The 72,089-nt window shown below is 42.2% G+C and overlaps 1 protein-coding gene across 2 annotated transcripts; it reads right to left on the minus strand.

Moving 5' to 3' along the window:
• Positions 1–12,470: 12,470 nt before the first annotated feature.
• On the minus strand, positions 12,471–25,794 carry LOC110298729 (cytochrome P450 2B19). 2 transcript variants are annotated; one of them, XM_021168140.2, is made up of 9 exons: positions 25,621–25,794; positions 23,823–23,985; positions 23,531–23,680; positions 20,696–20,856; positions 19,654–19,830; positions 18,773–18,914; positions 16,325–16,512; positions 16,008–16,149; positions 12,471–12,652 (listed from the first exon to the last, which is right to left on the minus strand). In XM_021168140.2, the coding sequence occupies exons 1-9, from the start codon at positions 25,792–25,794 to the stop codon at positions 12,471–12,473; spliced, it is 1,479 nt and encodes a 492-aa protein (XP_021023799.1). The 2 variants fall into 2 exon arrangements, with proteins under 2 accessions (XP_021023799.1, XP_085697085.1); XM_085840959.1 differs by having other exon boundaries at positions 18,773–18,911; positions 19,627–19,830.
• Positions 25,795–72,089: the final 46,295 nt, after the last annotated feature.

The raw sequence follows: 72,089 nt of genomic DNA on the forward strand, positions 1-72,089 counted from the left end.
TTCACTCCCCAGGTTCCTTCATCATCTATCTCCACCGCTCTCCAGGTTCATGTTCTCTATGTAACTTCTCTCCATAAGCAGTGAGTCAGAAGGGGATGAAGAACATCTATCAGTAAGTAAAAAGAGATCAGGAGAAAGGGCATCCAAGGACACAGGCAGCAAGAAGAAGTCTGAGAGAAAGAAAGGGGGTGTGAGCTCAAAAGCTCAAAGACATTAGGGGGTGGAGGTAGGGGATGAAGACATGAGAGAGGGAGGGAGAGAAATGAAGATATCACAAATAAGGGTTGGGGATATAGCTCAGTTGGTAGAGTGCTGGTCTAGCATGCACAAGCTGGATTTCATCCCCAGGACGAATACACAGGGCATAGTAGTGCACACCTCAGTGCACACTTCTAGGCAGCAGAGGCAAGAATATCAGAAATTCAAGAACATCCCCTGCTACATGGAGAGTTCAAGGCTAGCCTGAGGTACATGTCAAAGGAAGGAAGAAGGGAGGGAAGGAGGGAGACATGGAAGCACAGAGAACTAACAAAGATGGAACAAACGACAGAGACAGGGAGAGATACATAGCTAAAGACAGACTTGGAGCCATGGAAAGACCTTGCTGAAGAAGACACAGAGATTCAGTCATCCAAGGAGTAGAATGTAAGCCAAAGTCCTTGGGAAAAGATGCAGACTGGGGAAAACAGGATGCAATTGGGAAAAAGAAGGGTGGTGGCAGGGAAAGGGTATAGTCCAACCAGTGGGGTGAGTCCTGTGCCAACCAGAGCAGTGAGCTCCATGCCAGCTTGGCTTTAGAAGCCTTGGGAGCAGCCAGCACAGTCATTTCTCCGACTCTTATTTAGTGCCAGGCCATGCAAATCAAAGCTCATTTAACCTCAACAACAGGCTTCAACACTGATGAGTACAGCCAGTTCTTCAGCGTGCTGGCTGGATCCCAGACACGTGCGAGTATTTATTTGTACATCCTGCAGCCAATCCCACCAGCAGCTCTTCCATATAGTAAATCCTGTTATCTTCACGGCCTTACAAATGCACAGATAAGGCAGAGGCAGGGATAAGACACATCTCAAAGTCACCTAGTAGCTCAGATTCAACACTGAGATGTAAATAGAGCCTGCCATCTCGATCCCTGTGCTGAGGGAAAGCTGAGAAGGTTAGAGATGTGGTTCTGATTCTGTAGACATAGCCTGGGACCTAAAGATCTCCCAGGGAGATCTATGAGCGCTAGAGACCATTGTGTCCACCCAGAAACATGATGTCCAAGTATATTCACATCCCTTGAGCACCTGGCTATTATTTACTTCAAGAATATCTATTGTGAGCCCCACAACGTGCTGGCTATATACGAGGGGTCTATATAAGTAAAAGAGAAGACATGAGTAACAGAAAATCAGTGAGCTGAACCAGGCACACTCCTTAACACCAGCATTCAGGCCATAGTTTCAAAATCAACCTGGACTTCCCTATATATTATAGGGAACACACACATTCCTGTCTTGGGCTGAAGAGATAGTTCAGGCTGTAAAATATGTGGCAAAAATATAAGGATCTGAATTCAATCCCCAGGGCCCACATTAAAAAGGAGGAGGAAGAGGAAGAGGAGGAGGAGGAAGAGGAAGAAGGGGAAGGGGGAGGGGGAGGAGGAGGAGAAGGAGAAGGAGAAGGAGAAGGAGAAGGAGAAGGAGAAGGAGAAGGAGAAGGAGAAGAAGAAGAAGAAGAAGAAGAAGAAGAAGAAGAAGAAGAAGAAGAAGAAGAAGAAGAAGAAGAAGAAGAAATAATAATCAAGGAACATTGGCACATCCTTTAATCCCAGAGCTGGGGAAGCTGAGGCAGGTGGATTCCTGTGATTTGCTGGAGATTAGCCCAGCCTAGTCAGCAGCTCCCCCAGAGCCAAGTGAGCTATCCTATCTCAAAAGACAAAGTATGAAGCTTGGGATATGCTCTCTGGGCAAGAGTGTTTGCTGGATAAGTATAAGGACCTCGGTTCAAATCTCCAGAGCCCACATAAAAAAAGCTGAGCATGCCTCTGTGTTTCCTGCAATCTCTGCATTGGGTAATGAAAACAAAAGGACCGCAGGAGCAGCTCACAGGCCAGATGGCCTAGACAGAAAAAGTGAGAGACTGTCTCAAGGCAAAGAGCAGTAGAGAAAGACATTGTGTCCTGCACTGCCTCTGCGTGCTTACACAGAATATGTGCACTCATGCTTCACAGACATGCACTATGAACACACACACACACACACACAAACACACACACACACACACACACACACACACACAGAGGCAGGGAGAGGGAACTCTGACCTTGTGAAACCTTTTTTTTTTTTTTTTTTCTTCAGGAGACCCTGTCAGATACTATGTATGATTGATCCTGGAAGTTGCCAAACCTGATCTCACCTCAAGGCCTTTGCCCTTGTGGCTCCCTATACAAAAGGAAAGTCTCCTCCCCCCCTAGCACCCCCCCCACGTTCAGAAATCACATTTACTAAAGCCCTCCCACTATTCAGTCTAAAAAGACCATGACCTGACAATCCCCAATCCCCACTGCCCTTTCTCAGTTTCCTAACTAACTGAGCTCACCTTATCTCATCTACTGACCTGCTTGTGTTGGGTTTTATCTGCTGTTATTTACATACCGAATTGGCGGGGGGGGGGGGCATGATTTTCTTCGTACCTAGGATAGTATGTAGTAGGGGCTTACTCAACGTTGGCTGATAGTAGTTAACACCTTTAATATTCCTTACAAAGGATCAAGCATCCCACACTCCTTGCAGGACTCTAGCCAGCCTGAGCATGGTTACACATGGCTCTGGCAGGCTTTGCCTTTCTTCCCCTGTTCTCTCTGCCTTGCTAAAAAAACCATTCGATTATATTCCTGTAGCTAGCCTCCAAGTCTATTTCTTTATTTGGTCACTTCCTCCTCTTGAGACTGACTATAAAGGTCCAGCTATCAAACTATTGAAGTTCTCAGCAATCAAAAGGCCCCTTTGGCTGTTTTAATTTACATGCCTAATTAGAACTAAACACCTCATCCTTACAGGGGGTTCCCCTTCTACCCTTTCTAAAACACCATTTTCCTATAGGCCATGTCTGTCTCCTCTCTACCCACAGGCAGTCCTTTGTTCCTCTGGGATAAATACCCCTCTTCCTCATTCCCTTTCCCTTCTCTCTCATCCTCTATCTCCTGTCTTTGTCTCCTTATCCCACCTCTGCTCCCCCCACCCCACCAGGGGGCAAGGAAATCTCCTTTGTGCTGAGAACTTGGTCTTGCAGCTACCTACCTTCTCATACTTCCCACGTGTAACATCAAATAACCTCTTGTTAAAGAAAAATCTACAGTGAGTTAAGTTTAACAAAATGTTTTCATATGGAAGTTTAAGGTTTTTTTTTTTTTTTCAATTTCATGTGAATAATTTTATTGAAAATTTGACAGCAATTGTATTAAATCTGTAAATTGCTTTTGGTACGATGGCTATTTTCACACTATTAATCCAAAGACTGTGAGAACCAGAAGCGGTAGATGACGAAAAGGAGACAAAAATTTCCAGACAAAAAGCAGGTGTACATATGAACTCACAGAGACCGTGACGGCACACAGCGACCCTCATAGGATGCGCATGCCTACACAGGCTGCACATGCGCAGGACCCGCACAAGCCAAACACAACCCCAGCAGGTGGGGTGGGAGAGCACTCAAAGCCCCACCCAATCCAAGAAGCTCTTCACAAGTGACAGCTGATGGCAGAGGGTAAGAAAATAATTTTTTTTTTTTTTTAAAGGGAGTGACACTGGGTTTGTCAACCACACTCTAGGTCAGTTCCCAGGCTCAGGAGGAGTTAGCCAACTCAAATCGGACTCCATGGTGTTTTAGCAGCTTTTCTCTTTTTAAGGAGAGAGAGAGAGAGAGAGAGAGAGAGAGAGAGAGAGAGAGAGAGAGAGAGAGAGAGAGAGAGAGAGAGAGAGAGAGAGAGAGAGAGAGAGGAGGGGGAGGGGACGGGAGAGGAGAGGAGAGTTGGCCAGGTAAGGAAGGGAAAATTACTTTATGAAATTCTCAAATGATATCTATATCTAGATAGATAGATAGATTGGCTATAGTTTGCTTCCTGTGGAAATGGTCTAGTCAATTGGGAGCCTGTGATTGGCTGAAGCTCAAATGCTGTAATTGACTGAGATTCAGTTGCTTGGTTAGCACAGAGCATATTCTTAGTCTGGTGTTTACGCACAAAACAGGGTAAGGCTCACTGTACACAGAGACCATTTTCAATCAGTCTTTATCACCTTGGTAACATGGACATAGGCCAAATTTATCTATTTAGCCCTCTCACCAACTATTGGTGGTAGAGATAAATTATAGGTTTGGAAGGTAGAGGTACAGGTTTTAAACTTGCTTAAACTGAACACAATAGAAAATGCCAAGTTCGGATTCTTGGCTTCTAAGTCCCTGTTCTTTGCTACTCTGCTGGATATGCAAAACTATGTTTCTGTCCTAGCTCTAGCTTGGCATGATGGGGCCACACAGTGATGGATTTTGAACAATCTCTCCGGCTCTGTGTGTATGTGTGTCTGTCTGTGCCCCTGTGCAGGGGTTGTCACGCATTCTCCACCTTATTCACTTCAAACCTGTTCTCTCCTTGAGCCCGAAACTCATTACTTTGTTTGGCAGCCAAGAAGCCCAAGTAATGCCTCTGTTGTGGCTCCCCTTGCCAGTGTTATATGAATGCTCTACATGGCCATGCCCAGACTTTTACATGAATAATGGGGATTTGAACTTGGGTTCTCATGCTTGCACTCATAACCCAGAGAGATGCCTCTCCAGCCCAGTTTTGAGTTTTGTTAGTTTCCAATGCCTTCCCAAAGCTGACTGAGGGAAAGAGAAATAGAAACTTGGTGCATGAGAGGCAGGTTTTGAAAAAGTGTGGCGAACTTGGACATCCCCCATAGGTCTATATGGTAATGCAGTCCTCAGGATGGCCCTGTTTGGAAATGGTGGAACTTTTCGGAGGTGGGGACTTGTGAGATGTTCTTAGTCCTGGAGGTATGGCTGAAGAGGCTTTGGGGGACCCCCATCTCTTCCCCTCCCCTCCCCTCCCCTTTCTTTCTCTTTTTTGTTCACGAAGTAAAAATAACTTGTCGCACCAAACGTTCCCTGGCACTGCTATACAACATGCCCACCAGATGGCCCATAGCAACAGGCCCTCATGCTTACTGTGGAGCCTTCAAAACTTTGAGGCAAAACGAACCCGTTTCTCTGTAAGTTAGCTTGCCAAGAGTAATGAAATAGAGGTCTGATCTCCTGGGACTGGTGCTCCCCCTCTAGGGCAAATACTGGAACTGCAAGAGTGACATGGAGGGAAAGGATTTCATCTATTCTGTAAAGTCCAAGGTTACACCAAGTCCGACTGGGTATCTCAGGCCTATAATACTAGCACTCAGGAGGTTGACGCAGTAGTGTCTGAGGACAACAGCCTGGGTTACACAGCATGGCCCTATCTCTATATTTTCATACCAAAAATTTCAGGGATCCAGGGTCGTGGTAGGTTTGTTTGTTTGTTTGTTTTGAGACAGGGTCTTACCAGGTAGAATCACTTGGGAAGAAAGTCTCAGTGAGGCATAGTCTACATTGGGTTGCTCTGTGGGCATGTCTGTGGGGCTGTGTTTTGATTGTTAATTGATGTAGTAAGACCCAGCTCTCTGTGGGTGGTACCATTCCCTGGTTTGGGGATCTGGACTATAGAAGAGTATAGCAAGTTAGCTAAGCACAAGCAAGGGTGAGTTTGTTCTTTCTGCTAATGACTGCAGATGTGATGTGAACCTATTTGAAGTTCCTGCCTTGACTTCCCCTCCACTGATGGAATAGTATCTGGAATTATAAGCAGAATAAATCCTTCCTCCCCTGTGCTGCTGTTTGTCAGGGTATTTTATTGGGTCATCAGAAATGGTGTCTCCTTGGTTTAATTGCCAAATCCCACGTTTAGCATCTTGCCTGCCTCCTAGTGGACACCCAGGAAACACTTGTCATATCAATGTGGGAAGACTGAAAAAACAAAACCAACCTCCCTCCCTCCCTCCCTCCCTCCGTCCCTCCCTCCCTCCGTCCCTCCCTCCCTTCAAGGGCATTGAAAAAATTAAGCTATCATCAAGTGGTTTTCCACTTAATGAGCTTTGCAGGCAAAATAAAGACCTTTATTTGTGGAAGCCTCTTTGTGAACATTACACAGGAATTAACAAAATATTTATGTTGTGAAATGGAAAATCACTTTATAACAATGCATGCTGCCAAAGGAATTTTGCAAACAAAATATCTTTGTAGGTTGTAAGATACTTTATAAGCCACAAGGTATTTATAAGGGTTCAGTCCTGTGTACAGTCTACAATTGTACATTTTAAAGGGCTTTGTAAACTTCCAAGCTCTTTAAAAAAAAAAAACCCACAAAATATTCGACAAATACTAGTTTTTTTTTTTTTTATACTGTAGAGTGTTCTATAAACATCAAGGCAGGTGCAGAAAGACAACAGCTTTCTTTTCTTTTCTTTTTTTTTTCTTAGTTGTAATGAGATTCTCTACATTGAATTCCTTTTTAATTGTAAAGCACACTCTAAATTTTTTTAAAATTTGTGTTTGTGTGTATATGAGTGTGTGTGTATGTGTGTGCAATGCATATATGTGTGTATGGTGTGTACATAGGTGTATATAGTGATCCTGTTATGTGTGTCTATGTGTGTATATGTATGCATGTGTGTTGTGTGTGTGCATGTGTGTGATGTGTGCTGTGTGTTATGTGTGTATATGTGTGCAGTGTGTGTAATGTGTGTGTATAGTATGTGTATGTATGATGTGTGTGGTGTTTGTATGCATGTCATGTGTAGTATGTGTGTGGTGTATATGTATATGTGTTCATGTTGTGTGTGTGATGTGTGTTGGATCTGTGTGTATGGTGTGTGTATGTGTGTGATGTATGGTGTGTGTGTACAGGATGTGTGTGAGTGTGGTGTGTGTTGGGTCTGTGTGTATGGTGTGTGTGTACAGGATGTGTGTGTGTGTGTGTGTGTGTATGTGTGTGTGTGGTGTGTGCACAGGCACTGGTTGTTTTATGTGGGTACTGGAGGTCCAAAGTCAGGTCCTCGTGTGTGCCCTGCCCTAGCACCACCATCACTCCAGCCTCCCCAACTCTCTTCCTTCCTTTCCTCTTTTTTTTCCCCCTCTTTCTGTTTCACTTTGTTGAGGGCCCTGGATCCCCTTAGCTGTAGTTACTGGCAGTTGTGAGCCACCTTTCATGGGTACAGGGAACTAAGTTCTGGTCCCCCACATGAGTAGCTTGTGCACTTCTATGCTGAGCTGCCTATCTGGCCCCTGATTGCTAATGGTGGTGCTAACACTAAGTCCATTAAAGGATTTCTTGACTCTGGAATCCTAAAGATTCCTCCTAGGTCAGCCATAAAGTCTGCCCTGAGTATCTGGGGACTACTGTAGGTTGGATGGCAAGAGACTTTATGTAATCAAGTGTATGAGTCAAAGAGCTTAGGAGGCCTCACAGTTCCCTTCCCCCCCATTTCTTTAAAAATAAGTCTGTGGCTGAGCTCTAAACCCTCCCTTGTGTCTCTTCCCTGCTCATCTACAAACCCCATCACCTGTCTCCCGAGGGCCTCAAGAAGCAGTGCAACACACACACACACACACACACACACACACACACACACAAAGTCTCTGCCCACCTGCTGGCCTTACTTCCTGACCAGGTGCCAATCAGTGCATCTCATAATGTAGTACTGCCATCTACTGGTCAGAAATGACTACTTGAGGACTCCTGCAGGTAGCACAGCTTCTGGGCCTTGGGGGGGGGGGGATAGAATTCTGGCAGCAGAGGTGGGATGGGGAGTAATGGAACAAGACGGATTAAGTGGTGTGAGGAATGTGAGGGCAGGGTAAGGGAGGGAGTATGGAGAGGGATGGTTAATCCTAAAACCTCTGGGAAAGCCAAGCTTGAACCAACCACTGTAAAAGAAGCTTACCAAAGTATATACACATTTTTGAAGCACTTGTATGGAGGCAATGACCCTCCTAGACACCACAGGTCTTTTTGTCATATAAAAAGCCACATGCGGTGGCTAGAATAGGTATGGTCTCCATAGGCTCACATACTTGGATGATTAGGGACTCACACTATTTGAAAGGCTTAGGAGGGGTGGCCTTGTTGGAGCAATTGTAACCTTGTTGGAAGAAGTGTGTCACTGGGGGTGAATTTTGAGGTTTCAATTGCTCATGCCAGGCCTAGGGTCTGTCTCTTCCTGCTGCCTGCATAGCCATAGCTGGATGTAGGACTCTCTTCTACTATGTCTGCCTGTGTGCCACCATGCTCCCTGCCATGAGGATAATGGACTGAACTTCTGAAACTGTAAGCCAGCCCAATTAAACACTTTCATTTATGAGTTGCCTTGGTCATGGTGTCTCTTCAGAGCAATAGAACACTGACTACATCACTCAGTGATGGGATTAGGATTGAGTTGTTGGCTGGAAGGGTCTCATAGATGCCCCCAACAGTATAGGTTATTGCTATTGCTCTTGGTTACTGTGGTGGTTTAAGTAGGTTTGGCCCCAATAGATTCATGTGTTTGGATGCTTGGCCCATAGAGAATGGCACTATTAGAAGGTGTGGCCTTGTTGTTGTAGGTGTGGCCTTATTGGAGTGGGTGTGGCCTTGTTGGAGGAAGTGTGTCACTATGGAGGTGGGCTTTGAGATTTCATATATAGGCTCAAACTTCACCCAAAGCAGAAGATAGTTTCCTTCTGGCTACCTGCAGAACAGAGTCTTCTCCTGGCTGCCTTTATATTAAAATGTAGAACTCTTGCCTCTTTGTCTGCCTGCACACTGCCATGTTTCCCACCATGATGGTAATGGATTAAACCTCTGAAGCTGTAAGCCAGCCCCAAGTAAATGTTTGCTTTATAAGAGTTGCCTTGGTCATGGTGTCTTTTGAGAGCAATAAAACCCTAACTAAGACAACTATCCTCCAGAATTTGATGGGAAGTAAAACCCCATTGCTGAAGACACTGCATGCTTGAATCCTAGAACACAGGCAAATCAAGCAGGTGCTGACTGGCCAGGAAGCTTCACCCCTACTGGCTAGCGTCCATAGTGTCGGGAGGTGCTATGTTGATTCCTGGGGAAGGGATGCAGTCATCAGTCCTACCCAGCTCTGGGCCCTGTGAGCCACAGTGAGAACCAGCCTGCAAAGACATGCCCACTGCACAATAGAAAAACTAATATTACTGGACACTTAGTTTGGAACACTCTCTGATACAGCCCATGCCTAGTACCAGTAGGGAGGCCAAGAACACATGGTCAGGTAGATCATAGATCCCAGAGGAGAACCTACTATTGTTCTGCTAATTGAATCTCATACCAAATCTACTCCTAAAGATTTATTTGTATAGTCATAGATTAGTGCATCTCTCATCCACCATCAGAGAAGTTTCTCAGCTGGGCAGTGGTGGTGCACATCTTCAATCCCAGTGCTTGTAAGGAGGCAGAGGTAGGTGGATCTCTGTGAGTTGGAGGCCACTCTGGTCTGTATAGTGAGTTCCAGAGCAGTCAAGGCTATATAGAAAGACTCTGTCTCAACAAGACAACAACAGCAAAAATAAAAACAAATGAATGAATAAAACAGCCATGCTTAGTTTTTGCAGTAGATGGCGATTGATAGAGACCCACAGCTGGCCACGGTGCTGAGAATAAAAGACTGAGGAATGCACACACACATACACACACACACACACACACACACACACACATGTTACTTGCACACACATACACATATACACTTGCATATATATGTGAATATATATATATATATATGTATACTTGCACTTATATATACACTTGCATATGTATTCTTGCACATATATATACTTGCAGATATATATACTTGCATGTATATATACTTGCACATATATACATTATACTTGCACTTATATATATACTTGCATATATATTCTTGCACACACACACATATATATATATACTTGCACACACACATATATACACTTGCATGTATATATACTTGCACACACACATATATGTATATACTTGCACACACACACATATATATATATACTTGCACATATATATGCAAGTAACAACAATTAATGAAAAGTTGAATTAGGAGGAGTATATGCTAGCATTTGGATGGAGGACAGGGAAGAGGAAATGTTGTAAATATATTATAATCTCAAAAAGAGCAATTAAAAAAAAAGAGAAGCTGGAGCTTTATGGCCCTCTCTCTTACTTTCCCCTGTTTTTCTTGAAGGGCAGGTTTCTCTGTTGTTGTATCTTTGTGGTTGGAGGAGGAGGGTGTGTCAGGAATTTACCTTGGCAAAGCTCCTGGTAACTCTCCAAGGGCTACAGGGCATGCAGGCAGAAATTTAGTAGCTCAGATTTGAGGCTAAAAGCCTCAATGGCTGGTTGGAAACATTATCACATTTGTGGATGTTAAGCAAACAGCACTCCCCTTAAGGGAGCTTGCAGGTCCTAAGAGTGTGGTGTGTGGAGGCTGAATTTCAGGTATCTCCAATAAAAGTGTGGCTCCGGGCCACCTCTGTCAGAAAGTGTCAAGGCAGTAAGAGGGATCAAGAGCAGACAGACTGCAGAACTGGAGCAAAGGTAGACCCTTGGGGACAGGGGTAAATTCTGGGCATCATAAGCAAGTGAGATAGGTCTGGCCACACAGTGGGTAAGTTGAGTAAGTGGCTAGTTTCATCACTTTATTTATGTAGTAACTTATTTCTTCCTCGGCAGGTGTTTTGAACATGTGGCTATTGTTCCAGGTGCTCCCAATACAGCAGTGAACAAGACAGTAGGTTGGCCCTTCTCTCACTCAGTGTGGATGTGATGGAAAAGTTCTCACCAAAAGACCTTCTGGAGATTTCTCGGTGATTAAGAGTACAAGCTGCTCTTCCAGAAGACCTGGGTTCAATGCCCAGCACCCACACAGTAGTCCTGACCATTAGTAACTCCATCCCAAGGGATTAGATGCCATCTTCTGACCTCTAGGGGCACCAGACACTCATATGGTGCAGGGACATACATGCAGACCGAACCCCAACACACACACACACACACACACACACACACACACACACTACAACAAACACAGAAAAACAAAAACTCTCAGCAGTGTTTAAGCACGGTGTGGCAGCACAAACCTTTAATCCCAGAACTCAGGAGGTCGAGGCAGATGGGTGTTAGTGAGCTCAAGACCAACCAGGTCTACACAGTGAGATCTGTCTCAACAAACAAGGTCTACATAGTGAGATCTGTCTCAACAAACAAGGTCTACATAGTGAGATCTGTCTCAACAAACAAGCAAGCAACCCACACTCAAACAAAATCACAGCAGGGATTCTTTCTTGATTGGGGAGGAAGGCTTTGTGCATTTGTGAGATCCGTGGAGGACTTACAGGGGAATGTGGGAGAATCTAAGCAGAGTCATTCAGTTCAGGGCCTGAGGGCTGAGGAGATCCTTGTCTAAGAAAGAGAATGGGAAAAGTCTGTGAAGGTGTGTGACTGTGGCCCCCACAGTACAGGGACCTGAGAAGCAGGGACAGCTGACATAAAAGATCACATTGTTGCTTTTTCTACAAGACACATGGAGTCAGGTCAGTCCATTGACACAGAAGTCAGACTGTGTGTGGCAGGGTAGGTGGTAGATGTGGGGGAGGTTATGGAGAGAGGGATGAGGGACTGATCTTTTAATAGGTCAGGGCTTGGGGTGGTGTTGGTTAAATGTGACAAAATACCTGGAACTAGGTAGTGAAATCATACAGCATTCTGAATAAATTAAAAGACATTATAATCTAAACATTAAGATATAGTCAGCTTAAAATCTGGGTATAGGTCCATGTGCCTATGATGCCAGTAGTGGAAAACAGATCCAGAATTCAAGACATTTTTGGATGTATATAGGATTTTGAGGTTGGTCTGAGCTACATGAGACTCTGTCTCAGAATATGTAACTAAAAAATGTTGTCAGCTTCATTATATGAATTTCATCTCAATTTAAGCATAAGTAGGGAAGGGGAGGGGAGGTGATTTCTAGACTCAAAGTGTGATCTTGTTCCCCCCCCCTCACTAGCAGTGTAATGTCATCATGTGGCCTGTTACTCATCTATAAAGGGGATTCTCAAACATGACCCTCCAACACAACACGTGGGAGTATGATGGAGCCAACTCAAGAGAGAGCATCTCTAGTCCGCTAGCACTGATCATGGAGTCTACATTGCTCCGGCAAGTAGGGGCTATGACTGTTAACAAGCATGAGAGAGGTGACTCAGAACAAGCCATGGCCTCCAGAAGTCTCTCTGTCCAGACATCAAGAAAGGCGCTTCACTGGGTTTTCCCATTCCATTCACAGGGGACGGAAATGGGGACACATGAGGACCTGAAGTCCACTGACTCTCCTCTCTTGGCCCATTCAGCGGGACAGGAAGTGAATCTGGTACAGTGGGGGTGTTTTGGTTGCACCACCCTTATTGGGAATGAGGTCAATGTTCTCAGGAGCTACAGGGCTGGCCAAAGAGAAGTTCTGGAGGATGGTGGTGAAAAAAAGGAACAATTCATTGCGGGCAATGCCTTCTCCAAGACAAATGCGCTTTCCTGTGGGCACAAAGGACAAGTCATGTGAGCTTCACAGTATATAACCTTTGTACTGTCTCATCCCCAAACCCAGACAGCCGTGGCCATTGCAATGAAAAGTTTCAGTTTACCCTTTAACCCATAATGCTAAGAGACTATAAAGAAACCCTCCAAACCAAAAAAAAAAAAAAAAAAAAAAAAAAAAAGACATGTAAAATGTTTGGTGGATGGCTGGCATTCATTTGTAAGAGTTGGATTTTCAAAGCATCCATTGCCCCAGAGGAAGCTAGGACCAATTTAGAGTTGAGGGTGAATAGGTGGGTGGGTGGATGTGAACATTTATAACATGATATCTTTAGGATTTTTAATTTCTCTCATGAGGACAGTAGCAGCCAGCTCATGAAGCTATTGTTTGCAGTGGCTCTTAAACTGATACCTGGCTGGTAAACTCCATATGAACCAGATGTGGTGGTGGATGCCTGCCATTCTAGCACGTGGGAAAGTTGACAGAGATGGGTCATGACCTCAAAACTGCCTGGGCTGTAGAGCAAGATCAACACCAACAACCCCTGCCCCCGCCCCCAATCTTAAAAAGCTACAGGAAGAGAAGGAAGAGGGAGGGGGAAAGGGAAGAGGGGGATAGAAGAAGAGTGAGTGAGAAGGAGAGAAAGTGGGAGGAAGAGAAAAGGGAAAGAACACAGGAGAGCGAAGAGAAAGAAAGAAAAGAAGAAAGGAAGAAAGGCTCCTATTGGTGTAGTGTGTTTATGTGGAAGTGCAGAAGTTTCTGGATCTCCCTGCCCTGCCCGTTCCTGTTCTCAGCCCTAGATCGACTGAGCTTCAACAAGTTCCTATCTGAATAGTTCAGACGATTGAGAATGGGCGGTTACATGTAATAAGGGGTCTGTGGCACCCACCAGATTCTCAGAGGAATGAGGAGCCCTTGCTGGTTTGTAATCTCAGGCATGGAAACCACGGAGCAATGGGAGCCTAAAAGCCCCGTGCACAGGCACCACAGTCTGCCCATACCTCAGTGATTCTTAATCTGCAACTCTCCTCTGCTCCCCCACCCGCCAGGACCTCGAGGTGCAGGAGGCATTTCTCAACAACCCCTGTGCCTGTTGTTGTTGGGAAATTGTGCCTGTGTGGGAGTATTTAGGAAAAGCATCCCATAGCTTTGGGCATGCCCTTTCCATAATTTAGGTGACATGAGCATAGAAATTTATGGAGTAGCTCTCTGAGATGATTCTCCTAGAACCGGTTTTGTGACCCAGATTTTTCCAGAACAGCTTAATGATCTCTCTCTCCCTCCCCCTCCCCCTCCCCCTCCCCCTCCCCCTCCCCCCTCCCCCTCCCCCTCCCCCTCCCCCTCTCAATACGATGTCCCCAGGCCTGGAGCTGTCATTGGCTCTTTGGCTCGAACGCTTTTTGGCTTCATTTATTTTTCTTGTGGGCCAGGGCACTCAACATGTATCTTTTTACCCACCAGATATTATTTTTCTTTCACCTTTCCCCTTTTTGCTTATTTTTGTCTAAACTCACCATTATTTTTTCTCTCTCCCCTGCCTATCCTCTCTCTCTTCCCCTCTTTCTCCCTCTCCCCCTCCCTCTTCTCTCCCCTTTTACTCATTCTCTCCCTCTCTCCCCTCCCTCTTTCTCCATTTCTCCCCCTCTCCTCTCTCTCCCTTTCTCCCCCTCTCACCGCTCTCTCCACCCTCCCCTCCCTCTTTCCCTCTCCTTCCTTTTTTCTCCTATCTCCTCTTTCCCCTTTCCTCATCTATTCCCCTCTCTTTCTCTACCTCTTCACTTCTCTTTCCACCGCCTATCTTTTCTCTCTTTGACTTACAATTTCAGAAGACTGACTGTCATGCCAGAGATGTCAAAGAAACAAGAGCTGGGACAGCTGTCCACCCCCACATCCACAGTCCAGAGCATGCTGTCTACTTCCATGGAGCTCAGTTTCGATCTTGCCTCTTTTTCAGGGCCTCAAACAAGGACTAATGCCACTCACAATAAGCTAGGCCTTCCCATATCAGTTAACAGTCAAGGAGCAGAGCATGCTAATATAGGCAAGTCCTCAATTGAAGCTCTTTTCTTAGGTAATTCTGTGTTTGCACATTGACAGATAATGTTGACTAGTACAACTTGTTCTAGTCTCCCTGTGCCTCCTGTTTGAATTTTGTTATCTTTCTATCATCTACTCTCTGTCTCTAGCCTTCTTGTCTCCCTCTAAACTTACAACTATGGAATGGAGACATTCACTTTTATCCGATTTTTTGTCCCCACACTGAATAAAGATTAAATAGTGGAGAAATCCAATACATTGGCTATTTCAGGGTAGAGTTGAGCCCTGAGTCACTGAACTTACTAAGACACTCAACTCTAGACTGGGCCCGGAGGTGTGGCTCAGTGGTGAAGCCTCTCTCTGCCTAGAATCCCCTAGTGAGGGGCTGGGGGAGTGGCTGAGCCCCTACCTAACATTAGCAAACCCTAGGTTCAATCATCACCACAGAATGAAAAGGTCTAAGGAGTTCTTTCTTGGACTTTCCTTTATCTCCAAAGATAAGGAATCTGTCTAGATAGAGTTTTTCATGGCTAGACCCTGTTAAAATGAATTCAATTTGGCACAAGTCTGCCCATATACATAACCAAACATTAACCTAACTTCATTAGTGGTGAATTGCAAACTGTATTGAGGTTATAGTGCACCAGAAAGTAACTATTCTGCTAGCAAATAACTGAATCACAGCCAAACACAGCAGCAACCAATCCCAGGCTGCCAACTACTACAACATGGCCAACTAAGAGAAGAGTGTAGCTGGTATAAGTCAGGTTATATCCATATGCTCAGAACCAAATGGCTCACCTCTGATTAACACTACTGTCTGCTGTAACTCTGAACTTTTTTCTGGTTCAGGATATTAACCATTATGAATGGATTCTTTGCTCAAATAGATGGCCATGATTTTGATTTCTTTTGCAATTTAACAAGCTAAGGAGTATTTAATGCAATCAGGGGCAAGTGTGTCAAGACATGTGCCATCTTCCCATTGCTCACAGATAAAGTCAACGCCTCCTCAGCTGTCAAGACCCAACCAAGTTCATGGCAGCATGCATAGATGGTGTTGGTTGTTCTGCTGCTGCTTCTTAAGAAAATGAATTTTCTTGGGTTTAGAGGCTTTTAAATACTCCTCCAAAAAGTCCCCCTGACTAGGATTCTTTAGTTCAAGACTCCCCTCATGGGGCTGTAGCAAGGTGAATGGGGTGGTTCAGGCAAGGCAGCTGGGAGAAACTCATTAAACAGGACCCTATTGCTGTTTGTGTCTCAGGGTGGGCCTGCCCTCTAGTGTCTGGGAAAGGAAGCACAGGTCTGTCTCACCTGTGGAGAAGGGCATGAAAGCTTCATTTGTCTTCAGTGCCCCATTGGCATCCAGGAAGTGCTCAGGATTGAAGCTGTTTGGTTGTTCAAAGTACCGTGGGTCGTGGAGAGCTGAACTCAGGATGGGGTACACCTCAGTGTTCTAGGAGACATTACAAGATACATAGATGTTAACATGCTCTGACTCCATATGCAAAATAGCCAATTCCTAAGAAACACAGAATGTTGGGAAATCACAGACAGGATGAGTTTGGTGATTAGCAGAGTTGAGTATGTTTATGGATGGAATAGCAATGAGGAATGGCAGCTGATCTCACCTTGGGGATCAGGTATCCTCGGAACAGTGTGTCTTTGGTGACTCTGTGTGGTAGACCAATCGGGGCGAGATCTGTAAATCTCTGAATCTCGTGGATGACTGCATCAGTGTATGGCATTTTGGTTCGATCATCAAGAGTCGGTGGCCGGTGTGAGCCGATCACCTGATCAATCTCCTTTTGGACTTTCTCTGCACAGAAAGAAGAGATAATAGACAGTGTCCCTTTCTTGGAAGAGATGCACAGTGACCCTGTTTTCTGGGATCCAATAACCCAGGAACAGTTCAGAGCAAGGAAACTCTGCTGAGAAAGACACAGTGCCCTTTTGGGAGCACACACCTGTGCTTCTTTCAAGGATCTGTCTCTCCAAACAGAGTCTGTTACAGTCTCTTTTCAGCAAGCTCCAGCTTTGCTTGTGAAAGAGAGAAAAGGAAAACCCTCAATAAGGAGCCATTTCTACTGTTTGTTTGCAGTAAGGGCTGGAGGGGGAAATGGCAAGAATGTAATGAATGTTATCAATTGTATTCCTACATACAATTGGATGTATTCCTACATACAAATGGATGAATCCAAACCTTGGATTTCAAGTTGATAAAAGAGTTAAAGGTGGCTGTTGTGCAATATGGTCCTTCAGCCCCATTCACTCAAGCATTACTGGACACAATTGTGGAGTAAGTTTACACAGACACACACAGACACACACACACAGACACAGACACCCACAGACACAGATACACACACACAAACACACACCCATCTTTGCAGGGAATTCATAGTTAAAAATCCAGGGGCTGGAAGGATGACTCAATGTTTAAGAGCACTGGCTGCTTGCTGGGGGACCCAGCTTCAATTCCCAGCACCCAATTCAGCTCACTCTTTGTAATTCCAGGTCCATGTGATCTGATACCCTCACACAGACATATATGCAGCCAAAACACCAAATGCACATAAAATTAAAATAAATTTTAACATGTAGGCTAATAATTTGATGTTATGTCCTCAGAAATAAAAGGGAAGTTAATTACTGTATGTGTAACTACATATAAAATATGAATATGTTGGTTGAGGAAATGGTTCAGCTAATAAGTGCACTTGACTTGAAAGCTTGACAGCCTGACTTTGACACCCAGAGCCCATGTGTAGGTGGAAGGAGAGAACACAATACACAAAGTTCTCCTTTCATGTCTCCATAGAGCTGTGGGAGGCAGGCTCACAATAACTTCAAATCATTTTTAAAAGTTTAAAATGTGTGGATGTAGGCCAACCAAGAAATGGATGAGCCAGTTAATAAAAGGAAAGATTGATGAGTGATGGAAATAAGATGTGCATTTTCCACCTATTACTTGTGATATTAATCAATTAAAATTAATAATTGGTTCATAAATACAAAAATAGTGAACAGAACTCATCAATGATCAATCGAATGTTAAATTTAATGAAGATTAATATAGGAATTAAAGCTGTAGTGGATGATAAATAAACTCACAGAGAAATGAGTGAGTTATTAGATGTATTAAATGGATACATGTAGGAATGGTGGACACATGAAGGGTGAATTCAAAGGCCAGCTGGAAGGATTAAGGAATGAAAAGATTCATATTTCAATGGACCAATGAATCAGTAACAATAGGCCAGTCAAATACCTGATCAAAGAATAAAACTCATGAGTTGATTAATCCAACTGAATGAATGAAAGGCATATCCTTGTGTGAATCTGAGATGAACAAATCAAGGATTAATAATCTATGGATATGAAGAAGATGGGCAGGTGCTTCAAAGATTAATAATCTATGGATATAAATATAGGCAGGTGACGATATGAGTAGGTGAATAGACTTATAGATGGATGGGTGGAAAAATGGATGTATGTATGGACAATAGATGTCCAGGTAGTGAATAGAATGGGTGAATGGATGAAAAGTGGATGAATAGAAAGATGAGCGCATGGAGGGATGTAAGACAGAAGGAAAGGAGGCAGGACAGGATGGATGGGTGGATGGATGGATGGATAGATAGATGATGGATGGATGTAAAGACAGAAAGACAGAAGGAGGGAAGGAAGGTTGAATTGATGTATGTATGTAGAGACAGAAAGACAGAGGAGAGAAGGAAGGTTTAATTTATGGATGGATGCAAATACAAAAAGACAGAGGAGGGAAGGAGGGTTGGATTGATGGATGGCCAGATGGATGGATGTAAATACAGAAAGAGAGAAGGAGGGGAGGAAGGCTGAATTGATAGTCAGATCAATCTTTAAGTGATAGGAGGAAACAACAGAAAACAGGTCAGCTGATTGCTCATTCACATACCACCACAGCACTGCTTTAGTTTAGAGCAAACCAAACAAAGCCTTCAGAGCTCCAGATGTAAGAGGCCCATGTCTCTCACCCCCACAAACCCGTGCAGCCAAAAGAGAGTTGAAGATCCCCCAACTGTCCACTCATGGTGCACCTGCGACATGGGGGTACTTGAGCATGATCAGGAAGCTGTAACGGAGCGTGGTGCTGGTGGTCTCGGTGCCAGCAAAGAAGAGAGAGAGCACAGAGATCACGAGGTTCTGGTGATGGAACTCTGTATGGTGGTTGGACTTCTCCTGGTTCCAGATGGAAGAGAGAAGGGAGGATCAGGGGTGGCTGAGCCCTTGCAGTGAGAAGCATGTGCCTCTCTAGTTACTGTGCTTATGTCTCACACTATCTGGACCACTGGGCATGTGTCCCCTCAGCAGTTCACACCACTTGTCTCATTAGCTCTTAGCCTCTTTCATTCAGTCTTCACTCGACTCCTTTGCTCTTTAGAATTTCACTTCTCTGTCTCTTATTTTATGAATATTTATGTGTATGTGACTGTGGGTGTCTGCAGTGTGTGTGTATGTGTGTGTGTGTGTATGAGTGTGTATCTGTGTGTTTGTATTTGTGTGTGTTTATCTGTCTGTGGCTCTATGTGTCTATGTGTCTGTGTTTGTCAGAAAAGCTAGGAGACAGCATTGGAGTCCATAGAGGTGGAGTTACATATGATTATGAGCAGCCCAACATAGGTTTTGGGAAAGGAACTCGGGTCATCTGCCATAGCAGACAGGGTTTCTAACATGAGCCTTCTCTCCAGACTCTGTGGTCTTGTCTGCTTTTCATTCTTTGACCTGTGTTTCATCCCCAGCCACACCCCTTCTCTTTCTCTATGTCACTTTCTCCTCCCTTTCCTCCCAGATGTTCTGCATCTCCTCCACTCTGTTTCTTCCTCTCCTCACCATCCTCTGTCCCCTCCCACCTTTTTCTCTGACAACATCCCCATCCTTCACTCTCACTCACCCCCTCTCTCATCCATGCCGGACTAACCTTCTCCATGCGCAGGAGGTAGGTATCAATGAAGTCTCGTGGAGCACTGGGGTCCAAGGTGGCCCTGTGCTTCTCCACACTATGGCCAATGTAGTCAAGGATTTCCTGTAGGTTTTTGGAGATTTGTCTGTGGGCACCAGGAAAGTACTTCAGGATGGCAGAGAAGAGCTCAAACACCTGCAAGAAGGAGAGACTCAGTGGGTCACGTGGACCTTTCGGGTCACAGGAAGTGGGCAGTGATCTTAGGTACTCAGATTTCATGAAGTAACACACACACACACACACACACACACACTATATATATATATATATATATACACATATATATATGCATATATATATGTATATGTATATATACACACACACATACACTATATATATGAGTGTGTTATATATGTGCATATACTATATATGTATATATAAATATATATACACATATGTATATATATATATGTGTGTGTGTATGTGTATACCATACACATGCATGCTTTTGAACTGTAGCTCCAAATTGTCTCTAACCTTTGTCCTACATTCTCTGTATCTCTCTTTTCTTTTCCTCTGTGTTCCTTCCCAAGTCCCTTTGCCAAATTGTCTTTGTTTTAATTTGTGGGTCGGGGAAGGGGGTTACAGGGTCTCATTTTAGCAAGACTGACCTTAAACTCAATATGTAGCCAAGGATCACCCTGAATTTCTGATCCCACCAGCCAAATGCTGGAATTTCATGTTTGATATACCACCAAACCCAGGATATATAGTGCTGGGGATGAGCCCAGGGGATCATGCATAAAAACAGTATTCTGTCTTCTGAACTACATCTTCATAACACATCATTGTTTTCTTCATGTATGGATGGCTCTGTATTTCTACATTCAAGTCTCTCTAACCTGTTAAACATGCCCCCTCCCTGCCTCCAGGTCTCAACCCCTTTATTTCTCCATGCTGTCTCTGTCTTTCTTCCAGCCCTCAGACACTCCTTCCTTCACCTACAAAGCAATCTCTTGTTTCCTCTGCCTTGGATGCTCCTCTTTTCCCACCCACTGACCTGGCTGGACAATGAGTTCATGAGCCAAAATGTCTGGTAGATCAGATTCAGCAGATGCAGGAATTGGTGGTCTTTGTAGTCAAAGCGCTCTCCAAAGACAATGGAGCAGATGATATTTGCTACGATGCACTGGAAGTAGAAGGTGGGGTTCAGAGGGGCTCCTGGAGGATGAGGAGGCAAGACAGGAGACAAGAGATATAGGACCATGGGGATATTTGAATTTATTTCCATCTTGTGAGGCTGCTGACATCACTCACTACTCAAAGAACAGCAACAGCAGCTAACCTCACTAGCACATATGATGGACCAAGCCCTGTTCTAAGCACTGAATGCATCATTTTATTTAATTTCCTCAGGATATCGGACATAAGATGCAGTGTTGTTAGCATACAGAGTGGGAAGCTAAGTTCACTAAGAACACAGCTACTCACAACTGGGGTCAGCATTCAGACCCCCAGGAGCTGAGAGGGACTGTAGGACTGTGAAAGGCAGCCTGGTTCTTGGTTGAGCACAGGCTGGAAACCCCGGTGACCCTGCAGGGACGGTAGGTGGTTTGCCATGCTCCTAAATACTAGGCTCCCATAGATACTGCAGCCCTCCATAGATTTGTGGCCATCAGTTATGTAAGGGCAATGCCCTAAGCCCCTCCACAAGTAGAAAAAATGACCACAGGTGACATAGCCTCAAGACAGATCTCCATTTTAATGAGATACTTAAAGGCCTGGAGGCCTAGCCAATAAACTCCCCTTCCCAGACACTCCTTCCTGCAAAAGGTATTTAAAACCATGAACTGCCTCTTTTCATTGGGATCCACCATAGGGAGCAATGGACCAGGCCTTCGCCTAAAGAGCCAGCCATCTAATCTCCCACAGAAGGCCTCTCAGTGCTCCACCAAGACAAACCAGTTGTCCACTGGACAAACCAAGGACTCCTCCCCACAGGACCCAGATGGAGCTCTCCCCTATTTTCCCCTTTGGCCCTGGGTTAGATCCAGGCTGTGGGTCCTCACTCTGTTCTCAGCTCTTCCGAGGCTCCTGTCGGTGTTCAAGAGCCTGAGAACCAGATGACCCTTGCAGGGCCACGGATCCCCAAGCCAGCTCCAGCTGTCCTGCACCTCAGACTATGCTCCCCCATCCCCTGGAACAGTGTCTTGTGGCTTCCCCATAGCCCGACACCCACCTATGTGGGTTAAGTGCAGTCAAAACTCCCAGGTCCTGCCTCCACCAGTGGCCTGAGCCCTGTGGCAGAGTAGACGTGGGTCACTCCATAATTCTACAAGGGACAGCATGTATAGTTAGTCTCTACAATGTACCTCCTCCCTGGTCACCATTCTGACTCTGAGCTGATAGTTAATTCCCAGTGGCAGGAAAGGACAGAGAAAGGTTCGGGGATTGCCTGTATGGATTCACAAGCACAAGCCCTGCAGGTTCCACTCCCATCTACCAGTCATCATCCCTTCTCAGACTTCTGGCTCTGTGGTGTTTCAGAAGCCATCAGGACCTGCTGTCTTTTGCAGGCCAGGTTAAGTCATGGACCCTGGTGGTTGTTGTCTGTCCAACAATATTGGGCCCTTCTTGCTCTCTCCCTGGAGCTGGCTTGTCTGTAGTCTCTGATTCTCTGTAGAGCCTTCTCTGAGGCTAGTCAGTTTCACTCTCAGCCTTAAAACTTGTTTTCCTTTGGATCCTTGATCTCTATGACTTGTCTCTCCAGCCATTTTCCCCAGTCTCTGCATCTTTCTTCCTCTCCTGCTTCTGCATTGCCATCACCTCAGCTCTCCTGAGAAACATCAATAAGAGACTGCAAATGCCTGCTGTGAAAAAAAAGGGAGCTACAAATCAAGGTCTGTGTCTCCAAGTTGCCCCTGGAATCATGAAGGACCCAGAAGTGCCTGAGAATTCTACCAAACTACAACTCCCATGAGTCTCTGTGCTCACTGATTCCCATCAGCACAAGAACAAGGAGAAATCACAGTTTCTGCTTTGAACATGTCTGCAGTTCTTCCTGCTTTCTTCATTTTCATTTACCTAAGCTCTGTATTTGCCTTTGACTAAGACCAGTGGTTGTCAACCTGTGGGTCATGATCCCTTGGAGATCAAACAACACAGGGAATGCCTGAGTCAATCAGAAAACACAAATATTTACATTATGATTCCTAATAGTAGCAAAATTACAGTTATGAAGTAGCAAAAATTTTTTCTATGGTTGAGGAGTTAACACAACATGAGGAACTTTATTAAAGGGTCATAACATTAGGAAGGTTGAGAACAATGGGGCTAAGACCATTGTGGGGTAGGGAGGGCATGATGAAGATTAGGACAAGGTGGTCTTGAACTCTATGTGTAGTAGAAGATGACCTTGAAAATGTCAACATCCTGCCTCCACTTCTGGACTTCAGGGATTACAGCCACACCCCACCATGACAACTATATATGGTACTAGAAGCATTCTCCAACTCACCCACAACAACAGTCTAGGCCAGGACCTCACAATGTGGACAGGACTGGCCTTTAACTCATGACCATCTTGTCTCAGCCTTCTGAGTTCTAAGATGGCAAGTATATACCAATCACACCCAATTGACAGATAAAATTAATTCAAAGATTGATTTTTCTATATACAAGTGACCAGCATGGTTAAACTATGTCTCTGAGATATTTGTGGATAATATAAACCTCACTTTTCTTTTCATGTCTCTGTATTTTTCTCTCTCCACATTTATCCCTATCTACCCTTCATGCCCTCATCTCTCTTCTGTCTCTACTGTCTTTCTCTACCCTTGTGTCTTTCTTTGGTTGTGCCCTCATATCTTCTTTATGCCCACTCTCCAAGACTCACCCTTGTATTTCTTCAGTTCCTCCACCAAACATTGGGCCTCTTCCTTTATCCGCTCCTCCACACTCCGCTTTCCCATCCCAAAGTCTCTCATGGTGGCCAGAGAGAATCGCCGAAGGGTCTTCCAGCGTTCCCCACTGGAAAAGATCACACCTAAGAAAGTAGGGGAAACATGGGAGGTTGGGTCACATTGGAAGTTCAGAGAATCCCAAGTCCTTTCCCATGGCTTGGATCCCACCCCTCAGATTCACCTTCCTGGGTCACATCCTCCTTTTCACCCTGTCCCATATCTCACCATATCCCTGAATAATTGGATCAAGCACAGCAACTGTCCCCCGGCCAGAGAAAGCCTCAGCTTGGTTCACCAGAGCTTCCCTTATGGTGTCTGTCCCGCACAATATGACCACGGGCCTCGGTCCCAGGTGTACTGTGAACACATCTCCATATTTTTCTTGAAGCTGCCAAACCATAAGGGCACCAGGATTGTGGCTAGTCAGCACAGACATTGTTGTTAAACCGTTAAAATGCTTAGATACAGATTGATAAATAGGCATATCCTCTCCTGGCCATCCTTCACCTTCTGAGGACCTAAGAGTTGAAGGGTTATTTCACTACCCAGCAGGTCTGCACTATTGGCTGCATGTTCTAATCAATGCACCAGAACTGTAGAGTTTGAGTAGGGCTCTAAACACATGACTATAAACTCAACCTTGAGGAGGGAGAGGCCATATAATGAGTAGTTATGTTTGGGTATGTATCCAGTTGGAGGCCTTCCTGGGCTACCTAAGGCCCTATCTCAAAGCAAAATAAATAGATATGGATCTATATATAGATATGAATATAGATACAGATGTAGATATAGACCTATGAACACACCCTTCAGTCTGGCCAGCAGTTCCCGACATCTTATCTAAATACCATGCCTCCTGAAAACAGTCAGAGAGAATGGCCCTGACCCATTCAGTGGGTTACTTACTTGGGAGGGAAAATGAATGACCCCTGCTGGTGGTCCTAACTTCAAGCATGTCTACAGTACAGATCAGGAAACTATCTGGCAGTACAATCATCTCTGGGCATCTCTAGGGAATTGGTACCAGGAATATCCAAACCTTCCAGTGCTGAAAGCCCTTGAATAGAAGGTGCATGTTTGCAAATAACCCACCCTCATCCTCTTGATGAGGATGCTGTGGAAATGGTCAGCACACATGTTGTTTTGGGAATAGTTCTATGAAAAAACTCTATATGTTTGATGTTGATGTATTTATAATTTTAGGTGGGGTCACAGCACCATACCTTATGGAACAGTGAAAGAACAATCTACAGATCAGATAAAAGATATTATATAAAACTTGAAGGAGGATCATGAGTTTGTGATTAGCCTGGGAAAAGTGGGGCAACCTTGTCTCGAAAGCTAAATATAAATGAATGATTATGCCAGTGAATCCAGGTGGCTGATCTGTTAAAAACCAAAGGAGGGCAAGAAGTTGGGATTGCTACCACTATATCTGCTCTCTTAATGGGCCACCAGGTCATGGATAGTCATTGATTATTGCACATTGATTATTATGAACAAGTGATAATTTAACACAAAGTACCACTTGTGAAGCAACAATACAGAGACTGGTATAGACAGTGCCAGTGTCCTTAGCTTGTATAGTGCATGGTGTTTATATCTGATTAGCCCTACCTACCTATCCACCTACTCACCTCACCTCCCACCCTTCTCCTCTTTGTCCTGGAACACCTCAGGCTAATCTCTTTTGTTGGCAGGAGCAAAACCTATAGTTGATACCTCTGACATTTTTCTTTCTCTTCTAGAAAAGACAAGCTCCAAGGAGTGAAACTACACACTTATACCTCAACACCTTCACACCTCTCGTGTTCTAAGCACAGTGTCCACAACAGTTCCAACAATGGAAGACTTGCCTGTCCATCTGAGTACCATCATTATGAGACAGCATGTCACCGTTCACTCAGTGACCTTCCCACCTGAATCTACAGCCTGGAAGGAGTTCCTTGCTCTTCCTGCTGAGTGACCTCCAAGAGCAAACATGGGCAAAGCCCACAGGTCTCAGGCCCTGTGGATGGCTCACCTTTATAAAAGAGATCAGAAGGCCCCGTCTGTCCATCTGCAAGAGGTTCCCCAAGAAGGGCAGGGGACGAGGTCCTGGTGGGAAGTGACCATGGGTCTTTGGCTTACTTTGGCTGACTAAGAATAACAAGAAGCCTGTGGCGAGAGCGAGAAGGAGCAGCACACTGAATTCCATAGTCCTGGTCTAATCACTTCTGACTTCAGTGCACACTCCAGCAGGATCTTTTATGGTGAACCTGCCTTCCTACTCACTTATGCAACTCCAGCTATTCCCGCCTCTTTCTCATCATTGTCCAGGTGTGTGAGCACCCATACTTCCTGTTTGGGCTGCTGGTGACCTGCTCACTCCCCATTCCTTACCTCAACCCTAGATGTTGGCAATGACATCATGAAATAGATACACAGGACAAAAGGGCATTAAGAGGAACATATTTTGATTTCTGCACTTGCCAGCTCAGTTTTATCTGTTTATTTACTCAGGCATGGACCTGTGTGTGCTGCATATGTGAAGGAACATTTCTTTTTTTTTCACTTATTTATTTATTTATTATTTAATTATTTAAATAATTTTACATCCTGATCAATGCCTTCTCCTTGATATCCCTCCTCCCCCTAGTCCCTCCACTCATCTTTCCATCTCCTTCTTCTCTGAGAGGGCGGAGGCCCCCACTAGGTATCAGCCTATCCTGACACATCAAGTCTCTGCAGGGCTAGGCACACCCTCTCCTGCTGAGGCCAGACAAGGCAGCCCAGGTAGGAGAACAGATCCACAGATTGGCAGCAACTTTAGGGACAGCCCCCACTCCAGTTGTTGGGGAACCCCCATGAAGACAGACTTACACATTTGCTACATGCGTGCATGTGTGTGTGTGTGTGTATGTGTGTGTGTTAATTAGGTCTAACCCATGTATAGTTGGTGTTTCAGATTCCAGGTTAGTTGACTGTTGGTCTTCCTGTGACATTTCTATCTCCTCTATGACCCTTGATCCTTCCCCCAACTCTCCATAAGAGTCCCTGAGATCTGTCCAAAATTTGGCTGTGGATATCTGTATCTGTTTCAGTCAGATGCTGGGTGGAGCCTTTCAGCGGACAGTTATGCTAGGCTCCTGTCTGCACAGTAGAGTATTCTTAGTAGTGTCAGGGATTGGTGCTTATCCTTGGGATGGGTCTCAAGTTGGGTTGGCTATTGGTTGGCCATTCCTTCAGTCTCAACTCTATTTTGCTCCCTGCATTTCTTATAGATAGGACAAAGTTTGAGTTGAAAGTTTTGAGGGTGGGTTGATATCCTTATTCGTCCCCTGGGGATGCTGCCTGGCTACAGGAGGTGTCCTCTTCAGGTTCCATAGTCCCACTGGTAGGAGTCTCAGCTAAAATCACCCCCATAGATTCCTGAGAACCTCCCCATTCCAGATCTCTGATACATCCTAAAGGTTCCCCTAATCCCTACCCCCATTAGGTGCTAAGTTCCATTCATTCTCCTTACCCTCTGGCCCTCTCTCTTGTCTCTCCCCATACCAGATCCCAAACATCCCCCCATTTCCCTCCTCATCCACTCTCCCACCCAGTTCCCTACCTCTTATGACTATGTTATTCCCCCTTCTAAGTTAGATTCAAGCATCCTCATTTGGGCCTCCCTTCTTTAGCTTCTTTGGGTCTTTAGTGTGTAGCATGGACTTCCTTTACTGATAAGTGGCTGATATCCACTTATAAGGGAGTACATGCCATGTGTGTCCTTTTGAGTCTGGGTTACCTCACTCAGGATGATATTTTCTAATTCCAACCATTTGCTTGCAAGATTCTTGATGTCTTTGTTTTAAATAGCTGAATAGTATTTCATTGAGCAAACGAACTACATTTCTTGTATCCATTCTTTAGTTGAGGGACATCTGGGTTGATTCCAGTTTCCAGCTATTATGAATAAAGCTGCCATGAACATAGTGGAGTAAGTGTCCCTGTGGTATAGTGGGGCATCTTTTGGGTAAATGCCCAGAAGTGGTATAGCTGGGTCTTCAGGTAGAACTATTCCTAATATTTTGAGAAATGGCCAAATTGATTGCCAGATTGAATGTGTATGCATGGTCTTCTCTGTTCCTCTAGATATGTTTGCATGTATACAAGTGTATATGTGTGTCTGTCTGTCCATCTGTCTGTCTGTGTGTGTTGGTTGCTTTTTTCCCCTTTCTTTCTTTCTTTCTTTCTTTCTTTCTTTCTTTCTTTCTTTCTTTCTTTCTTTCTTTCTTTCTTTCTTTCTCTCTCTCTCTCTCTCTCTCTCTCTCTCTCTCTCTCTCTCTCTCTCTCTCTCTCTCTGGCCCAACCCTCTCTCTCTTAGCTGAGACAGGGTTTCTCTATATAGCCCTGGCTGTCCTGGAACTCACTCTGTAGACCAGGATGGCCTTGAACTCAGAAATTCGCCTGTCTCTGCCTCCCAAGTGCTGGGATTAAAGGTGTGTGCCACCATGCCTGGCTGTTGGTTGCTTTTTAAAAATAGGATTTCTCTGTGTAGTCATGACTGTCCTGTTACTTGCTCTATAGACTAGTCTGGCCTCCAACTCAGAGAACTTCCTGCCTCTGCCTCCTGAATATTAAGATTTACAATGTATGCACAGATCACAAGTATATTCTTGCATTGTGGATCTACTCTGTACATTCTTAGTGGTAGAACTAGAAGTAGAGTTTTGCATATTACTGTGTGAGTCTCACTGTGTTTGTACAAACACCAACCCCAGTGCAGATGTGACTTCTCCAGAGTCCCCATTGCATTATCTAACCTGTAACAGCCACAAATGGGGAGCAAAAGAAGAAGGGTTGGGAGAAAGAGATACAGGCATGATGAGGCTCAGCTGTCAGGTAGAGAGAGAGGCTTCAGCCCGAAAGAGAAATAGTTGGAACCTCTAGGTCTCTGATCACTGTGAATGGCGATTGCCTCCTCCTGGCTGTTTCAAGGCACATGAAGCTCATTGACCTTCCTTTTGCTATCCCTCTCTGACAGTGTCTCTGTTCCCTCATAGACTCTGCACTGGAGGATGCAGAGCCTGTCTCAGTCTGCTTCATTTCTCCTGAAACAGAATGCAATAGACTAGGTGATTATGATTAGTAAAAATTTTAGAAGCAGGTATTCTCAAGAACACATTACCAGTACCTGGTGAGGCCTTTGCTGCTGCACTATAACATGTCACAAGGGGCAAGCAAGTGTGCCTAAGACTGTGAGTGCTAAAAAGGACCCTGAGCATGCCCATAGAAGACACACTCCTATAATACTGTCATCAATCTATTCACAAAGTGCCATGGTTAAATGGGAGAGAGGGTGTCTCTCACTCTTTTGCCTGCTCTTAGGACCAGTTCTTTTCCTACTGGCTTGCCTCATTCAGCTTTGATATGAGGGTTTGTACCTAGTTTTATAGCTTCATGTCATGTTGTGTTTGGTTGATATTCCTAGCAATCCTGCTCTTATCATTGGGAAAACAGAGCAGCAGTGGATCTTGGGGAGAGGAGAGGTATGGGATAAAACTGAAAGGAATGGAAAGAGGGGAATAAGTAAAGAGAGAAGAACAAGTAAAAAAGAAAGAAAGAAGAATGTGAAATATCTCCCATGATTCCATGTGTTTCAATGCTTGATCTCTAATGAACAGTATTTTAAAGAAGTTCTGATACACTTTATATGGAAGACTTAGCAGAATGAAGTAGATTACTTCAAGGACCTCCTCCCTCCCAGCCCCTGTCTCTCCTTCCTAGATGCTACCTTCTTCCCAGCTACCATGCCTCTCTGCCATGAAACTGGCCATAAATAAATCCTTCTAAACATTTGCTTCTGATCAGATATTTAACCACAGTGACAAATACAGGAACTAATGCAGAAAATCAGTACCATGAGTAGGGTTCTTGTGTGATAAACATCAACTTGCTGTTCCCAGCCTGAAATTCTTTGGCAGCTTGGGCTTCAGCTTTGATATGGGAAATTACTACTGATCAAATAGCAGCAGCAGAGAAAGAATAGAGTGTGAGTGTGAAAGAGAGATGCAGCCCCTCAACACCTTGGGCACAAACTGGGTGGAGGGTCCCAAGTTCCCCAGAGGACTCTCCATGCCACAGGTGCCCTAGCACACTCAGGATCTTGGGATCACTGGTGAGTGGAATGCAACATCTGTTCCAAAACAACCCAGAGGGGCTTGGGCCAGCAGGAACAGGGACACAGGAAACCTGCCCAACCAGCGGCTGGGGTTCTTTCCAGTGGGTACCAGCCCAACACCACCTTGGGTGCGAACTCTGAAGATGGTCTTACAGTCCCCAGAGGACTCTCCATGCTGCAGGCACCCTAGCACACCCAGGATCTTAGGATCACTGTGGAGTCGGCCTCCAGAGAGGGTTCTAACCCTGGGACTCAGGTGAGAGTGCCATCTTGTATCCCCGGTCTCTCAGAGACCAGTCCGAGCAGGAGAGCAAGTGGCCTCAGAAGCAACAGAGCTTCTTGGACAGGGTTCCTTGGGCCTTCATCCTCAGCCAGGAGGCAGAGCTGAGACCCAGAACTCTGGACACCTTCCCTGCAAGAGGAGAGCTTGCCTGCAGAGAGTGCTCTGACCACTGGGACTCAGGAGAGAGTTGGGCTCCCAGGAGTGCTGACAGAGGCTAACAGAATCACAGGAGGAACAAGCTCCAACCAGAGACAGCTAGAACATCTAACACCAGAGATTACCAGATGGCAAAAGGCAAACATAAGAATCTTACTAACAGAAACCAAGACCATTCTGCATCATCAGAAACCAGGACGCCCACCACAGCAAGTCCTGGATACCCCAACACACCCGAAAAGCAAGATTCAGATTTAAAATCAAATCTCATGATACTGGTAGAGGATTTTAAGAAGGGCATTAATAACTCACTTAAAGAAATATAGGAGAACACTGCTAAATACATAGAAGCCCTTAAAGAGAAAGCACAAAAATCCCCCAAAGAATTACAGGAAAACACTGCTAAACAGGTAGAGACCTTAAAGAAGAAACACAAAAATCCCTTAAAGAGTTACAAGAAAACACAACCAAACAGGTGATGGAATTGAACAAAACCATCCAAGATCTAAAAAGGAAAGTAGAAACAATAAATAGAACCCAAAGGGAGACAACTCTGGAGATAGAAATCCTAGGAAAAAAATCAGGAGCCATAGATGTGAGCATCAGCAACAGAATACAAGAGGTGGAAGAGAGACTCTCAGGTGCAGAAGATTCCATAGAAAACATGGACACAACAATCAAAGAAAATGCAAAATGCAAAAATATCCTAACTCAAAACATCCAGAAAATCCAAGACACAATGAGAAGACCAAACCTAAGGATAATAGGTCTAGATGAGAGCGAATATTTTCACCTTAAAGGGACAGTAAATATCTTCAACAAAATTATAGAAGAAAACGTCCTTAACCTAAAGAAAGAGATGCCCACGAACATACAAGAAGCCTAGAGAATTCCAAATAGATTGGAACAGAAAAGAAATTCCTCCTGACACATAATAATCAGAACAACAAATGCGTTAAATTAGGATGGAATATTAAAAGCAGTAAGAGAAAAAGGTCAAGTAACACAGAAATGCAGACTTATTAGAATTACACCAGACTTTTCACCAGAGACGATGAAAGCCAGAAGATCCTGGAAAGATATTATACAGACCCTAAGAGAACACAAATGCCAGTCTAGGCTACTATACCTGGCAAAACTGTAAACTACCAAAAATAGAGAAACAAAAATATTCCATGACAAAACCAAATTCACACAATATCTTTCCACAAATCCAGCCCTTCAAAGGATAATAAAGGGAAGACTCCAACACAAGGAGGACAATTATGCCCTAGAAAAAGCAAGAAAGTAATCCCTCAACAAACCAAAAAGAAGACAGCCACAAGAACAGAATGCCAACTCTAACAACAAAAATAACAGAAAGCAACAATTACTTTTCTTTAATATCTCTTAATATCAATGGACTCAATTCCCCAATAAGAAGACTTAGACTAACAGACTGGCTGCATAAACAGGACCCAACATTTTGCTGCTTACAGAAAACCCACCTCAGGGAAAAAGACAGACACTACCTCAGAATAAAAGGCTGGAAAACAATTTTCCAAGCAAACAGTCTGAAGAAACAAGCTTGAGTAGCCATTCTAATATTGAATAAAATCGACTTCCAACTCAAAGTTATCAAAAAAGACAAGGAGGGGCACTTCATACTCATCAAAGGTAAAATCTTTCAAGAGGAACTCTCAGTTCTGAATATCTATGCTCCAAATGCAAGGGCACCCACATTCACTAAGGAAACTCTAGTAAAACTCAAAGCACACATTGCACCTCACACAATAATACTGGGAGACTTCAACATCCCACCCTTATAAATGGACAGTTCCTGGAAACAGAAACTAAACAGAGACACATTGAAACTAACAGGAATTATGAAACAAATGGATTTAACATGTATCTACAGAACATTTTATCCTAAAACAAAAGGATACACCTTCTTCTCAGCACCTCCTGGTACCTTCTACACAACTGACCATATAATTGGTCACAAAACAAGCCTCAACAGATACAAAAATATTAAAATTATTCCATGCATTCTATCAGATCACCATGGACTGAGGTTGATCTTCAATAACAATATAGGTAATAGAAAGCCCACATTCATGTGGAAGCTGAGGAACATTCTACTCAATGATAACTTGGACAGGGAAGAAATAAAGAAAGGGATAAGACATTTTAGAGTTTAATGAAAATGAAGCCACAACATACCCAATCTTATGGGACACAATGAAAGTATTCCTAAGAGGAAAACTCATAGCTCGGAGTGCCTCCAAAAAGAAACTAGAGAGAGCATACACTAGCAGCACACCAAAAAGCTCTAGAAAAAAGGAAGCAAATTCACCCAAGAGGAGTAGACCTCAGGAAATAATCAAAGTCAGGGCTGAAATCAACCAAGTGGAAACAAAAAGAAATACACAACGATTCAACCAAGCAAGGAGCTGGTTCTTTGAGAAAAATTATCAAGATAGATAAACCCTTAGTCAGACTAACTAGAGGGCACAGGGACAGTATCCTAATTAACATAATCAGAAATGAAAAAGGAGACAACAACAGAACCTGAGGAAATCCAAAACATCATCAGATCCTACTACAAAAGGCTCAACAAAACTGGAAAACCTGGATGAAATGGACAACTTCCTAGACAGATACCAGGTACCAAAGTTAAATCAGGATCAGGTCAATGATCTAAACAGTCCCATTTCCCCTAAAGAAATAGAAGTGGTCATTAATCATCTCCCAACCAAAAAAACCCAGGACCAGATGTGTTTAGTGCAGAGTTCTATCAGACCTTCAAAGAAGACCTAATTCCAATTCTCCTCAAACTATTCCACAAAATAGAAACAGACGGTACTTTACCCAATTCATTCTATGAAGCCACAATTACTCTGATACCTAAACCACAGAAAGACCCAACAAAGAAAAAAACTTCATACCAGTTTCCCTTATGAATATCGATGCAAAAATACTCAGTAAAATCCACACAAACCGAGTCTAAGAACACATCAAAATGATCATCCATCACGATCAAGTAGGCTTTATCCCAGGGATGCAGGGATGGTTTAATATATGGAAACCCATCAATGTAATCTACTACATAAACAAACTCAAAGACAAAACCACATGATCATCTTGTTAGATGCTGAGAAAGCATTTGACAAAATCCAACACCCATTCATGATTAAAGTCTTGGAAAGATCAGTATTCAAGGCCCACACCTAAACATAATCAAAGCAAACCAGTAGCCAACACCAAACTAAATGGAGAGAAACTTGATGCAATCCCACTAAAATTAGGGATAGACAAGGCTGCCCACTTTCTCCCTACCTGTTCAATATAGTGCTTGAAGTCCTAGCCTGAGCAATTAGACAACAAAAGGAGATCAAGAGGATACAAATTGGAAAGGTAGAAGTAAAATTATCACTATTTACAGATGATATGATAGAATATATATATGACTTTAAAAGTTCCACCAGAGAAATCCTAAACCTGATAAACAGCTTCAGTACAGTAGCTGTATATAAAATTAACTCAAACAAATCAGTGGCCTTTGTCTACACAAAGGATAAACAGGCTAAGAAAGAAATTAGTGAAACAACACCCTTCACAATAGTCACAAATAATATAAAGTACATTGGTGTGACTCTAACTAAGGAAGTGAAAGATCAGTATGATAAGAACTTCTAGTCTCTGAAGAAAGAAATCTAAGAAGATCTCAGAAGATGGAAAGATCTCCCATGCTCATGGATTGGCAGGGTTAATATTGTCAAAATGGGTATCTTGCCGAAAGCAATCTACAGATTTGATGCAATCCCCATCAAAATTCCAACTCAATTCTTCACAGAGTTAGAAAGGGCAATTTGCAAATTCATCTGGAATAACAAAAAATCTAGGATAGTAAAAATGATTCTCAACAATAAAAGAATCTCTGAGGGAATCACCAGGCCTGACCTCATGCTGTACTAAAGAGCAATTGTGATAAAAACTGCATGGTACTAGTACAATGACAGACAGGTAGCTCAATGGAATAGAATTGAAGACCCAGAAATGAACCCACACACCTATGGTCACTTGATCTTGGAGAAAGAATCTAAAACCATCCTGTGGAAAAAACACAGCATTTTCAACAAATGGTGCTGGCTCAATTGGCGGTTATCATATAGAAGAATGTGATTTTATCCATTCTTATCTCCTTGTACAAAGTTAAAGTCCAAGTGGATAAAGGAACTCCACATAAAACCAGAGACTCTGAAACTTATAGAGGAGAAAGTGGAGAAAAGCCTTGAAGATATGGGCACAGGGGAAAGATTCCTGAACAGAACAGCAATGGTTTGTGCTGTAATATTGAGAATCAACAAATGGGACCTCATAATATTGCAAAGCTTCTGTAAGGCAAAAGACACTGTCAATAAGACAAAAAGGGCACCAACAAATTGGGAAAGGATCTTTACCCATCTTAAATCCGATAGGGGACTAATATCCAATACATACATTGAACTCAAGAAGCTGGACTCCAGAAAATCAAATAACCCCATTAAAAAATGGCATACAGAGCTAAACAAGGAATTCTCACCTGAGGAATACCGAATGGCTGAGAAGCACCTGAAAAAATGTTCAACATCCTTAATCATCAGGGAAATGCAAATCAGAACAACCCTGAGATTCCAACTCACACCAGTCAGAATGGCTAAGATTAAAAATTCAGGTGACAGCAGATTCTGGTGAGGATGTGGTGAAAGAGGAACACTCCTCCATTGCTGGTGGGATTGCAAGCTTGTACAACTACTCTGGAAATCAGTCTGACAGTTCCTCAGAAAATTGGACATAGTACTACTGGAAGATCCAGCAATACCTCTCCTGGGCATATATCCCGAAGATGTTCTAACTTGTAATAAGGACACATGCTTCACTATGTTCATAGCAGGCTTATTTATAAGAGCCAGAAGTTGGAAAGAACCCAGATGTCCCTCAACAGAGGAATGGATACACAAAATATGGTACATTTATACAATGAAGTACTACTCAGCAATTATAAACAATAAATTGATGAAATTCTTATGCAAATTGATGGGTCTGGAGGATATCATCCTGAGTGAGTTAAACCAATCTCAAAAGAACTCACATGATATGCACTCATTGATAAGTGGATATTAGCCCAGAATCTTAGAATACCCAAGATACAATTTGCAAAACACATGAAACTCAAGAAGAAGGAAGACCAAAGTGTGTATACTTTGTTCTTCCTTAGAATGGGAAACAAAATACCCATGGAGGGAGTTACAGAGACAACGTTTGGAGCAGAGATGGAAAGAAGGACCATCCAGAGACTGCACCAACTGGGGATCCTTCCCATAAATAGCCACTAAACCCAGACATTATTGTATATGCTAGCAAGATTTTGCTGACAGGACCCTGATATAGCTGTCTCTTGTGAGGCTATGCCAGTGCCTGGCAAATACAGAAGCGGATTCTTAAAGTCATCTATTGGATGGAACTCAGGGCCCCCAATGGAATAGCTAGAGAATGTACTCAAGGGACTGAAGGGGTCTGCAACTCTACAGGAGGAACAACAATATGAACTAATCAGTACCTCCAGAGCTCATGTCTCTAGCTACATATGTAGTAGAGGATGGCCTAGTCAGCCATCATTGGGAGAAGAGGCCCTTGATCTTAAAAACTTTATATGCCCCAGTACAGGGTAATACCAGGACCAGGAAGTAGGAGTGGATAGGTTGGGGTATAGAGCAGGGGGAGGGTATTGGGGAGTTTCGGGATAGCATTTGGAATGTAAATGAAGAAAATATCTAAAAAAAAAGAAAGAGAGATGCAGAGAAACAGACCTAGTCAGAGAGACAAAAAGAGATAGATGTAGGACATACATGTATACAAATAGAGAGAGGCTAACCTTGAATTGGAACCAGAGGCAGAAGTAAAGAATTTTTGCCTGCCTGCCCTCATTCTCCCTGGCAAGTTTGTCTAACCTTTCACTTGGCTGATACTATATCCAACTTCTTCTGGATTGCAACAGGCACTTAATCTACAGGCATCTTTCAGGACTGTAGCACTGTGTGAGACAGATGAGACTTACAGCCTCATGGATGGACAACTACCTAATTCTTAGCCTTTCTATTATGAACAGTCATTGTTGTACTACCCAGCCATGGCCTGAAAGCCAGTGTAATAATAGGTAGATGATAAATAGATAAGTAATTGATTTTACACACACACACACACACACACACATACACGCACACACACAGATTGACTGATTGATGCTATCAATCCTGTTTCTTTAGAGAACCCTTATTAATGCAGGCATTGGTGTAATTCTTGGGAGATTTAAAGAGAACCTACAGGAATCTGAAGTCAGTGTTCAGAAACAAGCAGCTAAGGGACCATGGGCTGAGGAGGCCTCTGCCTAGACAGAAGTTGCAGGAAGAGGATGCTAAGAAAGAGCATGAGAAAGGCCCACGAAGGTGTGTGACTGTGGCCTATAGGATACAGAAAACTAAGTTAAATTATGTGAAGTAAAGGCACGAGACACCAAAGATTACGCACTATTTTAATTCCATTTACCTGAACCATACATATTAGGCACGTCTATAGACATAGAACTCAGACTTTATATAGAGTCCATTAGCACAGATCACAGGGCATGGAGAGTTGATAAGTGGGGACTGGGGCTGTTGGGAGGAAAGTTCTGGAGGATGGTAGGGAATAAAAAGAACAATTCACTGTGGGCAATGCCTTTGCCAAGACAAACATGCTTTCCTGTGGGCAGAGAAAGTGAGCCATGTGAGCTCCTGGCCAGTATACAACTTTTGAACTGTCCCACTCCTAAATTCATTTAGACAACTCTGCCTATTGCAATGAGTAAGAATGAGTTTAACCTTCAACCTGCAATTCAAATCAGAATGTTAAGAGATTTCCAAACCTGAAAGAATTGGTGCAAGGGCCAGTGAGATGCCTTAGCGTGGGCAGGACCTTGCCACCAATCCTGGGAACATGAATTCAATCCCTGAGAATTGGACACACATGGTGTAAGGAGATACACCCACGCCCACATACATACAAACACACACCATAGTGCATATGCATACAATAAGTAAATCATAAAATGAAGGACAAATTGTTGTTGGATGTCTCATGGTCACTTTTGACAGGTTTGTAGCTCTTCTTCGGGAATTGTAAAAACCCACGTAGAACAGGTGCAAAGTGTGTTTGTGCACACATTTATAATGCAAGATCTTTAGTGCCCTCCTTTCTCATGCGAGGAGATTGATATCTATCTCATAGGGCTGCCCTGAGGGAAAAGGTACTTAGCCTCCAAACGCAGACACTATTGCATACGCCAGCAAGATTTTGCTGAAAGGACCCTGATATAGCTGTCTCTTGTGAGGCCATGCCGGTGCCTGGCAAACACAGAAGTGGATGCTCACAGTCAGCTTTTGGATGGAACACAGGGCCCCCAATGGAGGAGCTAGAGAAAGTACCCAAGAAGCTAAAGGGCTCTGCAACCCTATAGGTGGAACCACAATATGAACTAACCAGTACCCCCAGAGCTCGTGTCTCTAGCTGTATATGTAGCAGAAGATGGCCTAGTCGGCCATCAGTGGTAAGAGAGGCTCCTTGGTCTTGCAAACTCTAGATGCCCCAGTACAGGGGAACACCAGAGCCAAGAAGTGGGAGTGGGTGAGTAGGGGAGCAGGGTGAGGGGAAGTTATAGGGAACTTTCGGGATAGCATTTGAAATGTATATAAAGAAAATAATAAATAAAAAAATTAAAAAAAGAAAGAATCTTAGATGCATTAAACATGGCGACACAAGCTTGTAATCCTAGCACTTAGGAGCCTGATGTAGGAAGATAATCAGTTCATCTGGGCTACATAGTAAGAGCTCTCTGTCTCTCATCTTTCTCTGTCCCTTCTGTCTTTCAACACCCCCCTCTCTTCCTCTTTCTCTGATACTGTTCTACACCTTGAGATTAATAAGCTTGAACAAGTTAGTCCAGAAACACAATTGTTCATACAATTGAGAATTGGAAGGCACTCATGATAAGGGGTCTGTGGCACCCATTGGGCTCTCAGAGGAATGAGGAGCCCTTGCTGGTTTGTAACCTCAGGAATGGAGCACCACAGAGCAATGGGAGCCTAAAAGCGCCTGCGCAGGCACTACCACCTGCCCTGTTTGTCAGATTCTTGATCTGCAACTGATTGCCTCAGGCCTCCAGGTTCAGCAGGGATTTTCCAGTAACTTCTGTGCATTCCAGGTTGTTAGAAAATTGTGCCTGTGCGGGTGTATTTAGAAAAGCACCCTATCTCGTTGGGAATCTCCTTTCCAGAATTTAGGTGACATGAGCTTAGTAATTTATGGAGTAGCTCTCTGAGATGATTCTCCTAGAACCGGTTCTGTGACCCAGATGTTTCCAGAACAGCTTAATGACTTATCTCAGTCTCTGTTTCTGTCTCTCTCCACCTCCCCCTCCCCCCGACCCCCCGTTCATCGTAGTCTCCCTGAATTCATGTCTGTACCTACCACCACTACATGTCTTTTGATCTGCTATCTTTGTTTGTGTCTTTCTCAATTCCCTAGGTACTATACTAACCACCCCCTTTCTTTGTCTAGGGACAGCTTGTCATGTGTTCCTTCTCTATTCTCTCTCATGTTCCTTTGTCTATTTCTAGTTGTGTTCTTCTCCAACTTCCTTTTCTGTCCTCTCTCTCTCTTCCTGTCCGGTTCATCACCTTTCTTCTGTCTTACGTCCATTCCCTCATTCTCACAAAGTGTCTCCTTTCCTTGGAGCTGCCTTCTCTCTCTCTCTCTCTCTCTCTCTCTCTCTCTCTCTCTCTCTCTCTCTCTCCCTCTCTCTGCCTCTCTTTGTTGGCATCTGTTTCAATGTCTTTGTCTCTCTATTGTTAATCATCTTTGTCTTTTTTCCATCACGTGCCTGTCTTTCTAATCTTGGAACTGTTCTATGAACAATTCATTTTTTAATCTCACTGCCATATGTGTCTCCAACTCCAAAGATGAAATATGAAAGAGGCCATTATACCAGACAGAGCCAGGAGCAGGGTTGAATCCAGAGTCACTGAAGCCACTTATACTCAAGACTAGACAGTTCTTAACTGAGACAGCTCAGCAGGAGAGCACTTGCCTAAAACCCCTTAGTGAGGGTTGGTTGCAAAGGGGATGTTCTAGATACCTAGAGGATCACCAGAAAAGGATCTTTTATAATGCACAAGGGAGGGGCTGGAGGTGTGGACTGTTTGTAAGAAAACTTGCTTAAATCCACACAGCTATGGGTTCCATCCCTAACATGAGGATTGTGGCAAGGGGAGGGGTTGGTGACCAAAGTCTATAAAACTATTTCTAGAACATCCCTTTTTCCAAAAGAAAAGAAACCTGAACACAAAGTTTCCATCCCATAGAGTCCATTAAACTGACTGAATTTGGCCAAAGTCAACTTCTATATGTCACAAGCTAACCAAACACAAGACTCACCTGAACTGTATATACAGTAACTTGAGATTATATTCTTCCAATGAAGAACAAGTCTCAGCCACTCAAAGCAGCTGACCAATTCCAGGATACCAACCTCTCCTGCATGGCCAAGTAAGGCAAAAGTGGAGCTGGCACTAATTGAGCTGTGTGTGTACGCCCAACCCCTCTTTTATTTCTAGACACTGCCTGCTGACACGGATGAGTGCTGTAACTCTGAACTTTCTCTGGTTCAGGATATTATCCTGCACGAATGGTTTCTTTGCTCAAATATATGTTCATAATGTTGATTTCTCTTGTAATATAACAAGCCAAAGAGTACTTAATGCAAACAGAGATGAGTGTGTTAAGACATGCTCCATCACTCCACTGTTCATAGTCAATGCCTTCCCAATGGTCAAGACCCTATCCAGCTCATGGCAGTGTTCATAGATGATGTCGGTTGTTTTTGCTATTGTTTCTTATGAAAATTCATCTTCACTCTTTGCTAACTCAAAGGCCACTCCTGCCTGGGAGCCAGTTAGTCTGCCTATAGATTTTTTACCTCTCCCTCTGTCCCACCCATCCTGGCTGAGAAACGCTTTAATTCTCAACATCCTCAGGTATCAGGGAAATGCAAATCATTACTACATTGACACGATTTTTCCCTAATTCCATTCATTTGCTTGCAAATTTAATATCATTTTCAACACCTGAGTAATACTTCTTTGTATAAATGTAACACTTTTTTAAAAAATCTATTCTACTGTTGAGGGACATATATGTTGTTTCCAATTCTGGTTATTATGAATAGAGAAGCAGTGAACATGGTTGAGAAAGTGTTTTTGTGGTAGGATGAAGTGTCCTACCACACTTGGGTATATGGCCAAGAGTGGTATAGCTGTATCTTGAAATTTTTTCACTCCTCTTAGGAACTGCCAGACGGATTTCCATAGTGGCTGGACACGTTTGCACTCCCACCAGCAATGGATGAGTGAAGCTGCTTTTTGCTACTTTGTGGATTCTTCTTTCTGCCACCCTTCTCCACCCAGCTTCTACCCTTTCAACCCCCTAGAACTAGATCGGAAAGAAAGAGATTTCTGAATAAATTCAGGGGTTTAAAGGGGGTAGCATTATCCTTAGACTGCTTCTTGCTGGTTAGGGCATCGAGGTCCTTGGGGCAAGTTTGTTCTTTGTGGTCAGGATATCTAAGTTCCTCCTCCTCCCCTTCCCCTCCTTCTCTTCTTATTTCTACTCCATGCTCAAATACTTAACAACCCAAGACCATCAACAGCCAACCGCCCACCGCCTCTCAGGACCCTAGCATTTATACATCCCCTGAAAAGTCCCCAGAATTCCGAATGTCACATAATCACAGGAACTATCTGCAGCTGGCAAAATCATGCCAAACCACAGGTAGTTCCTGTGAAAAATCTCAAGCAGCCCCATATCCCACACCTGGGATTCAAACAAAAACACATTTCCATAATATTTCTGTGTTTTCCAAAGAATCAAAACCTCCTAAATTGTCTCTACAGAGGACTGTTCCCCTTGCTCCACATCCTTGCCAGCATGAGCTGTCACTTGTGTTATTGATCTTAGCTATTCTGACAAGTATAAGATAGACCCAGAAAGGTTATGAATAGACAAAAGAGGGAGACAGGAATCTCCCTGGGAAGGGAAAATAGAATTGATTATATGGGTGGACTAGTGACAGCAGAGGAAACAGGAATGGAAGGATCAGATGGGGAGAGAAGATGGACATGAGGGATACAAAGTGGGGAGAGACAGCAAGAACTGAGGGGCATTTGAGGGGTTGTAAGGAAACTTAGTACAGTAGAAACTTCCTAAAATATATGAAGGTTATTCTAATGATGATTCCAAATAATGAGAGAGAGATAGTCCGAAATGGCTATCTCTTATCACCAAGTGAAGCTACTAGTACCAGGAGTTGGTTACATTGTGTCATCAGCCAAAGGTGTCTCATAGAACTCTCCAAACAACCCAGAATATTGCCAAGACAATAGGTTTCTCTCCAGAAGTGACAGCAAGAACCTGCACCCCCACAACTCGATGGACACAGGGAGCTGGTGCCTACAGAGAACCTCCATCTGCATGCTCTAGTGTCTTTGATATGGAATGTAGTTTGAAGACTACTGAAAGAGAAATATACACACCAACTCAGCCATGAAGCTTTGATGTACAGTGCTGCTCAGACTGAAAAATGTGCTTGGGTGCAATGGTGGCACAAAATTTGTTGGAGTAGCCATCCAACTTTTGGTTTGAGGAAGAATCAGTGACTAGATTGCCCAGAAACCTAGGACAAAACCGACTGCTACTGGTAAAAAAAAAACAAAACAATAAAACCAATCTTAAAGATATTTTGTTATATTTGTAACTTGTTGCGTTACACAGCACAGCCATCATCAGAGAGACTTCCACCTGAAGCAGATGGGAACAAATACAGAAAACCACAGTCAGACATCTCTCTCTCTCTCTCTCTCTCTCTCTCTCTCTCAATTAGTCTCATCTCTCTCTCTCTCTCTCTCTCTCTCTCTCTCTCTCTCTCTCTCTCTCTCAATCTGATCAATCAATCAGTTTTCAAAAAAAGAAAGAAAATGAATTTGCCCAGATTAAGAGGCTTTTACATACGTCTCCAAATTCCTCCTGACTAGGATACTTCTTTAATTGAAGAGTCCCCACATGGGGTTACACCTAGGGTGAATAGGATGGTTAGGCAAGGCAGCTGGGATAGACTCAGTAAACAGAGACCTATTGCTGTTTGTCTCCCGGAGGATAGGACTGCCCTCTGGTGTCTGGGAAAAGGATCATATAGCTGTCTCATCTCTGGAAAAGGGCAGAAAAGCTTCACTTTTCTTCAGTGTCCCATTGACATCCAGGAAGTGCTCAGGATTGAAGCAGTCCAGTTGTTCAAAGTACTGTGTGGGTCATGGAGAACTGAACTCAGGATGGGATACACTTCAGTGTTCAAGGAGACATTACAAGATACAAAGATGTTAACATGCTCTGACTCCCATATGCAAACCAGCCAGTTCCTAAGAAACTGGGAAGATTTTGGGAAGCCACAAACAAGATGAGGTTGGTGATTAGCAGAGTGGAGTATGCTAATGGAGTAGCGATGAGGAATCATAGATGGTCTCACCTTGGGGAGCAGGTACCCTTGGAACAGTGTGTTTATGGTGATTCTATGTGGTAGATCAATTGCGGTGAGATCTGAAAATCTCTGAATCTCATGGATGACTGTATCAGTGTATGGTATTTTGGTGTGGTCATCAAGAGTTGGTAGTCAGTGTGAGCCAATCACCTGATCAATCTCCTTTTGGACTTTCTCTGCTCAGAAAAGGGGGACAATAGACAGTGCCCCTTTCTCAGAGGTGATGCACAGTGACCCTGTTTCCTGGGATCCAATAACCTGGGAACAGTTTAGAGTTTACCCATTGTCTCACCCATTCTTCTCTCAAGGATCTGTCTCTCCAATCATGCTTAGAGCATGTTACAGGCTCTTCTCAGCAAGCTCTAATCTTTCTTGTAAAAACAAACAAACAAAAACCAAAAAAAACCCCCCAAAACAAAAAACAAACAAACAAAAAACAAAAGAGAAAAGAAAAACCTTCAATAAGGGCCATTTCAACTGTCAAACCGAAGTGAGGGCTGGAGGGGAAATGGCAAGAATGTAATGAATGCTATCAATTGTATTCTTGCACACACACACACACACACACACACACACACACATTCTTGACTGTGTATTGTATGGATGCATCACCTGTCAATTAAAAAGCCTATGGCATAGGCAAGAAATAGAAGGTGGAACATCTGGGAGGAGAAAGAATTCTGAGATAGAGCCAGGAATGGGAGAATTTGCCTGGGAATATGAGGAGACAGAAGCGTGGTATTTGAGCATGGGGATATGTATGTGTGACAGAATGTAGGTTAATAGTTCAGTTATCTAAGTTTTGATCTCATCAGGTAGAGCCTAATTATATGGCTAAGGTACATGTAAATATATTTTGAGTCTGAGTCTTATTTCTGAGGTCATGGTGCTGCGAGAACCACATTTCACTTCTAAAATGATGACCGACATGGGGCAATTAGAACCCAAGCTTACAGCCTTAAAAGGCCTGGGTAAAAAGTAGAGAAGTCAGGCTAGCTGGACAAGAGGTCTGGTCTCTTAAAAAAAAGAATGACGAAACTTCCTGGAACAGCACAAGACTAGTGGCTTGGAAGGAGCCTACAGAGAGGTAGAATAGAAAGTGGCTTTTTAAAGAAGGCCCTACTAAATTCAAAAGCAGAACACAGAAATTGAGGGGCAGAGCACCTGAGGGGGAGGAACCTATGTGGAGACTAAATCTGTGGGACACAGCAGGTTGACCCAATCCTGTCCTAGAAAATTGATGCCCAGAGCTCATGGCATGTGAAAATGCAGCCCTAGGATGACTATTATGGCCAAAGTCAGGTGGAAGGCTTAAATGTCTCTCCCTATATACAAAGATACAACACAGCTTCTGAGCTAAAACATAACAGACACATGAGACAGAGATTAACAGATCTCTGTGAATTCTAGACCATCTTGGTCTACACAACAAAGTCAGGTTGAAACCCTAAGTTGATAGGTGCAGTCTAAAATTCAAAATTATAATTTTTCTCTTAAAGATACTAGTTAAGCATTTTGCTTAATAATAAGTAGAAATAGAATTCCCAGTTAACCAGGCAAATGGCAGAATGTAGGTTAGAATAATTGGTTTATCTATGTTTTGGTCTAGTCAGTGTAGAACCTAGCTCTATGGCCAAGGTATTTGTAAATAAATTTTGAGTCTGAGTGTTATATCTGTGAGCATAGTGCTGGGAGACAGAACCAGGTCTAACTTATAAACATGGGTGAATTAGAGATGACCACATCAAGGGCTAATAATTTATAGATTATTTCTCCATAGATGAAGAAAACAAGCTATTTCAAGAGAAATCCATATTTAAACAACATCTACCCACAAATCCAGTTCTACAGAAAATATTAGAAGGAAAACTCAAACTCAAGGAGAATAACTATATCTAAGAATACAGGAAATAAGTAACTCCATATTAGGAACAACAAGGGAATTCCCCCCCCCCACCACTACACAGACACTAACACCACCAACATCAAAATAACAGGAACTAACAGTCACTGCTCATTAATATCTCTCAACAGCAATGGATTTAATTCTCCAATAAAAAGACACAGGCTTATAGAATGGATATGATAACAGGATCCATCATTCTGCTGCATAGAAAAAACACATTTCAGCAATAAAGTTGGACATAACCTCTGAGTAAAGGTCTGGAAAAAAGTTTTCCAAGGTAACAGACCCAAGAATCAATCTGGAGTAGCCTTTCTAAGATCTAATAAAATAGACTATCAGCTCTAGAAGAAAGGAAACAAGCACACCAACGAGAAGAATAAGCTAGGAAATAATCAAAATCAGGGTTGAAATAAACTAGTTATGAAAAAAGAAAACAGTACAAAGAATCACAGAAACTAAGAGCTAGTTCTTTGAGAAAATCAACAATATAGACAAACCCTTACCCAAACTAACTAAAAAGCAGAGAGACAGTATTTAAATAAACAAAATGAGAATTGAAAAAGGAGACATAACAACAGACTCTGAGAAAATTCAAAGAATTATTAGGTCTTACTTCAAAAGGCTACATTCCAAAATACTGGAAAATCTTAATGAAATGGGCAATTTTCTAGACAGATACCACTTACCAAAGTTAAGTCAAGATCAAATAAACTATTTGATTCCTATAACCCCCAAAGAAATAGAAGCAGCCATTAAAAGTCATACCTCCCCCCAAAGCAAAGCCCAGGGCCAGATGGTTTTAGTGCAGTAATCTACCAGACTTTCAAAGAAGAGTTACTGCCAATACTCCTCAATAGTTCACAAAATAGAAACAGAAGGAACATTGCCAAACTCATTTTATGAGGCCATAGTCACGCTGATACTTAAATCATACAAAGACTCTACAAAGAAAGAAAATTTCAGGCCAATTTCATTTATGAACATTGATCAAAAATATTTAATAAAATACTCACAAACCAAACTCAGGGACACATCAAAAACATCATGATCAAGTAAGCTTCATCCCAAGGATGCAGGGATAGTTCAATATACAAATATCCATCTATGTAACCTACTATATAAACAAACTGTAAGAAAAAAATTACATGATCATTTCATTAGGTACTGAAAAAGCCTTTGACAAAGCCCAATAACCCTTTATGTTAAAAGTCTTCCAGAGAGATCAGGAAAATAAGGTGTATATCTAAATATAGTAAAAGCAATATACAGCAAGCCAATAGCCAACATCAAATTAAATGGAGATAAACTTAAAGCAATTCCACTAAAATCAGGAATAAGACAAGGCTGTCCACTCTTCTATCTATTTTTTTTAAAGATTTATTTATTATATGTAAGTACACTGTAGCTGTCTTCAGACACTCCAGAAGAGGGCGCCAGATCTCGTTGCGGATGGTTGTGAGCCACCATGTGGTTGCTGGGATTTGAACTCTGGACCTTCGGAAGAGCAGTCAGGTGCTCTTACCCACTGAGCCATCTCACCAGCCCCTCTTCTATCTATTTAATATAGTACTTGAACTTTTAGCTAGAGCAATAAGACAACTAAAAAAGATCAAGGGAATACAAATTGGAAAACAAGAAGTCAAAGTTTCGTTATTTGCAGATGATATGATACTATGCATGAGCAAACCCAAAAATTCCACCAGAGAACTACTACAGCTGATAAACACCATCAGCAAAATGGCTGGATACAAAATTAACTAAAAACAGTAAACAGTATACCAATGATATATAGGCTAAGAAAAAATTAGGGAAACAGCACTTTGTACAATAGCTATTAATAATATAAGACATTTTGGTGTAACTCTAACCAAGCAAGTCAAAGACCTATATGACAAGAACCTCAAGTAGCTGAAGAAAGAAATTAAAGAAGCTGTCAGAGATGGAAAGATCTCCCATGCTCAAGGATTAACAAGTAGGATTAACATAGTGAAAATGTCCATTTTACCAAAAGCAATTTACAGATTCAATGCAATTCCCCCTAAAAATTTCAACACAATTCTTTACAGACCTTGACAGAGCAATTCTCAACTTCATATGGAAAAAGGATAAACCCAGAATAGCTAAAACAATACTGAGCAATAAATGAACTTCTGGAAGAATCACTATCCCTGGTCTCAAGCTGTGCTACAGAGAAATAGTAATAAAAACTGAGTGGTATTTCTTTAGGTTGATAAGTGGAATCAAATAAAAGACTCTGAAATAAATGCACTATCTATGGACACTTGATTCTTGACAAAGAGGCAGATCTATATAATGGGAAAAAGAAAGCATTTTCAACAAGTGGTGCTTGTGTATGTATGTGTTTGTATGTCTGTGTTTGTATGTATGTCTGTGTTTAGAAGAATGCAAATAGATCCATACATATCACCCTGTACAAAACTCAAGTCCAAGTTGCTCAAAGACCTCAACATAAAACTGAATACACTAAATCTAATGGAACAAAAGTGGGAAATAGCTTTGCAGTACTTGGTACAGGAGAAAATTTCCTGAACAGAACATTAATGGCTCAGGCTCTAAGATCAACAAGATAAATGGGACCTCATAAAACTGAAATGCTTCTGTAAGGCAAAGGGTATTATTAATAGGACAAAATGGCAGTCTACAGATTGATAAAAGATCTTCATCAACCCTACATCTGACGAAGACCTAGGCTGATAGATGGATAGTATCCAAAATTTATAAAGAACACGAGAAGTTAGATGCCAACAAATAAAATAACCCAATGAAAAATGTGTTATATGCCCAGGATCATAGGATCACAGGATCTCAGGAGCTTGGTCACACCAGGATCTCAGGGTCCCAGAGGCAGCTTGACTCCCAGGAGCTCTGACACACCCAGTCTCTCTGGATCCAAGGATCCCAGAATCACAGGATCCCAGAGATAGCTGGACTCTGAGGAGTTCTGACACAACCAAGATCACAGGAAGGACAGGGTCCAGTCAGATACAGCAGGGCTGGCAGCACTTGAGATAACAAGATGGTAAGAGGCAAGGCAAAAAACACAAGCAACAGAAACCAAGGTTACTCGACATCATCAGAACCCAGTTCTCCTACCATAGCAAGTCCTGGATACATCATCACACTGGAAGAACAAGATTTGGATTTAAAATCACTTCTCATGATGATGATAGAGGACTTTAAGAAGGACATAAATAATTCATTTAAAGAAACACAGGAGAACACAGGTAAACAGGTAGAAGCCCTTAAAGAGGAAACACAAAAATCCCTGAAAGAATTACAGGAAAACACAACCAAACAGGTGAGGGAATTGAACAAAACCCTCCAGGATCTAAAAATGGAAATGGAAACAATAAAGAAATCACAAAGGGAGACAACACTGGAGATAGAAAACCTAAGAAAGAGACCAGGAGTTATAGATGTAAGCATTACCAACAGAATACAAGAGATAGAAGAGAAAAATCTCAGGTGCAGAAGAATATATAGTAAACATTGACACAACAGTCAAAGAAGATGCAAAATACAAAAAGCTCCTTACCCAAAACATCCAGTAAATCCCGGACACAATGAGAAGATGAAACCTAAGGAAAATAGGTTTAGAAGAGAGTGAAGATTCCCAACTTAAAGGGCCAGTAAATATCTTCAACAAAATTATAGAAGAAAACTTCCCTAACCTAAAGAAAGAGATGCCCATAAACATACAAGGAACCTGCAGAATTCCAAATAGACTGGATAAGAAAAGAAATTCCTCCCGTCCCATAATAATCAAAACACCAAATGCACTAAACAACAACAAAAAAGAATATTAAAAGTAGTAAGGAAAAAAAGGTCAAGTAACATATAAAGGCAGACCTATCAGAATTACACCAGACTTCTCAACAGAGACTATAAAAGCCAGAAGGTCCTGGAAAGATGTCATACAGACCCTAAGAGAACCCAAATGCTAGCCCAGACTACTATACCCAACAAACCTCTCAATTACCATAGTTGGAGAAACCAAAGTATTCCATGAAAGAACCAAATTTATACAATATATTTCTACAAATCCAGCCCTTCAAAGGATAATCAAGGGAAAACTCTAACACAAGGAGAGAAACTAGGCCCTAGAAAAAGCAAGAAAGTAACCTTTCAACAAACCTAAAAGAAGATAGCCACATGAACAGAATCTCAACTCTAACAAGAAAAATAACAAAAAGCAACAATTACTTTTCTTTAATATCTCTTAATATCAATGGACTCAATTCCCCAATAAAAAGACATAGACTAACAGACTGGCTATGTAAATAGGACCCAACATTTTAATGCATACAGGAAACACACTCCAGTGACAAAGACAGACACTACCTTAGAGTAAAAGGCTGGAAAACAATTTCCAAGCAAATGGTCTGAAGAAACAAGCTGGAGTAGCCGTTCTAATAGTGAATAAAATCAACTTTCAACCAAAAGTTATCAAAAAAGACAAGGAGGGACACTTCATACTGGTCAAAGGAAAAATCTATCAAGATGAACTCTCAGTTCTGAACATCTATGCTCCAAATGCAAGGGCACCCACATTCATAAAAGAAACTTTACTAAAGCTCAAATCACACATTGCTCAGTCTGGAGGTTTCTCAGAAAATTGAACATAGTACTACCTGATGACCCAGCTATACTACTTCTGGGCATATATCCACAGGATGCATCAACATATAACAAGGACACATGCTCCACTATGTTCATAGCAGCCCTATTTATAATAGCCAGAAGCTGGAAAGAACCCAGATGTCCTTCAACAGAGGAATGGATACAGGAAATGTGATACATTTACACAATGGAGTACTACTCAGCTATTAAAAAACAATGGCTTAATTACATTCTTAGGCAAATGGATGGAACTAGAAAATATCATCCTGAGTGAGGTAACCCAATCACAAAAGAACACACATGGCATGCACTCACTGATAAGTGGATATTAGTCCAAAAGCTGGGAATACCCAAGATATAATTCACAGACCACATGATGCTCAAGAAGGAAGATCAAAGTGTGGGTGCTTTGGTCCTTCTTAGAAAGGGGAGCAAAATACTCATCGGAGCAAATATGGAGACAAATTGTAGAGAAGAGAGTGAAGAAAAGGCTATCCAGAGACATTCCCACCTGGGAATCCATCCTGTATACAGTCACCAAACCCAGACACTATTGTGGAGGCCAGCAAGTGCTTGCTGAAAGGAGCCTGATATAGCAGTCTCCTGAGAGGCTCTGCCAGAACCTGACAAATGCAGAAGTGATGCTCACAGCCAACCATTGAACTGAGCATGACTGGTCCCCAATGGAGGAGTTAGAGAAGGGACTGAAGGAGCTGAAGGGATTTGCATCCCTATAGGAAAGACAATAATATAAGCCAAGTAGACCACCTAGAACTCCCAGGGACTAAACCACTAATCAAGGAGTACACATGAAGAAACCCATGGCTCCAGCTGCATATGTAGCAGAGGATGGCCTTGTTGGACTTCAATGGAAGGAGTGGCCCTTGGTCTTGTGAAGACTCAGTGCCCAGTGTAGAGGAATGCCTGGACAGGGGAATGGGAGTGGGTAGGTTGTTGGGCAGGGGGAGGGGGATGAGATAGTGGGTTTTCAGAGGGGAAACCAGGAAAGGGGATAACATTTGAAATGTAAATAAGGAAAATATCTAATAAAAACATCAAAAAATGTGTTACAGAGCTAAACAGAATTCTCAGGAGAGGAATTTCAAATGGCTGAGAAGCACTTGAAGAAATGTTCAAAGTCCTTAGACATCAGGGAAATGTAAATCAAAATAACTCTGAGATTCCACCTTACACCTATCAGAATGGGTAAGATAAAAAACTCAAGTGACAGCAGATGATGGCAAGGTTGTAGAGCAAGGTGGACACTTCTCCACCGACGGTGGTAATGCAAACTTCTACAACCATTTTGAAAACCAATTTGGCAGTTTCTCAGAAAGTTGGGAACCGTTCTACCTAAAGACCCAGGTACACCACTCCTGGCCATATACTCAAATGATGCCTCACTGGGACTCTTGCTCAGGTATGTTCATAGCAGCTTTGTAATAGGCAGAACTTGGAAACATCCTAGATTTCCCTCACCTGACAAATGAAAAAAGAAAATGTGGTTAATTTACACAATGCAGTATTATTCAGGTATTAAAAATGAAGATGTCATGAATTTTGCAGGCAAGTGGATTGAACTTGGGAATAATATCCTGAGTGAGGTAAACCATTCCCAAAACGACATCCATGGTATGTGCTCTTATAAGTGGATGCTTTTGTGTGTACTTTGCTAAGGACCACTGCTTGTAATGGAGTGGGCACTTTCATGGAAGTTTTCCATTCCTTTATGATATTTAAAAGGTTCAAACATTACATTTCCACATTCACTAGAAACTATGTCAACTTTGGAAGATTTTTCATCATTATTAAGCTCCTGAATAGTGTAGTCTCCAAAATAAACTGTGGCATTGTTTATAAAATGCAAACATTTAAAACAACCTGGGAGGAAGGGATATTTCGGAGTATATGAGTAAGGAATATAGTGCAAGACATAGAATGCACTAAAGAACCTGTTTTCTTTCAGAAATTTTGTTCATTCCTGGTATATCCTCTAAAACATAATCAGCATGGTAATGTGGAACAGTCAGAGGGTGGATGAGGGGGGTGCGGGGAATGGAATATGGAGTGTAAAAAATAAATTAAAAATAAAATAAAAAAATCAGCACAGTATAAATATATTCTCAAAGTCTACAGAGACTTTGTCACCATGTATGCCATCATTTGTAATATAAAATTTACTCTGGAAAACTCGTATTTCCCTTTTCTTTTCTTTTCTTTTCTTTTCTTTTCTTTTCTTTTCTTTTCTTTTCTTTTCTTTTCTTTTCTTTTCTTTTCTTTTTTCTTTTCCTCTCCTCTCCTCTCCTCTCCTCTCCTCTCCTCTCCTCTCCTCTCCTCTCCTCTCCTCTCCTCTCCTCTCCTCTCCTCTCCTCTCCTCTCCTCTCCTCTCCTCTCCTCTCTTCTCCTGTCCTCTCCTCTCCTCTCCTCTCCTCTCCTCTCCTCTCCTCTCCTCTCCTCTCCTCTCCTCTCTTTTCTCTTTTTTCTTTTCTTTTCTTTTCTTTTCTTTTCTTTTCTTTTCATTAGATATTTTCTTTATTTACATTTCAAATGTTATTCCCTTTCCTAGTTTCCCCTCTGAAAATCCCCTGTCCTCTCACCACTCCCCCTGCTCCCCAACCCACCCACTCCCATTCCTGGTCCTGGCATTCCCCTATATTGGGGCATAGAGCCTTTGCAGGACTAAGGGCCTCTCCTCCCATTGATGACCGACAAGGCCATCCTCTGCTACATGTATAGCTAGAGCCACAAGTTCCGTCATGTGTTTTCTTTGATTGGTGGTATAGTTCCAAGGAGCTCGGAGGGTACTGGCTAGTTCATATTGATGTTCTTTCTATGGGGCTTCAGTTCCCTTCAGCTCTCTGGTATTTCTCTAGCTCCTTCATTGGGGATCTTGTGTTCTGTCCAATGGATGACTGTGAGCATCCATTTCTGTATTTGCCAGGCACTAGCAGAGCCTCGCAGGAGACTGCTATATCAGGCTTCTGTCAGCAGGTTTTTGTTGGCATCTGCCTAATGTCTAGGTTTTGTGGTTGTTTATGGGGTGGATCCCCAAGTGGGGCAGTCTCTGGTTAGTCATTCCTTCAGGCTCTGTTCCGAATTTTGTCTCTGTAACTTCTTCCATGAATATGTTGTTCCCTATTTTAAGAAGGAATGAAGTAGCTACACTTTGGTCTTCCTTCTTCTTGAGTTTCATGTGTTCTGCAAATTGTATCTTGGGTATTCTAAATTTCTAGGCTAATATCCACTTATCAGTGAGTGCATATCATTGTGTTCTTTTGTGATTGGGTTACCTTACTCAGGATGATATCCTTCAGATCCATCCATTTGCCTAAGAATTTCATAAATTCATTGTTTTTAATAGCTGAGTAGTACTCCATTGAGTAAATGTACCATATTTTCTGTATCCATTCCTCTGTTGAGGGATATTTGGGTTCTTTCCAGCTTCTGGCTCTTATAAATAAGGCTGCTATGATCATAGTGGAGCATGTTTCCTTATTACAAGTTGGAACATCTAGGTATATGCCCAGGAGAGGTATTGCTGGATCTTCTATGGTAATACTATGTCCAATTTTCTGAGGAACCACCAAACTGATTTCCAGAGTGTCTGTACCAATTGCAATCCACCAGCAATGGAGGAATGTTCCTCTTTTTCCACATCCTTGCCAGCATCTGCTGTCACCTGAATTTTTGATCTTAGCCATTCTAACTGGTGTGAGGTGGAATCTCAGGGTTGTTTTGATTTGCATTTCACTGACCCATGGCTCCAGCTGCATAATGACCTTGTTGGATATCAATGAGAGAAGAGGCCCTTGACCTTGTGCAGACTCGATGTCCCAGTGTAGGGGAATGCCAGGACAGGGGAACAGGTGTGGGTGGGTTGTTGAGGAGGGGGATATTGGGTTTTCAAAGGGAAAACCAGGAAAGGGGATAACATTTGAAATGCAAATAAGAAAATATCTAATAAAAGTAAACAAACAAACAAACAAATAAAAGAAGTCCCAGTAATATGGGTAATATTAAATTGTCAATAAAATATCTCAAATGCTTGACTGCAATAGCCAATTCCATTATCTGTTTCAAGATGATTTGGCACATCCAGCATAGAAAAACAACATAGGCAATGAGTAATTACATTTTTAGTTGCTTCTCCTGTTAAAGCAGTTGCAATAAGAAGGTCTGAAGGTGTCAGTAGTCACATGTACATAGTTTAATTTTCCAAAATCAGAAATATGATTAACATCCATTTGCCATAATTGGTTAGGTACAAATCCTCAAGGATTAACACCATTACGTGGTACAGGAAGAAATTGAGGACATTCAGGACAAGGCCTATAATCTGTCTGGTATGCAACCCTGCTGTGGCTTTGCCCTCATTAAGGAGACTGGGCCATCCAGTATGAGCTCCTAAATTTCATATAAAGTAAAGAATAGTACATTCTCTTAAATTAAGTTGTATGTGCATAAATAATTGCAAAATTTGAGAATTAGCAGTATCTAAAAGAGGAAAAATTCTAGCAATTGTAAACCATAAGCTATGTATTGGCTATCAGTATACAAATTAAAAGCTTGATTTTTCAACATTTCAAAAACAGTGGCTACAACATGTAATTCAACTATTTGTGCTGAAGTAGGGGGAAACTCAAAGAGAATGAACACGTGATCCAAATACATGTGCTGCCTTCCCATTATTAGATAGGCCATCTGTAAATACAGTAAGGGCATTGTCTATGGGCTGCATGTGTAAATTTACAGGAAATACAAAAGCATGCATAGAGACAAATTCTAACAACTTGTCTTTTGGGTAATGATTATCAATTTTGCCAACAAAGTTTGCACATGCATTAGGCCAAATATCAATATTTTGCAATAACTAATTTAATTGTTGTTTGGAATAAGAAATAAATATTTCATCGGGTTCTTTCCCAAAATACTTTTGCGACTCTATCCTACAATTCTATATTAACAGAGCAAGAATGTCATAAAAGGGTGTTAAAAGGTCAAAGGTTTGTAGTAGAACATCTTGAGATGGATCAGTTAATAAAATACTATCAATATAATGAATACTATACACTGAAAGATTCAAAGTCCTAACTTCTTGTATTGAAGCATTGGCAAAATTTTTACATGATGTAGGACTATTAGCTATTTCTTCAAGCAAAACTTTCCAATGATACCCCTTCATGAGTTCTTTCAAATTACAAGCAAGCTCACTAAATGCAAAGCTCTCACAGTCACCAGGATGCAAAGGAACAGTATAAAAATAATCCTCCAAATCCATAATAATTCTGTATGCATTTCTTAAAACGGTAGCTAGAGGAAGCAAGCTACACCGCAGTGCCCCCACAAGTTCCATAGCCTCATCAACCCTTTGCAAACCCTGCAACAATCTCCACCTGCCCGACCCCTCCTCCTAATTACAAATATGTGTGAGTTAAAATCCTGAGCCTGTGATCAAACTGCAAATTGCAGCCAATAGAACACTGGCAGTTCAACCACAATCTTTAAGTTTCCCTTGCTACACCAGAGAACAACCACAACTTTGGAAAGGGAAATTCAACCTCTAACAAACAATCCAGTCTCTCCAAAATCAACACCAAGTGTATCACCCCCATGCTACAAAGTTTGGCTGATAGTTCCTGCACACAAACACATGATGGTGCAACCTCCAATACCTCACCAAAGAGACACTGCCCTAAATCCTATCTCCCCCCGACCCCATCCCTTCCTCCTTGGTAACTGTAGTATAATCCTGCTGTCCAGGTCATGTACTGGATAGGACAGGCATTGGCTGAATTTCACAAGAAGGGTACTGCTTCCTCTCCCTCATGCATCTCCATTTCCAGCAAAGAGATGTGAAGTCTCTTTAAGAAACAGAGGTCCCAAGATGGCCATGGAAACCCTTGTTTTTCATCTTAGCATTCAGGTGGTTGAGATTAAGCATCAATTCTTGCCTGGGTAACTTGGAAAGATCCTATCTAAAAATTAAAACTATTACAAGGGCTGGGCGGTGTACCATAGTGGTAGAGCCTGGCCTCCACCAGTCACAGGTGAAGCATGCCGGATGTGCTTTAGTGTTAGGGGACTTTACTAGCATGTCTGAGATCCTAGGTTAATCTCCACAAAGAAAGATAAAGACATGTAAAGAGGGGTGGGAAATCATGACATATAGATAAAGAAGTGGGAATAAAGGACAGATTAATCACAGAGATTCATAATATACAGTGAGAGAGAATATGGAAGAAAAAATTGAAAGAAAGAGAGAGAGAGACAGAAAGAAAGAGAAAGAAAGAAAGGAAGAAAGAAAGGAAGAAAGAAAGAGGAAAGGAAGGAAGGAAGGAAAGAAGGAAGGAAAGAACCCATGAGTCTGAGAGAAGCAGAGCAAGAAAGCAAAAATATAAAGGCCAGATACTTGGGGACTCAAAAAGAGAATGTTGGGAAGGCAGTCACAGCAGCTGAGGGAATACACTGGGCTATGATGGTTCAACATCATTATTGTTCAGGTCAGATTAACACAAACCTGAGCCTACAGTGGGTGAAGTCTTGCCCTTAGGGCAGATTTTCAGACACCTAAATCCAGTCAAATTTAAGATCACATGAACCATGTCTCTGGGTGTGCCTTTTAAAGAGCATTTCCACAAATGTTTCATTGAATAGGGAATCCCTACCCTGAATACAGATAGGCATCACCATTGATAATATGTGTCCCAGACAAAATAAAAAGGAGAATGCATGATGAACACAGTACACATCTAACTCTGTCTCATGACTGTGGATACATTGTGACAGTCTGTTATATGCTTCTGTCACCCCTGCCCAACATGAAGGATGGAAACCTCAAAACAAACTCTTTCCTTTTCCTGTTGCCACTTGTCAGGTGCTTAGTCACCACAATGGGGAAGTGATTCCTACTGTAAGTTTGTGGGGGCAATGGGCTATGCACAGACAGGCTGGTCTCCAGTCAAGTTGAGGTCTGAACCCCTGTCAAACCCAATAGGTGATAATTCCCACATACATGGGACAGAAAGCGTTCCCTCATGTCTCCTGGACCCCTGGCTCCTGTTGAAGTTACTGCCCCCACAGCTCCCACAAGAGAAGGTTGTGGCTTCCAGTCACATACACAATGTCCCAAACTTCCGACCTTCAGGCTAGACTCCTCCCAGTTACCTAGAAACAGCAATTAAACTGTTTGGCCCCTCCTCGATCTCTTAAGCTTTTACTTTCCTTACTCTCCCTCTTACTCTCTCTCTCTCTCTCTCTCTCTCTTACTCTCTAAGCTTTTACTTCTCTCTCTTTAAGCTTTCTTACTCTCTGTCCTTTCTTCTCTCTCTCTCTTTCTTTTCCCCTTCTCTCCTCTTGGCCATGGCCATTCTCTCTGTTTCCACCTTCTCTCTTTCCCCCTGCCTTTCTACAATAAAGCTCTAAAACCATAGACTGTCTCTGTTCATCAAGGCCCACTGTGCTTGGACGATGGGATAGGCTTTCTCCTAATAAGCCGTGCCTAATCTCCCATCAGAAGGCCTTCCTGTGCTCCAGCCACAGACCGGACTAAGGACTCTCGCCTGCATGGGAACCTCTCTCCCTCTGCCCTCTTCCCAAATCTCTGGGGCCTGGTGCTGCCCTGGAGCCCCTTTTCTGTTCTCAGCTCCTCTGCCATATCCAGCATGGGATGCCAGAGACTGAAAACCTGGTACTGGGGGCTGCACCTTGTCCACCCCCTGCCATGTGGGGTCAGTGGCTTCACACAGCCAGATGCCCACCTGGGTCCATGTGGAAAGTGTCCAGCAGTCCTCCTGCATCTGCCCACCCAGAGCACAGGAACTCTGGCTGGATGCGGGCCTCTCCCTCCTCGCCCTTCCTCTACACCCACAGTCCCACAGAAGTTTGTACACACAGGGGTTTGCTACTGTGATAAACCTGACCATGTGGTTCCCAGATCTTTGGAACTGATTTACAGAAAGAACATAGAACTTTAAAGAAGCCCTAAAATGATCTGTGTTGGGATACTCTGATGGAACTTCAGAAGACCAGGATAGAAAGAGAATTGCAAACAATGGTAGGACTCTATAAGAACGAGGCTAAACACCATCCAAACATTTTGGGAAACAATCTAGTTTGTTCTGTCTGTGTCCTGAGAACTTGCATGAAGCTGGATTTTAAAGGAATGGAACCGTTTACTTGGTGGAGGACATTTCTTGACAAGGGGCAGTAGTGCTGTGGCATGGCTACTGCTCATCACTTAGATGCAAGTCTAGATGAGAAGGAGCAAGAAGGGGCAGGAAGATTAGGGGCAATTTAGCAAGAATAGAATAAGAGAAAGTTTAAGGTTGTAGATGATGTGGGTTCAGAGGAAGGGGCTCTAATTGTTAAGGTAAAAAGAACCATTAAGTAGAAATGTATGCTCTGCACTTGGACAATAGGAAAGCTGCCCCTAGGACAAGACTTCACCCACTGTAGCCTAGGTTTATGTTAAACAAGGTTTTATTTTATTTTATGTTTCCTTAAAAAATATAGTCACCCTGTAAGTGACTATATTTTTTATACCCCAGGGTCACAGCAGCCAAGAGCTCTTCAGGACGCAGAACAACTCATCCACAGGAACAGGCTATAGTTTTCTAGCAGTAGAACTTGGCAGCAACATCCATGTGGTATGGGTTCTGCAGACAGGAAACTTCCAAGATTGATGGGTTCCTGGAGGCTCATATCAAAGTTCCAGAAAATTGTTGAGGCCAGTACAAATGAGCATGGCTAGATTCCCTTTAACGAGGCCCGGCCTGAGAAGCTGATACATGAAGCTGAGGAGATAAAGCCTAAATTGGATTAGAGATGCCAAAATGTTGGAGATGTTTGAGGGGACCAAGAAAACCAACCCAAGAGAAAAGTCACATTGTTTAGCTGACAGAACTGGACTGACAGTGCTGCTCTGACCCCTGAAACCCATATGATTCCATCCTAGTTCTCAGGCACTGAATATGGAACTTCAGAATACAGAGGACTTTCTTCTGTGGGTATGGAAGCATTTTCTCAATTGAGAATCACTTTACCCAAAATGACTCTATCTTATGTCAAGTTTGAAATGTGAGGACTCCCCACAGGACATACCAAGAACAAGATTTCAGGGCAAAGGAAATTCATTTGCCCTAGAGGGACAAAGACATGGGATAGCAGATAAGGGATTGCCTCTGGGTAAAGTGGAGGCAGATGTTCCCAAGGCAAATAAAAGTTTATACAGAGAAGGGGAAAAAACAGTGTTAGGATGAATGGGTTACTTTTGATTAGATGGGTTTGGTCAGTTATAGTGTTTTGATAGCTAGACCTTTTTGATCATTTTAGGAGGAGGAAATGGCCAAATGAGGGAAGAGACCTTAGTGGCCAGCTTAGTAATGTGGGGGGGGGGGGGGGGCCTGGCAAAATGTATCAGAGATGTGTTTGCCAAGTTCAGGCCTGTTGTAGACTGCATTGATGCTGTTTGTATTTTGATGCTAATCCTGCCCCCAACAAGGAGTAGATCATGTACTCAGGTGATTCCATCTGAACCTGCTCTCCAATTTAACTGGTCAAATAAAGGTTAGAGCCTGTGACTGGGCAGTGTAAGGGAAAAACAGGGATAGAAGTTTTAGAGGGAGAGAGAAGGAAGAAGGGGACGATGAGACTTTGTGGGGAGGGGAGATGGATAGAGAAGATGGAGGAAGAGGAGGTAGAAGATGGAGCAGTCCCATGTGGCCTGGAGGAGCCACATGTAGCTAGGGGTCTCATAGCTGGTGAACTGAGTAGTATAATGGTATGTCTGCCCAATCAAGGCATGCAGCTTATAAATATTATAACTGAGTTGTGATTTCTTTGCATGGGCATATTGGAGTTGGATATTTACCAATACAAATCTAGCTGGTATAAATACAAAAGTCTCTAATGTTTTCCATTCATGGAGCTAAAAGGAACTGAGTGAGACCAGAGCAGTCATTGGCATTCTACAAACTATCCATGGGGGTGGATGGCCATAGAAAGTGAAGAGTAGCTCCAGGCATTTTCAGGAAAAACAGGTTTGGTCAGCTTAGCAAGCCAGTCTCAGGAACTAGGGCCAGAAGGCTGTTTGCAGCACAGGGCAAGGAGCAATCAGTAACCAGGAGAGTTGAGTGAGACCAGGGCCTATAGGCAGGTCTTTTGTAGATAATAAAATTGCACACAACAATTGAGGCCTTTGGAGACCTTTGTTCCCACCTTTTAGGTGGTTAGGTGTTGGGTTAGTGGTATCTTTCTCTGCCTGACACGTTATTTTTAGGGAAAAAAAAAAAAAAAGAAAGCTGGGATGTTGGTCAAGGTCCAGAAGAGCAAGCTCTTCTATTTGTTATCCAGGCTCTGAAGGACCAATGAGGCTAGAGAAGCAGTTGGTAAGGTTGGACCATCTGGGGATGGAGGTGCTGGAGCAGTCTACAGATGATTTGTAATCTGTGGGGACATATGGACCAAAGGTCAGAGGTAAAATTAAAACGTTTAGGGAACCGTTTTAAAATCTTGGGTGTATATTTGAAACTTTTAAGTTTATGGTCCTGGTAGTTGAAAATGGAGTATCCCAAGACAAGGGAAATAAGGAGAGGTCTCACCCTCAGGAATAGACATGTGGAGAACTTTAAGTTTTTGTTCACCAGAGTACTTCTCTGAAGTTTCTGTGACCCATGACATGTGTATTTAAGCTGATTTTCTGAAGTTTACAAGATATTTTAAAGTTAATTAAAGAGATAAAAGTTTTAGATATACTAGTATTATTGTTTGTGATCTGTTCTGAAATCTACATTGTTGAATGGACAATAGATTAATGTCTTTGACATAGTAACTGTTTGGAGACCCAAGCATAGAGAGAAGGAAAGAAATCTGCAGCACAACTTGTTATATACCTCAAATTACTTTCTCAGAACCATAAAGCTCTTTCTCAAACCCTCACATCTTATTGAAGGTTTTATGTACTCAGACCTTAAAACATTTTCTTATAACTTGCACTTAAAGACTTTTATACCTAATTTAAGCTTCCAGATTCTTAGAACTTTACAACTTGTACTTATTTCCCTTAAAACATTTTCTTAGACTGTCATAATTTCATACCTATATAACTTAGTGAGTGGGAGAGGCAAAGGTTAGACAGTGGAGGATGAGTTAGTTCTCTGACTACATTTTAGCTTTGGGTTTAGATTTGTAAAAGAATGTGTTATTAGTTGGGGTAAGAGTTAGGAGGGGTTGGATAGAAGATTGAATTAGGATTTAGTATTAAAATGGACTGTTAATAGCAAATAATGCCCTGTATTGAAGGAGGATAAGGTATGTTGTCATGCGAGTTATGTATTAGGGCAGCCTGGAGGGAAAAACAAGTCATAAAGGAGGAAAGATCAGCTTGACAGCCTGCCATGTAGGCACAATTATTGTCTTCACATGTAAGAAATGTAAGAAATGAATCTTGATAGGAGAAATTTGGAGGGGGTGAATCTGAAACAGTGGGAGGAATTGGAGTCCCTTGGTGGAAGAGATTAGAATCTTAAATGAGAACCAGAGAGAAAAGAGGGTGGGAATAGATTGTGAGGTGGATTTTGCTGATAAGGAGCTAAGTTAGAAAAGGTTGTTTATAGTGAGGTGTTTATGAATTGGTGTGAGAAAGAATCTAAGATAAGTGACTTGGAAAGAGGAGAGTTGAACTTTGGGAGGTGAGAGCAGGTAGGTAGTCACTGGAACTGAGGAAGTCAAGCACTAGGGTGGACTCAGTTTGGCTATCAGAGAAGGAGGACTGTAAGGGGGGAGACCATTTTTATATGGAAGCAAGCTGGAGGAAAAAGGCGAAAGCTGGCCAGGTACATAAGAAGAAGTAGATCCATTGTTTGTTGCTGTTGTTGTTTGATGTCTAGGAGGTATGAATAGAGCCATTCTTGAGTGCTAAGATGAACCAATATTGTTGCTGGGTTGTGTTGGGGTTTTGATTCTGGATGGAGGGAGCAGACCTCATCACTACTGGTAGCTGGCAAGCCAAACTCTAGAGCCAGAGTATCCCCTGGCCTTAAAGAGGCTGATAAGAGGCCTCTGAGTGAGGGCATCACCTAAGCTCTGCCACCAAGGAGAAATAGGGAAACTTTTAAAAATGTATTCACTTTACATTCTGATCACTGTCTCCCACTCTCAGTCAACCCCTATAACAATCCCCTTCTCCTCTGAAAGGGTGGAGGCTCCCCTGGGTATCCCCTGACCATGGCACAACAAGTCTCTGCAGGGTAGGCACATCCTCTTACACTGAGGCCATACAAGACAGCCCAGCTAGAAGAACATACAGGCAACAGCTTTTCGGATAGCCCCTGCTTCAGTTGTTCAGGACCCATATGAAAACCAAACTCTACATCTGCTACATATGTGCAGGGAGACCTAGGTCCATCCCATGTATGTTCTTTGGTTGTAGGTTCAGTTTCTGAGAGACCCAAGGGTCCAGGTTGACTATGTTGGTCTTCCTATGAAGTTCCTATGCCCTTCATGGCCCTCAACCCTTCCATAAGAGTCCCCAAGCTCCATCCACTGTTTGGCTGTGGGTGTCTGCTTCTATATGAGTCAGCTGCCTGGTGGAGCCTCTAAAAGCACAGCCTTGTTAGACTCCATTCTGCAAGCATAACAGAGTATCATTAATAGTGTCAGGAATTGGTGCCTGCCCATGGGATGGGTCTCTAGTTGGGCTGGTTATTGCTTGGTCATTCCTCCAGTCTCTGCTCCATCCCTCATCCTTACATTTCCTGTAGACAGGATAGATTTGTGGTTCAAAGTTTACTGAATGTGTTGGCATTCATATTGCTCCACTGGGGTTCCTGCCTGGCTACAGAGGGGTGGCAGCTTCAAGCTTCATATCCCAATGCTGTGAGTCACAGCTAAATTCACCCCCATAGATTCTTGGGCACCACCCCTTTCCCAGGTCTCTGGCACATCCTTGAGACCCCCACCGGTTGTAGATTTCCATTCATTCTCATGGCCATCTGGCCATCTCTCCTGTCCTTCCTCACACCTGATCCTGAATGCCACCCCCCATTTCTTTCTTCTTACCCTTCTCCCATCCAGTTCCTTCCCTCATCTACCTCTTATGACTACTTTAGCCCCCATTCTAAGTGAGATTTAATCACCCTCACTTGGGCTTTCCTTCTTGTTTAGTTTCTTTGGGTCTGTGGAATATAGAGTGAGTATCCAGTGGTTTATGGCAAAACTTCCACTTTTTTTTTTTTTGCAAAATTTTTTATTCATTTGAAAATATTGATAGCTGGGTCCTCATGTCCAATTTTCTAAGGAACCACCAGACTGATTTCCCGAGTGGCTGCAATCACATCAACAATTGAGGGGTGTTCCTTTTTCTGCACATACTCACAAGCACCTGCTGTTACCTGAGTTTTTGATCTTAGCCATTCTGATTAGTGTGAAGTGAAATCTTAGGGTTGTTTTGATTTGCATTTCCCTGATGACTAAAGATGATAAACATTTCTTTAGGTGCTTCTCAGGCATTCAGTATTCCTCAGATGAGAATTCTTTGTTTAGCTCTGTACCCCATTTTAAAATAGGGTTATTTGATTCTCTGGAGTCTAACTTCTTAAGTTCTTTGTATATATTAGATATTAGCCTTCTATTGGATGTAGGGTTGGTAAGGATTTTTTTTCCCAATCTCTTGGTTGCCATTTTGTCCTATTGACAGTGTTCTTTGCCTTACAGAAGCTTTGAAATTTTATGAGGTCACATTTGTCAATTCTTTTTGTTTGTTTGTTTGTTTGTTTGTTTGTTTGTTTGTTTGTTTTTCGAGACAGGGTTTCTCTTTATAGCTCTGGCTGTCCTGGAGATCACTTTGTAGACCAGGCTGGCCTCGAACTCAGAAATCCGCCTGCCTCTGCCTCCCGAGTGCTGGGATTAAAGGCGTGTGCCACCACGCCCGGCTCACATTTGTCAATTCTTGATCTAAGCACATAAGCTGTTGGTGTGCTGTTCAGGAAAATTTCCCCTGTGTCCGTGTGCTCGAGGCTCTTCCTCACTTTCTTTTCTATTAGTTTCAGTGTATTTGCTTTTATGTGGAGGTCCTTGATACACTTGAACTTGAACTTTGTATAAGCAGATAAAAATAGATCAATTTGTGTTCTTCTATATGTTTATCACACAGTTGAACGTCTTTTTTTCCACTGGATGGTTTTAGCTCCTTTGTCAAGTAACTGTAGATGAGTGCGTTCATTTCTGGGTCTTCAATTCTATTCCATTGAGCTACCTATCTGTCATTGTACCAGTATTATGCAGTTTTTAACCACAATTGCTCTTTAATACATCTTGAGGTCAGGGATGGTGATTTTCCCCAAAGTTCTTTTATTGTTGAGAATAGTTTTTGCTATCTTGGGTTTTTTGTTATTACAGATGAATTTGAGAATTGCCTTTTCTAACTCTATGAAGAATTGAGTTGGAATTTTCATGGGGATTGCATTGAATCTGTAGATTGCTTTCAGCAAGATGGCCATTTTTACTATTTTAATCCTGCCAATCCATGAGCATGGGAGATCTTTCCATCTTCTGAGATCTTCTTCAATTTCTTTCTTCAGAGAGTTGAAGTTCTTGTCATACAGATCTTTCATATGCTTAGTTAGAGTCACAACCAGGTATTTTATATTATTTTAGACTATTTTGAAGGGTTCTGCTTCCCTAATTTCTTTCTCAGCCTGTTTATCTTTTGAGTAGAGGAAGGTTACTGATTTGTTTGAGTTAATTTTATATCCAGCCACTTTGCTGATTCTGTTTATCAGGTTTAAGAGATCTCTGCTGGACCATCACTGGAAAGAGAGGCCCATTGGACTTGCAAACTTTATATGCCCCAGTACAGGGGAACACCAGGGCCAAAAAGTGGGAGTGGGTGGGTAGGGGAGTGGGTGGGAGGATATGGGGGACTTTTGGGATAGCATTGGAAATGTAAATGAGGAAAGTACCTAATAAAAATATATATAAAAAAAAGAGATCACTGCTGGAATTTTTGGGGTCATTTAAGTGTACTATCATATCATCTGCACATAGTGATATTTTGACTTTTTCCTTTCCAAGTTTTATTTCTTTGATCAATCTCCTTTTGTTGTCTAATTGCTGTGGGTAGGACTTGGAGTACTATATTGAATAGATAGATAGGGAGTGGGCATTCTTATCTAGTCCATGATTTTAGTGGGAATGTTTCAGGTTTCTTTTCACTTAGTTTGATGTTGGTTACTTGTTTGTTTTATATTGTTTTTAGTATGTTTATGTATGAACCTTGAATTCGTGATCTTTCCAAGACTTTTATCATGAATAGGTGTTGGATTTTGTCAAATGCTTTCTCAGCATCTAATGAAATGATCATGAGTTATTTTTTTTCCTTTAAGATTGTTTCTATTGTGGATTACGTTTATGTATTTGCATTTATTGAACCATTCCTGCATCTCTGCGATGAAGCCTCCATGATCATGACACATGATCAGTTTGATGTGTTCTCGGGTTCGGTTGGCAAGAATTTTATTGAGTACTTTTACATTGATATTCATAAGGGTCTGAAGTTCTCTTTGTTGGGTCTTTTTGTGGTTTAGGTATCAGAGTAATTGCGGCTTCATAGAATGAATTGGGTCATGTTCCTTCTCTTTCTATTTGAATAGTTTGAAGAGTATTGATATTAAGTCTTCTTTCAAGGTCTGATAGAACTCTGCAATAAACTCATCTGGTCCTAGGCTTTTTTTTTTTTTTTGGTTGGGAGACTATTAATGACTGCTTCTATTTCTTTTGGGGTAATGGGACTCTTTAGAGGTTTTTATCTGATCCTTATTTAACTTTGGTACTTAGTATCTGTCTATAAAATTGTCTGTTTGATCCAGTTTTTCCAGTTTTGTTGGTTATAATAGCCTTTTGTAGTAGATATGATGATTTTTTGAATTTATTCAGTTTCTGTTGTTATATCTCCTTTTTCTTTTCTGATTTTATTAATTTGGACACTGTCTCTGTGCCCTCTGGTTAGTCTGGCTAAGGGTTTATCTATAGTGTTGATTTTCTCAAAGAACCAGCTCCTGGTTTTGTCGATTCTTTGTATAGGTTTTTTTGTTTGTTTGTTTGTTTCTACTTGGTTGATTTCAGCTGTGAGTTTGATCATTTCCTGCCATCTGTTCCTTTTTGGTTTATTTGCTTCCTTTTGTTCTAGGGCTTTCAGATGTGGTATCAAGATTCTAGTGTATGCTCTTTCCAGTTTCTTTTTGGAGACACTCAGAGCCATGATTTTTTCCTCTTAGCACTGCTTTCATTGTGTCCCATAAGTTTGGGTATGTAGTACCTTCATTTTCATTAAATTCTAAAAAGTATTTAATTTCTTTCTTTATTTTTCCCTTGACCAAGTTATCATTGTGTAGGGTGTTGTTCAGCTCCCATGTGTATGTGGGCTTTCTATTGTTTATGCTGTTATTGAAGACCAGCCTTAGTCCATGGAGATCTAATAGGATTCATGGGTTTATTTCAATCTTCTTGTATCTGTTGAGGTCTGTTTTGTTACCTACTATATAGTCCACTTTGAAGATGGTACCACGAGGGGCTGAGAAGAAGGTATATTCTTTTGATTTAGGCTGAAATGTTCTATAGATATCTGTTAAATCCATTTGGTCCATAACTTCTGTTAGTTTCACTGTGTCTCTATTTAGCTTGTGCTGCCATGATCTGTCCATTGATGAGAGTCGGGAGTTGAAGTCTTCCACTATTATTGTGTGAGGAGCAATGTGTGCTTTCGGTTTTAGTAAAGATTCTTTTATAAATGTGGGTGCCCTTGCATTTGGAGCATAGATGTTTAGAATTGAGAGTTCTTGGTAGATTTTTTCTTTGCTGGGTATGAAGTATTCTTCCTTATCTTTTTTTGATGACTTTTGGTTGAATGTCTATTTCATTCAATATTAGAATGGCTACTCCAGCTTTTTTCTTCAGATCGTTTGCTTGAAAACTGTTTTCCGGCCTTTTACTCTTAGGTAGGGTCTGTCTGGATTTTTTCACTGAGGCACATTCCTGTATGCATAATCAAAATATTGGGTCCTGTTCATGTATCCAGTCTGTTAGTCTATTTTTTTTTAAATTGGGGAATTGAGTCCATTGATATTAAAAGATATTAAGGAAAAGTGATTGTTTCCTGTTATTTTTGTTGTTAGAGGTCGAATTATGTTTATGTGACTATCTTCTTTTTGGTTTGTTAAAGAAGATTACTTTCTTGCTTTTTCTAGTGTGTAGTTTCCCTCCTTGTGTTGGAGTTTTCCATTTATTATCCAGTGTAGGGTGGGATTTGTGGAAAAATATTGTATAAATTTGTTTTTGTCATGGAATATCTTTGTTTCTACATCTATGGTAATTAAGAGTTTTCCTGGGTATAGTAGCCTGGGCTGGCATTTGTGTTCTCTTAAGGTCTATATGACATCTGCTCAGGACCTTCTGGCTTTTATAGTCTCTGTTGAGAAGTCAGGTGTAATTCTAGTAGGTCTGCCTTTATATGTTACTTGAACATATACTTTATGTATATGAACAGTTACTTTCCCTTACTACTTTTAAAATTCTTTCTTTGCTTAGTGCATTTCGTGTTTTGATTATTATGTGTCTAGAGGAATTTCTGGTCCAGTCTATTTGGAGTTCTGTGGGTTCCTTGTATGTTATGGGCATCTCTTTCTTTAGGTTAGGGAAGTTTTCTTCTATATTTTTGTTGAAGATATTTACTAGCACTTTTAGTTGAGAATCTTCACTCTCTTCTATAGCTATTATCCTTAGGTTTGGTCTTCTCATTGTGTCCTGGACTTCCTGGATTTTTTGGGTTAGGAGCTTTTTGCATTTTGCATTTCACTTGATGGTTGTGCCTATGTTTTATGTGGTATATTCTGCACCTGAGAGTTTCTCTTCTATCTCTTGTATTCTGTTGGTAATGTTTGCATCTATGACTCCTTATCTCTTTTCTATGTTTTCTATCTCCAGAGTTGTAACCTCCCCCAGCCTGAAACAGGCTGGTTCAGACTCCATTGCCACTGAGAATTAGATCACCTGGGGTAGAGACTTCCTGCCTAGATGACTCTATTCTGCCACTTGCCACTGCTCCTCCAAGACACTGCTTCCTGCTGAGAGGCCACTGAGATATTCCAGGGGAACATCCTATCCTGCATGTTGCCTACAGGCTGGCTCCAGACACCAAGAATGGACTGGCGGGGGATGGACCTTCCCCCTTATAAGCACACTCTCTTAGTAAACTGGCAGGCCTCGAACAGAATCATGTCTTGGTCTCCATTAATTTCTCTAGCAGTCTAGTCTCTTTCAGCCCCAGCTTGCCTCACAGGTGTACTCAGTTCAAGTAGGCTGTGGGCTGGCTTACAACAGATTGGCGCCTGAACAGGGACATTGGGAACGGTGGGAAAACACTGAGGGAATCGCTGTCTTGTATGGAGCTCCAAGGGAAGGAAAGAATCAGAGGATTGTATCGGGCTCAGCGAGCAACAGGTATTTATGCTAGCATTGGCTTTAAACTTCATTTTTTAAAAAGTATTGCTGGAGGTGCGGAAGGATACGGGCTAAGTTGGAACAGTGCTAACCAGGCGCTCGGTCCACTTAGGGTTCGGCAGCGAAGGACTAGAAACTTTGAATCAGATGGTTGTCTGCAGTTTTTAAAAGCTGCCTCAGGCGAGAGGAATACGGTTTAATAGAAATGAAACAGGCGGTTGTCTGCAGTCGAGAACCGCATCAGGCTAGAGGAATAGGGCTTAAAATGATGGAGTAAAATATATAGAGGAAAATGAATTTTGAAACTATTCCAGAGACAGAGAGAAATTAGGGGATGCCCTGCTCTATTCTCTCTGGCTCTACAGCAAAAGTTCTCTGCCCTCTTTGTGTTGTCTAATGTCTGGTGCACCGGTCTGTTCATGTGTCAATCCATGTGTGTTTGTGTTTAGTTGTCTGAATGACTGAATGTTCTGTGTTTCATGTTGGAAAACAAAGATGACTAAAACTTTTTCTGCTGGTTCAGCAAAGCTGAGAGTGGCCACACACTTTAGCCAAGGATCAGGCACAGCAGGGGAGCCACTGCTGGAAAAAGCTGCTTTCAAAGAAAGGGAGTCTGCAACCTCTTAGTTTTGGGGCAAAAAAGCTGATAGATGTTTTTTCCCTGGAGGGTTCTCTGCAATTGTGATTATTGTGTTTGGCAAATGACAAAGTGCTTTTTAAAAATCTTATAATTATAGCTAGAAAAATTGAAATTCTTTGATTGGTCTAAATTTATAAGACTCGTGTAGCTGCTTCATTTGGTTTTTTACTGGTCTTAGAGGTGTAATATGCTCTGGGTGTCTTCATCGTAAAGTATTAGCTTATAAGTTATTGGGTATGCTCAAAAAGGTGTAACACTGGTTACTAGAAGGTTAGCTTTAAATTAGTAACTCAGGTTTGGAGTCTTTCAAACACGGGGCATAATGCAGGCCAAAAAACTAGGCCTCTTAGGGATACTTCTAGTTAAGATAATATTTAAAGTGATTCTTATCCTAGAAAGTAGAATTAAAAAGATTTAAAGCAATGTCTCTTTAATGAAGCATTAAAATTTGCACTGTCATGTATTCATAAGTATAAATTGGCAGCCAAACTCCATAACATGATAGTAATACCTCTAACATTTATTCTAAGAGGATAAATTGTTTTGAAATTGGGTTTTGCTTTCCCAAAGTTGTAGTTATAGTCTATATTAAAACTTAAAAATTCTAAAATCTGTCCTCACAGCAAGAGGAACAAAGCTCAGAGTAGCCTCTGCGGGGCTTGTGTGACTTAATTTTGTCTTGCAAACGGTGCCTAAGGAAGCTCTTGAAACTTGCCTCTCCTTGCCTTCAGGGAAAATTCCTTTTAGCTAAAATAACACTGTTTCAGATCTATCCAGATGTTGTTCTAATAAAGTTTAAATTCAAAGTTTATAAAGGGTCAATCAGACTGTAGAACTTATAAAGGCATTACAATCTGGCTTGCCTACTTCATGTCAAGTTATTATAGGTTTAAAGGTTTGTTTTTTCTCTTGCATGGTAAAGGGTTCACTTCTAATGAACTGGTAATCACTGGAAAGTTTTGCCTCTTTACATTTTGTAAGAAAAAATTTTATTGTCTCTGCTTCTACACAAGAAGCTAAGAGTTTGAATCTTTCAGTGTATATTGTTTCCTAAGTGGAAAGTATTTTATTAGCTAATGCTTCTCAAGGGAAGTTTACTTCAAATCTTTGCTCTCATACAATGAGCTTTAAAGTTCTGGGGAGTAGCTGTTGCCCCAGAAGAGATTCAGATTTTTAATATTTAGGGTTCTAGTTATACTATAAAATTGCGGTACAGAAAATCTAAGAAGAAAAAATTGATTTGCTTCAAAATTTTATTTTCAAAAGCTTCCAGAGATGTTAGTTGGCTAAGACCTCACATTAAACTCACCACAGGAGAACTTAAGCCTTTGTTAGGTGCTATTAAGTGAGACACAAATTAACTGCAAAAAATAATAAAGAAAACTTTTATATTGTTATCAATTATAATCAATGGTAATTAAATATTAGCTGCTTATTTTATTTATGGCTATTAAATGTGCCCACAGCAATTCTTTGGCAAGAGAAAACAGTAATGTAAAACAGTAATGTAAATGCCTCAAAGCAAAGTTTTAACATCCTATTTAATTATCTGTGCTGAAGCAGGAGGAAACTCAAAAGAATAAGAGTGTGATCCAATTCACATATACTTTTCTCCCATAGAAGGGCTGTCTTTTAACACAGTAAACGGGATGCATACATGATTGAATTTATAGAAGGTACAAAAGCATGCATAAAAACAACTTTCAACTTATTTTTAGGAAGTTGAAGTTGGTGCTCACAAAGAATTGTAAGATAATTTCGTATATCTTAGAAAGCCTATAAGAAAAAAATTGTGTCTTAAGAACTTGACAAAGTGTCTGTTTGTAGGCAGCCGATGCCTAAAAGATGGCGCCGGTTTCTGGTGCACCATGGCTATGAACAACACCACTGTGCAGGCACTAGCCTGAATCTGGCGCCAACCCCTCCTGAGCGGGTGCATGCAAATTAAGATGCCGGCAGACTGACCAATCCCAGGAGAACACAAAGCTTTTCCCTGTGCTGGGGTTTATATAAGGAGTCCTCCCTGGGTTCCCGGGGTTCCTGTAGCATTGAGGCAATAAAGCTATTGAGAAGAATCCGACCCTGTTGCGTTTTCCTTGCTGGACGAGGTGGGCGCAACAAATTGGTGGCTCTCACAGGGACCTGAGGATCTCGTGGATTCAGAACTCTTGAGCTGAGGAACGGTGGTACTGGTAAGTCTTCCAAATTGATCCCATGTTAAAAGAGGGGATATGTTTTTCTCGCCCGTGGATAAAGTGTGGGTAGCTCTTATCCTTGTTTCATTTTTTATAATTTCTGGTCTCTGCTTTTGTTTGATAGAAGCAGTTAAGGCAGGTCAGAAAATTCTCACGGAACAAGAAAGTATGTCAGAGGAAGATAGGAAACACATAAGCAAAAGAAAGAAAAGGGGTGAAAAAGAGAGAGAAAAGGAGAAGGGAGAAAAGGCAAATTCAAAAGGAAAACGAAATAATGAGAAAGAAAAGGAAATATCAAAAATATATCCCTCATTAAAAGACTTAACAATAAGTTCAGCAAGTTCTGACTCCAGTGACTCAGAGGTTGATAAAGATGAGGAATTTTACCTAGAAGAAGAGGCAGCTCGGTATGAGAGGCATAGGTATGATCCAGATTGGTCATATAAAACCAATCCTTTAAAAAAAGGAGGTGGGGGGGGTCGGCTGGCAAAAGAGTAAAATCAAAAGTGCTGACCACTCCACATCTTAACCCTAAGTATACAGGAAAAAAGGAATCCACAAAAGCTGGTAAACAAGGTACCTCATTTTGCCCAGAGGTTTGGAAGGAAGTTGGACTGACTTTCCCTGTCTTCTTAGATGGCCAGGGACAACGGTATCATGAGCCAATAGATTTTAAAACTATTAAGCAACTGGCTGAGTCAGTCTGTACCTATGGGTGAGTGCAGCTTTTGTAGTTGCACAGGTCGAGGCGCTTGCTAGATCTTGCTTCACCCCGGGGGACTGGAATAATATTACTCAGGCTTGTTTGTCATCAGGACAGTGTTTAGACTGGAAGTCCTTGTCCTATGAATATGCAAACAGTCAGGCAACAGCAAATTTAGCCACAGGACAAGATCCTCAGAGACATTGGGGTGCAGACATGCTTCTGGGTTTAGGACGTTTTGCTTTAGATCAAACAAATTATCCTGAAGCAGTCTATGCCCAAATAAATGAGGTAGCTACCAAAGCCTGGAAGGCATTGCCGAACAAAGGCGCAGTCTCTGTCAATCTTACAAAAATATTGCAGGGTCCCACAGAACCATTTTCAGATTTTGTAGCATGCCTTGTTGAAGCTGCCGCTAGAATTTTTGGAGACCCAGATACAGCTATGCCTTTGGTGAAGCAGCTAGTATATGAGCAATGTACTAAAGAATGCAGAGCAGCCATTACACCCTATAAACATAAAGGTTTAGAAGTATGGATGAAGGTTTGCAGAGAACTAGGGGGCCCCTTAACCAATGTAGGCCTAGAGGCAGCGGTAGTGCAGTTGGACAAGTTTAGCAATTATGCTTGTTATAAGTGTGGCCAAAGAGGACATTTTAGAAGAAACTGCCCAGAAAATGAAAAAC

Source organism: Mus caroli, unplaced genomic scaffold (genome assembly GCF_978045245.1).
Source record: "Mus caroli unplaced genomic scaffold, Mus_caroli_1 scaffold_8, whole genome shotgun sequence".
Taxonomy (NCBI): domain Eukaryota; kingdom Metazoa; phylum Chordata; class Mammalia; order Rodentia; family Muridae; genus Mus; species Mus caroli.

What these genes read in the sequence shown, in the direction of transcription:
- LOC110298729 (XM_085840959.1), bottom strand. Translation starts at nt 25,794, where the DNA reads ATGGAATTCAGTGTGCTGCTCCTTCTCGCTCTCGCCACAGGCTTCTTG. An exon ending in TTCTGATCTCTTTTATAAAG is followed by an intron (nt 23,986 to 25,620) that starts GTGAGCCATCCA and finishes ATGGTTTGGCAG; the next exon opens with CTTCAAGAAAAATATGGAGA. An exon ending in CGGCATGGATGAGAGAGGGG is followed by an intron (nt 18,912 to 19,626) that starts GTGAGTGAGAGT and finishes TGGAACCAGGAG; the next exon opens with AAGTCCAACCACCATACAGA.